The sequence below is a fragment of the Chelonoidis abingdonii genome, chromosome 23, assembly GCF_003597395.2.
Source record: "Chelonoidis abingdonii isolate Lonesome George chromosome 23, CheloAbing_2.0, whole genome shotgun sequence".
NCBI lineage: Eukaryota > Metazoa > Chordata > Testudines > Testudinidae > Chelonoidis > Chelonoidis abingdonii.
Genome location: NC_133791.1, coordinates 12,555,643 through 12,626,810, shown reverse-complemented (window position 1 = coordinate 12,626,810; position 71,168 = coordinate 12,555,643). Strand labels below are relative to the sequence as shown.

The window sequence follows — 71,168 nt, the reverse complement described above, 5'->3', positions numbered from 1 at the left end:
TCCAAGAATAACTGATTGCACTGGAGGAGCATTTTATTGGATCTAGCAGGCTTATCCAGTGACATTGGAGGAGTAAATTTCCTAATGGATGTACCTGATGTGCATCCCCAATGCATCCGGATAGATTTCCTGGGCACACAGAGCCCAACAACTCTGAATGCATGAGAAAAGCAGGATCTCTGGATGGATCTGGTAGACCACTGAGCATAAAATGGCTATTAGCCAGGGTGGGCAGGATGGTGTCCCTAGCCTCTGTTTGCCAGAAGCTGGGAATGGGCGATGGGATGGATTACTTGATGATTACCTGTTCTGTTCATTCCCTCTGGGGCACCTGACATTGGCCACTGTCGGAAGATAGGATACTGAGCTAGATGGACCTTTAGTCTGACCCAATATGGCCGTTCTTATGTTCTTATGAAAATGGTGAAGGACTGATACTAACCCATAGCAATTATCCATCGGAGTCCTTGGGATATGGATGAAACTGTAGTACAGTTGCAGAAAGAGATCTGGGGCAAGGGTAGCGAGGATAGAGATTAAGTTTGGGATTCCTGGCTGAAGGAGAGAAGAGGTTTTAACCAGAAGTCCATGAGATCTTTTATTCCCATCAGAATAATATGAAGAGAGATTACAGGTCAATAAGAGACCATCAAGTTGGATTTAAGAATATTTTGTTAGAGATAAGGTGAGCGAGATAATATCTTTCATTGAACCATCTTCTGTTGGTGAAAGAGACAAGCCTTCAAGCTCCACAGAGCCCTTCTGGGCTATTTGTTAAGTCATTTAGGTACCACAGAGTTGAGTATGAGCCAGATGGATGGACACACCGATGGACAAAGCTATAAAGGAATTTGAATGATGCATAAGCACAGTTTTTAAACTCAGTTGTTTAGCCAGCAGAGTTGGGGCCCTAATTACACTCTTGCTTTCTATGTTCTGTGGAGTCAAACGATATAAACAGTGCTGGAAAGTATGCAGTCCCCCTGGGACTATGCTAAAGCCGGCAAGTCTCCAGTCATGTGACAGCATGCAGAGCACCAGGACAGCCTCCTGTGCTAGGGAGCCAGGAGCTCAGGCTTTCCTAGAAAATGGGAATCAGCCTGGTGAGAAGGGATGCAAATGTGGAATATCAGACAGGGGCCTGGAAGAGAGACTTTAAATTCCAGCCCCTGCTATGAGAGCAGAAGATGTAAATTAACTGAATAAGAAGGAATAATTTACAGGAGCCCACTGCTGGGCAGCTATTCCAGCCTGAATTCTCTCCAAGGACCGAGGATCTCAAACCAAACAAGGCAGGAATTCATTTTCACGCCACCTTCCAAAGACAGTCAGCAAACTGTTCACACTCATCTTATGTGACTTCCAGAGATTTCCTGCACCAGATGGCCACTCTGGTGGAAGTGTGAGAGGCTCCAGCGGATGGCTGAGGAAGAGGTGTCATATTTCGTAGCCTGAAAAAGACCTCACTGTGCAGCATATAAATTAATTAGAGCGAGAAAAAGCCAGTGCAGAGCGTCAGTCCTCGCCACCCAGACTCTGGGCTGAATTCCTCAGTAAAGATTCCCCTTAATCACTGATCTGGAGGGGAGGAATGGCTTTGAGAGACGCTAGTGAGGCTTCACTTCTGTGCCAAGAGACATCTAGCTGCACAGAGAGCTTTCCACCCACGAGGCATTCTTTCAGCCCTGTCCTGGAAGTCTTAAGGCTGAGCTATGCGGCCTCCATTGGGTGACCAGTTGTCCTGATTTTATAGGGACAGTCCCGATTTTTGGGTCTTTTTCTTATATAGGCTCCTATTACCCCCAACCCCCTGTCCCGATTTTTCACACTTGCTGTCTGGTCACCCTAGGCCTCCAGCCACCTTCCCCTTTTACCCTTTTCTTTCTTCCTCAAAGTTACTGCTGTAAGTGAACGGTCACTTCCTAAGCCGCAGTAATAACCCTTCTTTTTTCTTCCTTTTTGCTCTGTAACTGGCAAAGCCCTTTGCTGGGTTCCCAAACGCTCTTCTCTTTCTCTGCTTCACCATTTCAAATCCTAGCTCCCCTCTCCAGACATAAATCACACGGGGCCAGACCCCTAGCTGGAAATCACGGGAACGATGCCAGTTTACACCATCATTCAAAAGCCCTTGTGAGCAGGATAATATATGTTTGGTATCTCGTGGAAGCATTTAAAAGCAGATTTACTCTTTCACGTCTTCTGTCCCACATTACAGGAACACTGACTCCTTTCTGTCAAGCAGGGTCATCCAGACTCCGCTATGCTGAGGGCCACTCGAACAACCAGAAACCTGAGAAGTTACAGTTAATTGTATAAACACAGGGTACAGAAGCAGTATGGATCAGCAGATCAGGCACTCGACTTAGATTCAGGAGACTTGGGTTCTACCTCCCACTGACCTGCTTTGTGACATTAGCATAGCACTTCACTCTCTGGGCCTCCATTTTCTCATCTGTACAATGGGCATATGATGCTTACCAACTTTTCTAAAACAGAGCACTGTGGTGAAAAGAGCTACGTAAACAACATATCGTTACAGAGACACAACTTTTAGATCAGTAATAAATGCAAACAGCAATACTATCAGGGGGGACTTAAATGTTTCTCCACATAAATAGTTAGAGTCTGCTTGCTGGAGGAATTCAGAAGCAATAGACTATGGCTACAGGATGCAGCTTTTAGCGACACAGCTGTGCCGCTACAGCCATGCTGCTATAAGCCGCACAGCATAGCTGCTGTTTGTTGGCAGGAGAGTGTTCACCTGCCGACAAAAAACTTCCATCCCCCACGAGCAGCAGTGGCTTTGTCAGCAGGAGAGTGCTCCGACCGACAAAGCGCTGTTCACCCCGGTGCTTTTCGTCGGTAAAATGTTTGTCATTCGGGGTGGGAGTGTTTTTAATACCCTGAACGACAAAAGTTTTGTCGATGAAGTGCCAGTGTAGACATGATCATCTTTTTCCTGAACCTATAGGGAAAGCGCAGATCCATTTGCATTTTAAGACGCCATGGGCTGCCTTTAGCCCTAAGCTGCGCTTTGGAAAGCATTACTGTAAAGCTTCCTAGTAAAATAAAGCTTAAGAAAATACTATTCACCCTGGAGAAAATTAGTAAAATCAATGCCTGATTTGACATCTGAATTGCCATATATTAAGTTTACTTGTAGCACACTTTCTCTTTTAATAGTAAGTCCTCTTGAATCATAGAGTAACAGGGTTGGAAGGGACCTCAGGAGGTCATCTAGTCCAACCCCCTGCTCAAAGCAGGACCAAGCCCCAGACAGATTTTTGCCCCAGATCCCTAAATGGCCCCCTCAAGGGCTGAACTCACAACCCTGGATTTAACAGGTCAATGCTCAAACCACTGAAACAAATACAACACAACTAGTAGCTACCCTTGCAAAAAGATGGGTCTCCAGGTGCTTTACAGAAGAGGATGGGTAGCATTATCCTCATATTACAGTTGTTGAAGCTGAAGTACAGAGAGGGTAGCAGATTTTTCTTAAGGCCCCGCAGCAAATCAATGGCCAAAAGGGAAAAGAACTCATTCCAAGCCCCTTGCCCTATGCAATACACCACACTGATTCCTGCATAAGGCCAAATTTCTGCTCCTGGTGTGCCTTGGACTCCTGCTAATAAAATCAGTGAGAACCTGGGGTGCACAAGGAATGCAGGATGTGTGACCCAAGCTGAGCTGCTATTCTTATACTCATCTAAGGATTCGCCTACACACCAAAACTGTGGGGCTTTAACTGTTGGTGGTAGTTAAAGCAGTACATGGCCCCAGAGGGGATAAAGTTATACAAGTAAAAAGATGCTTATAGCAATCTAAATTACTCCCGCTAATTTAGAGGAATAACTTATACCGGTACAAGGCACCTTATTACTAGTCCAACTGGATCCGCACTAGGGGCTTGTACCAATGTACCTATTTTTGTAAAAAACAAAAACAAGAAAAATCACTCTCCTAACTGAAATAGTCAAATCAGCACAAAATTTGTGCGTCAAGCAGGCCTAACTTTTTTTTTAATAGGTTCACACTTTTAGCTTCTACTGCTGCCTGTGATGGCCCACAGTTTAGCCTCCTTCATGAGAGATTTCAGAGGGGTAGCCGTGTTGGTCTGTATCAGCAAAAACAACGAGGAATCCTTGTGGCACCTTAGAGACTAACACATTTATTTGGGCGTAAGCTTTCGTGGGCTAAAACCCATGTCATCAGATGCATGGAGTGGATCTCTGATGACGTGGGTTTTAGACCATGAAAGCTTATGTCCAAATAAATGTTAGTTTCTAAGGTGCCATAAGGGTTCCTTGTTGTTCTCAGCAGGAGAGGACAGGGAATGTGAGATACATCCTTTCCCAGCTAGGCTCCTAGTTCAAATCCAGCCTGGCAGCAGTGATCCAAAGACATCACCATTTGGTAGCTGTCCTCAGTTACAGGCAGTCAGAGCGATATCCACAGCATTGGCAGCTCTGTGGCAATCTCAGTAGAGAAGCTCAGGATTGAGTGAGGCTGGAGACTGAACTGCCCCTGCAAATGATCTGATCCTCCAGATCAGGGTCTGGTTACATGAAGCTTACTGTGCAGCTCTCTATGCTAACCCTCTTCCGTGTCTGAAGAGAGGCCATTAGTCTCTAGAGCTGGCATTCTTGCCTTTGACCAGAACTAAATTCACACAAAGATCTAGAAAGGTAAATAGGAAACTTCCTGCTAAACTCCCTCAGTGCTTGACCCTTTATTAATTTTAGCTTGTGCCTTCTTGTTTAGAGCTGGTCTGGTATTTTTTGCCAAAACTTCCTGCCCCCTACCCCCCAAAAAAAGAATGCCCATTTGTCAAAAGCAAACTGTTCTCGCAAAGAGTTGGTCTTGACAAACCTCCCAATCCAAAATATTTTGGGCAACTGTCGAAACATTGCATTTTGACATTTTCAAAATAGAAACGTTCAATCTGGAGGCTATTAGCTTTTAGCAAATTTCCACAAAAAAGGGTTAAAACAAAAAAGCTTGAAATAAAAAAACCCACATTTTGAATTTATCTAAATTGAATGTTTCTATCAACCTGAACGGATATTTTTTTTTTCAGGTTCTTGATTTGTGAAAATTTTTGACTTTTCATCCTGATTCAGGATGGGGAAATTTGTGGAATCTTGAAAATTCCCTACTCCTGATTTTGAACTTGTATCTTTATTTATAACTTAAATCACACTGCCTCTTAATTGCCACTTCTTTCATGAAAATAAATGTAATTAGCCAAATTGCTCTTCAGAGTTGTAATGCATGAAACTCTAGCATCCTTGTAGTCATCTGCAGTAGCTTTTCCAATTCTTCTGCATTTAGCAAAATACTGTAGAGGTTCCCTCACCAGCTGTATGTAAAATGATGGTATTTTCTGATTGTTCCAGACTTCAGATAATCAGCCAGGCATCCCAGGGCTCCAACTCTCAATTTACCCATCCATCTGGCTGTCTAGGTGCACCATGGAAGTGTAATGGGCGCTGACCACAGATTGTGTGATGTAATAGAGCCCAATGGCTGAGCCATGGACACTTACCGCAGACTGAGTGGTAGCTGAAACTCATGTTACTCATTCTGTGCTGTGAGTACTGACTCCAGGCTGGTAGTGCACAGATCTCTGGGCAGGGGACATGGGCCCAGGCTGGCAGTGCCCAGATCTCCCTGGGCAGGGGACATCACGCCCTGGCTGGCAGTGCCCAGATCCCTCCAGGCAGGGGCCACCGGGCCCGGCTGGCGGTGCCCAGGTCTCTGTGGCCAGGGGACACTGGCCCGGGCTGGCGGTGCCCGGGTCTCTCTGGGCAGGGGACACTGGCCCGGGCTGGCGGTGCCTGGGTCTCTCTGGGCAGGGGACACTGGCCTGGGCTGGTGGTGCCTGGGTCTCTCTGGGCAGGGGACACTGGCCCAGGCTGGCGGTGCCCAGATCTCCCTGGGCAGGGGACATTGGGCCCGGGCTGGCAGTGTCCAGATCCCTCCGGGCAGGGGATATTGGGCCCGGGCTGGTGGTGCCCGGGTCTCTCTGGACAGGGGAGATCGGGCCCAGGCTGATGGTGCCCAGATCTCTCTGGGCAGGGGACATTGGGCCCGGGCTGGCAGTGCCTGGGTCTCTCTGGGCAGGGGACATTGGGCCCGGGCTGGCAGTGCCTGGGTCTCTCTGGGCAGGGGACACTGGCCCGGGCTGGCAGTGCCCAGATCCCTCCAGGCAGGGGACATTGGGCCCGGGCTGGCGGTGCCCGGGTCTCTCTGCGCAGGGGACACTGGCCCGGGCTGGTGGTGCCCAGATCTCCCTGGGCAGGGACATCGGGCCCGGGCTGGCAGTGCCCAGATCCCTCCGGGCAGGGGACACTGGCCCGGGCTGGCGGTGCCCGGGTCTCTCTAGGCAGGGGACACTGGCCCAGGCTGGCGGTGCCCAGATCTCCCTGGGCAGGGGACATTGGGCCTGGGCTGGCAGTGCCCAGATCCCTCCGGGCAGGGGACACTGGCCCGGGCTGGCGGTGCCCGGGTCTCTCTGGGCAGGGACATCGGGCCCGGGCTGGCGGTGCCCAGATCTCCCTGGGCAGGGACATTGGGCCCGGGCTGGCGGTGCCCAGGTCTCTCTGGGCAGGAGACACTGGCCCGGCTGGCGGTGCCCGGGTCTCTCTGGGCAGGGACATCGGGCCCGGGCTGGTGGTGCCCAGATCTCCCTGGGCAGGGACATTGGGCCCGGGCTGGCGGTGCCCAGGTCTCTCTGGGCAGGAGACACTGGCCCGGCTGGCGGTGCCCGGGTCTCTCTGGGCAGGGACATCGGGCCCGGGCTGGTGGTGCCCAGATCTCCCTGGGCAGGGGACATCGGGCCCGGGCTGGCGGTGCCCAGATCCCTCCGGGCAGGGGACACTGGCCCGGGCTGGCGGTGCCCAGATCTCCCTGGGCAGGTGACATTGGGCCCGGGCTGGCGGTGCCCAGATCTCCCTGGGCAGGGGACATTGGGCCCGGGCTGGCAGTGCCCAGATCCCTCCGGGCAGGGGACACTGGCCCGGGCTGGCGGTGCCCAGATCTCCCTGGGCAGGTGACATTGGGCTCGGGCTGGCAGTGCCCAGATCTCCCTGGGCAGGGACATTGGGCCCGGGCTGGCGGTGCCCAGATCTCCCTGGGCAGGTGACATTGGGCTCGGGCTGGCAGTGCCCAGATCTCCCTGGGCAGGGACATTGGGCCCGGGCTGGCGGTGCCCAGATCTCCCTGGGCAGGGGACACCGGCCCGGGAGCTCAGAGCCCCCCTCTTACCCTCCTGCTTGGACCCGCAGCTCCCCTCCGGGATCAGCAGCGTGAGGACCAGCCCGGGAAGCAGGAGCAGTTGGGGCAGCATGGGGGCGACTTGCGGCGGATCCTGGGCTCCCCAGACCTGACCCAGCCCTGTGCACCGGGGAGCGGGACAAAGCGCGCACCCACTGCGGCCAACTCCCGGCGCTGCGAGGTTCTCGCTGCCACGCACTAAACACGCCCCTCCCGGGGGGCTCCTCCCTGCAGTCCTGCTCATTCACTTTCTGCCCGCCCGGATCGCTGGAGCCGCCAGGGACAGGGGCCCAGCACCCCGAAAGCTGGGGAGTCTGCCCACCCCACTGCCTCCCCCGGACCCCCAAACATCCTCCCCACTAACCCAGCCCCCAGCCTGCGGGAGACAGGGTTCCGGCTCCAGTCACCCCATCCCCACTACCCCGCTTCAGGGGGGCTTCATGGACACACCTCGTTAAGTATTGCCGGCGATTTAGGCATGAAAAACGCTACACAGAGAGAGCATGGCTATCACTATTTAGAAATGAACGCACATGGCAAAGTTCAGATCCCAACTTTCCCAAAGGGTGTGTGTTGGGGCGGGGGGTTCTTCAGGGGAATGCTGGGTTTTGCTGTGGAGCCCTCTCATGACTGTACATCCAGTGGTCCTGGCACTGGAGCGGGGGGTGGGGGGGGGGGGCAGCTGGATTGAAGTAGCAATAACGACACCAAATAACATCGTTTCCATCTTTAGCGCCCCCACTGTTCCAGCCTCTCTGCGTGTATCAGGACCCAAGGGATGGATTTGTACTGAAGGAGCTGAGGGAAGTGGAGCATTTCATCGTGGTCACAGATGAGCCACTAGAAGTGGGGGGAACACTTCCCTCCAGCCTCATCCAATGCATGGTTATCATGTGATCATGGGTGATGGAACTATGGCTGCTGCCCCACCCCATGGCTTGAAGTGGTTTCTATTAGATACAGGGTTTACAGTTTTCTTCAATGGCTGTCAGCACCCCCGTGACAATAGAACCTCAGAATTACGAACACCAGAGTCAACCACAAAACCTGATTTAGAACCGGAAGTACACAATCAGGCAGCAGCAGAAAAGACAGAAGAAAAAAAAAGGCAAGTACAGTACCGTACTGTGTTAAACGTAAACTACTTAAAAAAAATTAAAAAAAGGAGAGCAGCAATTTTGTTCTGCATAGTAAAGTTTCAAAGCTGTAGTAAGTCAATGTTCAGCTGTAAACCTTTGAAAGAACAATAATGTTTTGTTCAGAGTTACTTACATTTCAGAATTACAAACAACCTCCATTCCCAGGGTGTTCCTAACTCTGAGGTTCTGCTGTATACAATTTGTTCCAGCACCCCTGCACGTGGTTTGCACAGACATAAAGTGTGAGAAAGTTGCAGCAGAAAAAGATTACGCACAGCTTTGGAATTTGGGGATCATTATTAAATATTTTCCTTCCACTTGTCAGTTCACATTAGTCAGCTCTTACTAGCATAGTATAAAAACTGTTACAATACTCACATAGATATGTGATGTGTTTCATCAGCTACTATTTGTTGCTCATTTCTCCTTTTGCTTACATTTATTTTTCTGTTTATCATTAAGAATCTGTTTAGTTTATCTTTAATTGTTTTGTTGTGCAAGCATTTCCCCCCTTGAAGTCCTGCGTAGTTCTAGAATGAGGCTATTCTATATGTTTGGTTTGGCTTATGGGTGTAATAAAAATATACTAATTTAAAAGAATGAGGCAGGGGGGTTCTGGTCATTGTTGTAAGGTACTGAATGTTGCGCCGAGTAGATCCATCTCTGATACTGACTTGCTGTGTGGCCTGAAGCAAGTTATTAAATATTATTTATTATCACTACTATACCTCTACCCCGATATAACGCAACCCAATATAACACACATTTGGATATAACATGAGAAAGCAGCGCTCGGAGGGCGGGGGAGGAGGCTGCACGCTCTGGCGGATCAAAGCAAGTTCGATATAACGCGGTTTCACCTATAATGCGATAAGATTTTTTGGCTCCCGAGGACAGATTATATCGGGGTAGAGGTGTATTTATATTGCAGTAGAACCTAGAACAGGAATGGCCAAATGTACTGGCCCTCTGAGCCACATACGACAATCTTCAGAAGTTCAAGAGCCAGGAGCACACCTGCCAGGAGCTGCGGGTTAAGGCTGCTGAAGCCCCGAGCCCTGGCAGATGCGCCCCGCAGGCTGAAGCCCCAAGCCCCTCCTCTACGCAGGGCTGAATTTGGCCCACTGCCTGTATGTGAGGATAGGAAATCTGTCAGGGTAGAGGGAATAGCAGTGGGTAAACCAACAGGGGTATATGAAAGTCAGGTACAGAGAACTGGAGATGGTAGAGCATGTGTATAGGGATAGAAAAAAGTGCAATTAGTATCAGAGAGCTGGAGAGTGCTTAATTGAGGATAGGGAGCAAGTGTCAGGAAATGTACAGCGTGTGTCAGGATATTAGCATCGAAGTAATGGGTCAGATGCTGGACTCTTCCTGATACAAAGCTCACAGCTGTAAATCAAAGAAACTCACTCAGTGATGTAGAATCCTACGGCCCAATCCTGCTGTCTTTAGGCAGGCAAAACAAACTTGTAATCAAGTGGAATTTTAGTTCCCTAATGACTAAGGGCCTCTGCAGGGGAAACCTAAGGAAGCAAGATCTTGAAAGGGAAGAGAAAATATGAAGTACATCAAAGATATCCCAGAGAGATGTAGGGTCTACAGTTTTATAACTAGTTGGGGCATTCAGTTTTGCTTCATGTAAGAATATTGGCAACCTTGACACCTCAACATAGAGCCATAGATCTGATTTTGTTTGTGCAATCAAAGTAAATGCCTGAGTGTGTTTAAATCACCTTTGATTCCAATCCCTGACCTCAGAGTAGGGATTTTCTCGATATGGTTGGGCAAACAGAAAAGTTTTCAGTATAAAACAATGCACCACAGCAGGTACAGAACCTGCCAGGTCTCGTTCATTTTATTTTTAAAGAAGATTCTTTCACTTGGGAAAGACAAGCCCAAACCAAACCCCTGGATTCAAATCCCAAGCAGTTCAAATCCATCAATGCCCCCCAAGCTGTGTGTGACCTTTCGGTGCTATTGCAATATAAATACTGAATACCCCAGATCTGGACACACCAAACACTGGGAAAATTTGGGTCTGGATTCCAAAGTCCTAGAGTCAGGGAAGTTCAGATCCCAGGTTTTGGTTGAGCTCTTTATATAGATTGAAATTTCAAATTTGAGTTCATGTTTGGAGCCAGGTCTTATATTCAGATCCAGGTTTTGATTCAGCACTTTATACAGATTCAAACTCTGGATTCAGCTCCACAGTTCATCTCAGATTTTTGGAAAAGGCCTGTCTGTCTCTCATTTGAAGTCAGTTTAAGTATCTCCATTCTAAGATGAGAGATTTCTCGGTGCATTTAAAACCTGAATTTGTCGTTGTTTATAATCTCCCCTTTTCAAACTGTCCCAGCTTGGCAGCCTTGCTTGCATTCTGCAGCTCTACCAACCATCCCAGTGAGTGTATGTTTCTTTCCTGGTTCTCTGTTTGTCCTCCCCTTTGCCCTCCTGTTGGAATTCCATGCCTGTCTTTTTAAATAGCAGAAGCTGCCAATGCAGATGTTCCAGTGAGTACGTGCAACACGTGCTTCATGTGAAGCATCAGCTTGCCAACGATTTAAAGAAACAGAACTCAGTTTTAATAGGTCCTCAACCAAAAAGTGGATACTCTGGATGAAAAATCGTAGCCCTATTTAATTTAATCAGAGGAAGTTTGGTCATTCATTTGATGATACCGGGATTTCTCCCTCCATTTTTTGAAAAGATCCCAGATGCCATAAAGTCAGTAATGTATTTACAGGGAGGAAGCCAAGAAATTTTCCTCCTCTCTTTCCCGTCGCTAAACTGTCAATTCTCTGGCTCTAAATAGTTAATTTCCCACCCAGTGAACACATTTCCTACCCTACTTCTGCTCATTATATTTCTCTGTGATTTGTACTGTCATTTGAAAACTATAGTGCAAAGCACAATTTGCATTGGCTGGGTCTGTAGATTTCAGTCACCGCATAAACTTATTTTTCTTCTTCGAGTGCTTGCTCATATTCATTCCAAGTAGGTGTGCGCGCACCGCATGCACGCTCGTCGGAAGAATTTTCCCCTAGCAACACCCGGCGGGTCGGCAGGCGCCCCCTGGTGTGGCGCCTTTGCGGCACCGTATATATGCCCCCGGGGTCTATTATCCCGTCCCTGACCCGGGAGACTGGTTCGCTGCTTTTGACATGAAGGACGCCTACTTTCATGTTTCGATCTACCCACCACACAGACGTTTCTTCGCTTTGGTGGTACAGGACCGCCACTTTCAATTCACGTCCTGCCCTTCAGCCTTTCCTCTGCCCCGGGTGTTTACAAAATGTATGGCGGTAGTGGCCGCTTTCCTCCGTCGACGAGGCATGTGTGTCTTCCCCTACCTGGACGACTGGCTTGTTCGCAGGTTCAGAGGCTCAGGTCGCCACACACATAGCGTCATAACAGAGCTGTTCGAAACTTTAGGGCTCTTGATCAATTTCGACAAGTCCATCCTTGTACCAACGCAGAGGATAGACTTCATAGGAGCTCTCTTAGACTCCACTCTCGCGACTGCCTCGCTTCCACCCTGCCAGTTTCCAGGTGATAGTCTCTACAATAGAGGACCTACTCGCCTTCCCACGACCTCGGCCCGGGTTTGTCTCAGCCTGCTCGGTCACATGGCGGCCTGCACCTTTGTCACCAGAACGCCAAGCTCCGCTTCGCCCCCTGCAAATTTGGTTGGCCCCGTTTATCGACCTCGGAGGACAGCATGGACATCGTGATCACTCTCCCACAGACCGTTTTTGCTCTCCCTCTCGTCTGGTGGCAAGACCTGTCCCTGGTATGTGCGGGCATGCCGTTCCATCCCAGGCAACCATCCATGTCCCTGACAACAGACGCATCCTCCCTGGGCTGGGGAGCTCACATGGGGTCTCGCCGAACACAGGGTCTTGGTCTGCTCAGGAGCTCTCACTGCACATAAACGTCCAAGAGCTGCGAGTGGTCCCGCCTCGCCTGTCAGACCTTTCTCCCTCACCTGCGAGACGTTGCGTTTTAGTGCTCACGACAACACAACCGCGATGCACTATATAAACAAGCAGGGAGGACCCGTTCTCTCCCTCTTCGTCAGGAGGCTATCGCACTCTGGGAATTTTGTATAGCCCACGCCGTGGATCTGGTGGCCTCCTCCTCCCAGGAGTCCAGAACGTATTGGCGGACCATCTCAGCAGGTCCTTCCTAGCCCACGAGTGGTCCCTTCGTCCGGACATAGCCCATTCTCTTTTCCGGAGGTGGGGGTTTCCCGGATCGACCTCTTTGCCTCCCGCACCAACCAAAATGCCCCAGGTTCTGCTCCTTCCGTGGTCTTGCCCGCGGATCGATCTCGGACGCATTCCTCCTGTCCTGGTCGACCCACCTCCTATATGCCTTCCCGCCGTTCCCCTTGGTGCAACAAAGTCCTTGGTAAAGCTGTGCAGGGACAAGGCTCCGTAATTCTCATCGCCCCAGCGTGGCCTCGCCAGCACTGGTACACCACGCTGCTGGACTGTCCATAGCCAGTCCGGTTCTCCTGCCGCTACATCAGGACCTTAATATCCAAGACCACGGCAGGCTTTCTCCATCCCGACCTCCAGTCCCTCCTCCTGACGGCGTGGTTCCTGGCTGGCTGAGCTCTGCAGAGCTGCGCTGTTCTACCCAGTGCAGCAGGTGCTCCTGGAAAGCAGGAAGCCTGCAACCAGGGCTACCTACCTGGCAGAATGGAAGAGGTTCTCTTGCTGGTGTCAATCGCAAGGCGTATCACCAACACGTGCTCCCATCCAAGTGATATTGGAATATCTATGGCACCTTAAACAGCAGGGCCTCGCACTCTCATCCTGGAGTCCACCTAGCTGCCATTTCTTCGGTCCATCCAGGAGACGGCCCTTCCTCTGTCTTCTCTCACCCGATGGTCTCTAGGTTCCTCAAGGGCTTGGAGCGCCTGTATCCCCAGGTCCGCCGTCCCGCCCCCTCCTGGGACCTCAATCTGGTTCTCTCAAAACTAATGGCCCCTCCCTTCGAACCCTTGGCGACCTGCTCTCTCCTGTATCTATCGTGGAAGGTGGCGTTCCTGGTGGCCATTACATCGGCCAGGAGAGTCTCTGAGCTTCGCGCTCTTGTCGCGCGACCCACCTTACACGATATTCCACAGGACAGGTGCAGCTGCGCCCGCATCCCGCCTTCCTGCCCAAGTGGTCTCCCCTTTCCACCTTAACCAGGACATATTCCTCCCAGTGTTTTATCCTAAACCTCATGCATCCCGCAGGGAGCAACCTACATTCACTTGATGTTCGCAGAGCACTGGCGTTCTACATTAACCGCACCAGACCTTTCCGAAAGACCTCCAACTTTTTATTGCCGTTGCGGACAGGATGAAAGGTCACCCTGTCTCGTCTCAAACTATCTCATCCTGGGTGACGGCCTGCATTAAAACGTGCTACGCTTTAGCTCACACCTCTCCAGGACGAGTGACTGCACATTCCACGGAGGCACAAGCTTCCTCGATTGCCTTCCTAGCCCGTGTGCCTATACAAGACATATGTCATGCAGCCACGTGGTCGTCCGTGCACACGTTCTCTGCCCATTACGCCTTGGTGCAGCAGTCCAGGGACGATGCAGCTCTTGGCTTGGCTGTTTTACATTCGACAGTCTCCAACGCCGACCCACCGCCTAGGTAAGGCTTGGATTCACCTACTTGGAATGAAATATGAGCAAGCACTCGAAGAAGAAAAGACGGTTACTCACCTTTGTAACTGTTGTTCTTCGAGATGTGTTGCTCATATTCATTCCACACCCGCCCTCCTTCCCCACTGTCGGAGTAGCCAGCAAGAGCTGATGTGAGCAGTCTCTGAGCTGAAGGTACAGCAGAAAACCTATTGTAAGGCACTCACGTTACAGGGCAGGTGGTAACAGAGCTACTCATGAGTCTGGATTGTGCCCCCAGGTATGTCCAAAGGGTCAAATGACAGCGAGACAACTTTCCAGCCTATCAAAGCAGATTTTAAAGAATATGTTGGAACGAGTCCCAAATGCATTCACATAAAAAATAGCTATGAAACTAACAGCCATGAGTAAATCCTCGTTCCCAGTCATTTTCCCTGCATACAAAACTGCCAGCATTTACCCTCTTCAAAATGAGGGCTCGCCGGTCACGCAGATCAGCTCCACTGTGTGTTTCTTTTAAGAACTCCTATCTAGACGAATAAATATGTGTCCTTTGTGTTGTTTTCTTGAAAGGCACAAACTGTTCTACACCAACAATTTTGTTTTTTCTGTTTTAACTTAAGCAAAAGACCAAAGTTAATCCTTTCCTTATCATGGTAAGATAACTTTGTTATTCTGTATCTCTTCCTCCCAACACTATTTTAATTTGCACCATTTCTCTTTCTTCTCCTGTCTCTACCATGCCTCTTTCTTTTCTCTTCTCCTACACAATGGTTTTAGAGTTACGGCTAAATCTCAGCCTTGCCCTTGAGCCCTGAAGAAAGAGCTTGTTGTTGTTTGGCATCCAGAAGCAGACTATGGATAGATATGATTCAGGAGCTTCAGGTTTGGAGTTTGCAACATTCCCAGGCATCTAACACCAGGAAATGATTACCAGTAAGAAGACCTCTCCTCAGACTGATATCATATAAGCATCTTCTTATGAGCTACAGAAGTAATGTTAACTCATCAACAAAATTCAACTTAGGTGAAATATCACAGCCAATGCTGGAAAAACCTAGGGAAGAACTCTTTCCAAACCAAACAATGTACACAGTTTTACAACAACAGTTTGGCAAATATGGGAAATACTACAACCATTTATATAGTTTGAAACACTCACCAGCTGCTACAAAAGTATTTTAGAATTTTTTGTTTTTTTTTAAAAATAAAATGGAATTGAGATTTCTAATGGTGACTGGTTATTACGCCTTTGAAAATTGGCAGAAACATGACTCCTCCCTTCTATTTTCTTGCCGCCGGAGATCAAATGAGAGTGGTGTCATGTATTTTAAGAGCATAATGAAGACACTCTTTGATGGACCTTCTCCTCAAAACAAGGAAGCTCTAAAGGATCCAGAACAAACCTCCATGGCCTCAAAATAGCTCTCTTTAAAATCATCCATAGAAAGACAGTTAAATCAAAAAAAAGGGAGCAAGACAGTAACTCCTAGTCAGACAGTACTGATTTGCCCCTTAATTCAGCACTTTGGTGCCTACGTACTTACTTATGATGAGTTGCACCAAATCCCATACACAGCACTTCTCAATATGGAAGTATTTTTTCATTTACCATTTGCTTTCTACGAACTCCAAAGAAACAGTTTACATAAAACCAGGATTCTCACCTAGTGAAGCAGTAGGTCCAGGAGGAAGAACCAGCAGCAGACAAGCGCCCAGCTCCTGTTGACTGTTCCAGCAGCATTGCCGTGCCTTTGCACCTGCAGCAAGCATTAAACATTCAATGTCCTGCGGACCTTCTTGCAGTGTTCCTGACTTGGAGGCAGTCTTAGCTGCTACTTCCTGAACTAAAAAGAGTAAGATGGTAAAATTAAGTTCCAAATTAAGCCCACTATTATCAAAAGTTTGGTTAAGATTTTCCATCTCTATCCATTATATGGTCTTATAACATAAGGGTTAACTTGATTCAATTACATTCAATTACAATCCTATATAAGATAAAATATAAAGCAGTAGTCCCCAACTTTCTGTTGCTATGGCATATCCATGTTCCAGAGGAAGAGTGTGACGTAGGTGCCAGATTTGACCAGGCCGCCAAAATGCTGCCCGAGAGACGTGTCATCAAGAAGCGTCGCCGCAGAAATGCACTGAGAAACAGCCGGCATTTCGAGCACAAATCTTCTTGGGCATTTTGCCGCTTCTTTGGTGGCGGTTTATTCTGGCGGCCGCGCTCCTTGGCGGCAGGTTGTCCGGCAGAAGAGTTCCCTTTTCCAGTAGGTGGGTGGACATAAATGCCCTGGAGGGCGCTATGGCATGCACGGGCACCACACTGGGGACCCATGATATAAAGTAACTATATTAACAGAAGGCTAAGGTTGCAAAAAATCAAGCCCCCCAAAAGTACTAAAATGACAGAATTTGTGGGTTGCCTGTGCCAACCTTTTTAATTCGGACCCGCTGTGTGCAGGTATTACGATATGATCTTCAATCTAAGATAACATACTATTTTCTCCAGTAGGACCCCGCCTCTTCAGTGGCATAGAATTAGACAGATGCTCACGGAAGGGAATCATTCGTTTCTTTTACCTTCCTCATTCAATGCATTGTCCAGGCCTTATTTAAGTTACACACCTTCCATCTTCCAACCCATGAACGAAGTACAAAATCATTAATTCACATAAGCAGTCTGTGGTCTATTCATCATAGTATCCAAGTGGCTTTATTAAACATTAATTTATCTCACATTATCGTGAGTAGGTTGGTATTATTTTTTCCCAGTTTACAACTGAAGAACTGAGGACAAAGAGATAAGGACAAAATTTGTCCACTTATTTAAAATGCCCAACTGATGAAACTCAGGACCAGGATTTTTAAGAAGTACTTAGCATTTTTTACCACTTTATATGTTCCAGCACGCTTACTTTCTCTTCAGTTATGGCTGTGAGTGCTCAGCATTTCCGCAGTCGCAACCCTAAAGTGATGCTATAAAAACGCCTCTTTATGGCCAATTCTCAGACCATAGCCATTTTGTTTTAGTAAAAGGAACAAGGCTTCTCCATTTTGGGTCAGATTCTTGTTCCTTAAAGGAAAATGCCCCAAGGTGTCGGTGCATAACCAGCTTGCCGAGTGCATGCTGTGAGCCGTTACAGACATGTAAGCATGTCTCAAACAAAGAAAGTTAGCGTGCTTGCCCAAGTACGCTTCTGCTAATGTATAAGGCTCCTGCCCGGAACCTGGAAGGCAAAGAGCTAGGGGGCCAACAATCCGTTCAACATAACGTAAAGGGAACCAATCTGAGATGACGGAGTAAAAGCCCCCAGACAAACTATGTCTCTACGGCCAAAATCGGATGGAACTCCGCGGTGTCAGCTGAAAGGTCTGATCACCCTGCAGGCCACACCACCCCCCCTGGGAATCTCTTCCGGATTTTGCCGGATCGTGTCATGTTCTTATTAAACAAGACCCATCTCCCCTAATTCGGCTTGCAATTGATGTTATGCTGCGGTCAGCTGTTTTGGGAGTGGCATGTATTTTGTAATTTTCAGCAAAATTATTTCGCTCTTGCTAACTCCTCCCCCGTCTCTACCCCCTTTTTTTTGTCTTGCGTTTACTTCAATTCTGTGTATAAGAAAACAGTTAATTTTTTTTTTCCTTCTTCTCTTTTATAGCTTATTTATTGGCCCTCCCTGCCAAAATGTTAATCTATTCCCATTGTTAAAATAAACACAGCCATTTGGCTTAAACCAACTCTGTTGTTTTCTTATGATCCTCCCCCATTAAAATCTACTCAAACCTTACCGTGTCACAGATATCTGCAAATCATTACTGGTGAGTCTTACTTAAGTTTGGCATCCAGAAAATGAGAAACAAGTTATATGGCCACCTGTAAAAAAGGTTGGGTTTAAGTGATTTTAGACAAGCATTCAGATAGGATTTCTGCTGACAGAAACAGGGAATAGAATTGATTTTCTGGGGCACAATTCAACTTTACCCTTGCCCTATAAGACTATCCTTTCTCTCCCTGTAGTCCCTGCCTCACTCAAACACCTTCCAATCTCAATTAGATTAAGCAAAAGTCCTAGAGACAACAGTCTCATTGAACGACACCAAAACCCTGACTTATTCCCTGATCATGTCCATTTTGCCTCACTGAATGATTGCAGCAGTCCTGTATAAAAGAATAGTATAAGATTTTTATCAATGGCATCACACAAGATGGTGAAATTAATGTTGCAACAGGTAACTTCAATTCTTGCATTTAACTACCTTCTGAACATTACAGTTTCACTTAATAGAGGAGTTAGTGTTTGGAGTTGTGTTTTTTTAAACACCTCTACCCCGATATAACGCTGTCCTCAGGAGCCAAAAAAAATCTTTACTGCGTTATAGCGAACTTGTTTATATCGAACTTGCTTTGATCCGCCGAAGCACACCGGCTCCACCCCCGGAGTCTGCTTTACCCCGTTATATTCTGAATGACACTGTGTTTATATCGGATTCGCATTATATTGGAGAGAGGTGTATATTTTTATTTAGAAGTTTAAGGGAATTTACAAATCATGGTCATTGTAAATATCAGAAAAACGGATAATTACAACAAGAGTTTATTATCTTTTTTTTGTTTTAGAGAAATTATGCAGCAATATATCCTCAAATCTACACTAACCAGAATGTACTTTATTATAGAGTGAACCTCCTTACTATCCAGTGATGTGTTATTTCTGTAATTTATTTAAACTGAGTGAACACTGGACTGTTCATATTTATTCAATCAGGTGTGTCTATTCAAATATTTAATATTGAAACAATTGGCAGGGGCGTCTGCATTTTTTTTTTTTTGTTAGGCAAACTGTACTTTGCAGCAAATTCTGTCATGTTGAACCACCAAATTGATTCCCCCACTTCTCAGCTCCTGCCAATCCTCTTCAGTTCCAGTTCAGACTCATTTCTCTTTCTCCTTCATCACTACCCTGCCCCGTTTCTATCCTATGTCTTGGCACCCAACAACCAGAAGGAACTGCAGGAAAGGTCTCGCTCAGCCACTACAGTCCACACTAGAGCATACCCAGAACAACCTCATCTAGAATTTACTTGCCAAACTTCTAACATATTTCTATTTGAGCAAGAAGAATAGATTTTTTTCAAAGGCTGAGAACTGGCCAAATTTTGGGGTGATTTTCATATGGACAAAAAGGTACATCCCCTGACACCAGGCTATCCTCTTGCAAAATTTCAAGTTCCCTAGTTCCAAAGCACAGAGGCACTAGAGCTTCTTCTATATATAGATTTAGGATTTTTTTTTTTTTGCTAACGGAAAAAAATCCTGTTTTTTCTTTAATCTTGTTTCTCTGAAACCGGCTGAACTATTTAGCTGGGAAAATAAGTTCCATTTGTGCAGGCAACCCACCACAGAAAATTTCAGCCCCAAAAAGCGAAAGTATGGTACAGTCATATATAACAGAAAAAACCAGGGTCTTACAATGGAAAGTGATAAGCAGTCTTAACTATAATGGAAACTGCGTATCAACGCATATAATAATGCAATCTGTATCAGAATAAACAGGAAAAATACCAAAAAAAAATCTTAATTATGGCTTAAGTCTAATTTTAAAATATGAACATAATTTTCTAAGATGGCAATTTGTAAGAACAAGTCTATTTGTGTGTACTGTTAGCATGAGAGGCATTTACCTACTGCCAGCTTATACTTGCTGGGCTGGCTGTGGAACCATTTAGAAGATAAAGGTACGACTGGAAAAAAAGTGAACAATAACTACATAGTAAGATAAATCTCAACTGGATCCAAAGAGAAATTATACATTTATTGAAAACACTTTGCACAGTCTGCATCTTTTTACTTCCATTTTCTATTTCTACTTTTCTGAAGTTTATTAGTAACACAGATACTACACGAAATGGACCAACTTTAACCAGCATGCTAATCCTAATACATCACCTGCTTTTGGCCACATTATAAATTATTCCTGCTATGAGTATTATTTAATACTTTTGGTGACTGCAGAATTAATAAAACCCTTTAATATAACTGCAGATGTACAGCACTATCTAGTTTCAGCCAGAAGCTTGAGAAGGAAACATGTTGGGTGCTGACGGTGCTCAATTCTTGTTCTTTTTGCTTTGCTTTCTAGACCTCCTTCAACATAAAACCCCACTTAAAAAAAAAATCTCTTCTGAACCTCTCTCTTCTCCAACCTTGTTCTACACTTTCTTCCAATCCTGCTCCCAATATTCCTCACAATGCTATCTTAAATGTTTGGAGTTACATGGCTTCCCAACACACAGATGTAAAGATTACTACCCAGCAATGTTAAGTCCTTTTTGTTAAAGATTCTATCTTATCCACAATATCAATATTCATCCACATGCAACCCTTCAAGTTTTCACGAACCAAATTACAAATCAAGTTCTAGTGGATCATGCATTAGCTTAAGCAAAAGGAAAAAAAAGGTAAGCAAAAACCATCTGTGAAGTACATTATTCATGTTGAAGATAGTGCTGCAACCCGTTCCTATAAAATTTCTATTTAAAATGTTTTATATAATTACATATGCATATTGCAGCTAAAATTTGGAATAGATAAGGGAAGGGACTCAATTTTTAAGGCTACTAGTTAAAAGTATTGCTACCAAAAAATTAACTTTTCACGTGTTTGGGGGGGAAGCATTCTTTCTTATTCCTCTTTTGCCCACAAACAAATGAAACTGAAAAATCAAAGTTACTCATTTTGGAAAATCACTAATCTTAGACTAAGGTCTTTACAGTTTTGGTTTTCCAATTTGTTGTTTTGTGGTATCATAATTCATATTGGTTTAGAGCTGAAGTAGTATATTTGTTTTCCACACAAATTTCTATTGTAGCCAATACAATGTGATTTAAGAACAGAAAAGACGGTTACTCACCTTTGTAACTGTTGTTCTTCGAGAATTTGTTGGCTCATATTCATTCCAAGTAGGTGTGCGGCGCCGCGTGCACGTTCGTCGGAAGAATTTCCCCAGCAACACCCGGCGGGTCGGCAGGCGCCCCCTGGCGTGGCGCCTTTGCGGCACCTATATATGCCCTGCCGACCCGGCCCCTCCTCAGTTCCCATACGCCGACGACCTACTGCAGACCTTTCCATCCCCAGCCACACCGCCACACTCTGTGCCTAGCCACAGATAGGACTTTGGCAGACGGCGCGGCTGAGATGGTCGCAGACGACTGTCGGACCCCTAGAGGGCCAAGATCGAGGCCCCTTGCAATCACAACCGGGGACCAAAGACGAACTTTCGAAGGTGCGCCCGAGGGGCGGCGTACCGGTTACATGCAGGATCCCACTCCTACTTCCTCTTGGCATGGTCCCAGTTAACTTGAGTTCGCTGTCCCCTACACATGGTGGAGTATGGGTACCACTCCAATTTGTTCCACCCTGTCCCTCTTCAGGGACTCCTCTCGGGGCCAATTCCTTTTACAAGAGGTGCAGACGCCGATGGACGAAGGGAGCAATTACTTCCCTTATTCCCTAATCCCAACTCGTACGGAGGTCTCAGACCTATCCTAGACCTACGAGGACTCAACCAGTTTATGATAAGGTTGAAGTTCTGCATGGTATCCCTGGGAACCATTTCCTGTCCTTAGATCCTGGAGATTGGTATGCCACGTCGATATGAAGGACGCGTACTTTCACGTTGCCATCTTCCCTCCACACAGGAGATACTCCGCTTTCTAGCCAACCGTCGGTACTTCCAGTTTACGGTCCTGCTGTTTGGCCTTTCTGCAGCCCCACAGGCATTAACCAAGTGTATGGCCCGTAGTCGCCACCCACCTCTGCCAACGTTGGATATGCGTTTTCCGTATCTGGACGATTGGCTTATCTGAGGAGACTCCAAGACACAAGTAACTCAGCGTGTGGGCATCGTCAAGGACCTATTTACATGTCTAGGTTGATGATCACTATGGAAACATCCACTCTGGTTCCCACGCAGAGGTTAGACTTCCGAGGGGCTATCCTGGACTCCCCGAGCTAGCCGGATCCTGCTTACCACAGCCACGGTTTCAGGCAATGGCACCGATCATCCGAGGTCTGCAAACTTTCCAACGACCTCGGCTCGCTCTTGTCTCGGTCTCCTGGGTCCCATGGCTGCCTGCTAGTTTGTAACCAAACACGCTAAGCTCTGCCTCTGTCATCTCCAAGTTTGGCTCAAATCGGCGTACCGCCTGGACAGGGGCCCAATGTCACAATAGTCACCATTCCTGAGAACCCTAGGTTCCCTAGAATGTGGCTAACTCCCTCCCTGGTGTGGGCAGGGATGCCGCTCTATCCACGCCAGCCTCACTGTCCCTGGCGACGGATACGTCATCTCTCGGTTCAGGTGCTCACCTCAGTAACCTTCGAGCTTAAGGCCTTTGGTCTTCTCAGGAGCTGGCGGTCCACATCAATGTCCAAAAATGAGACCAGTCCGCCTGGCGTGCCAGGAGTTCCAGCAGCAGCTGCGAGGCCGTGGCGTTTCAGTGTTTACAGCCAGCACAACGGCCATGTACTACATAAACAACCTGGGAGGGACATGGTCTCCTCCTTTTGTCAGGAGGCCATCCATTTCTGGGACTTTTGCATAGCCCGCTCGATAAATCTAGTAGCATCCTTTCTCCTTGGTGCTTCAACTCAGCAGGTATTTCCTGTCTCATGGGTGGTCGCCCTGCCTGATGTGATGCATTCTGTTGCCAGAAGTGGGGATTTCAACCCCCACATATGGACCTGTTCGCTTACCGTGAGAACAGGAAATGTCCGAGGTTCTTCTTCGAGTGCTTGCTCATATTCATTCCAAGTAGGTGTGCGCGCGCTGCGTGCACGTTCGTCGGAAGAATTTTCCCCTAGCAACACCCGGCGGGTCGGCAGGCGCCCCCTGGCGTGGCGCCTTTGCGGCACGTATATATGACCCCCAGCGACCCGGCCGCTCAGTCCTCTTACCGCCCATGTTGGTCGTTGGAAACAGTGGAGTGCGGCTTGCTGACACTCCACTTCCTACTTCAACCCGTTTTTCTCTAGTTTATACTATATAGTTATGTAGTTAGTGGTTAATTCTTAGTCTTAATAGTAGTCAGTATAGTGATAATTCTTGTATATAGATTGAGGGCTGGAGGTTTCCATCCTCCTCACACCCATCCGGAGACCCGGGAGCTCATGCTGGCCTCTCCGGCTTCCAACAGTGGCTCGGACCTGCCAGCCGAGCCGATGCAACCGGGGAGACCCCACAACGATTCTTGCCTGAAGTGCCTGGGGAGTCCCACCTGATGGACAGTAGCAAAATCTGTAAGTCACTTTCGAAACAAGGAACAAAAAGAGAGTGGGAATCGCGTCTAAAGCAAGCTCCTTATGGAGGCCGCCTTGACCCCAGCAGCTCCGGCAACCGAGCGCACCGAAGTCCGATACCGGCAGAGTTCCGCATACGGCACCATAGGAGACGACCGGCCCAACCGCCAAAAACACCAGTGGGAAGGGCAACAAACCCAACCAGTCTCCGGCACAAGAAGTCAAGACCGCACCGCTCCCGTCTCACCGAAGGCGAAGAAGTCCAAGGCTCCTGGCGGCTGCAGCTACAGCACCGCAGTCTGAGCAATGGGCAACACGCGTGCCGTCCGGCACCGCCATACTGCCGCGGCAACCAGGTTCTCCCAGCCACCGTCGACTCCGGCCCAGGCAAGAGCCGTTGAGGCCGGTGCACAGACAGCTCCCCGCGGATGCCCTGGTACGAGGACTTTTGTTTTCTGCTGTCCCACTACGTCGGAAACCTTTGCCGACGGCGAGGGAATTGATAGCGCGACCTGAAACCTCCCCCGCCTCAACCCCGCCACCGCCGGGCGGGTAATCTCGTCACGGGAAGACGCCGCTATGTTTCGACCGATGTCGCCTCGGAAAGTGGACAGGCACCGGTCGGATCGAGATCACGGCACGCCTGCCCCACCTCGCAGGTCTCCTCACACTCACCGCCGCTCGCAGTCCCGGCACCGGTCTCCTCTCCGGTACCCAGTGCGTATCCGCGCACTAGGTCCAGGTCCCGGACCGGTACTCGTCTCGACGGTCCTACACTCCCGGTAACCAGACCCCGACGGAAGCCGAGCACTCACCAATCGTTACTCGCGAATCTACCCCGGCACAGGCTGGTTAGCAGGTCCCGCTCCGGTCGCTCCCGGCACGCGTGCTGGTCACAGGTCCCGGTCCGGCCACCGACTCCGGCACACCGTTCGCGCATTACACCGCGAGGTCGGGTACCAGTCCCAACCGGACCAGATCCTGCTCCAACCTTGGCCGTCACGGCACCCCTTGGGTTCTCTCACCAGACAGCGCTCTCTACGGGGATGGTGCGAACCCAAGAGAGCACCAGGGTCATGGGACAGGCGCCGCAGTGGTCTTCGGACACCTTGGGCTATCATCAACGCCAAGGTGATCCCACTGTGGTAATATCCCACGCCTGCGACCTTCCACCCGGGGTATACCGGAGCCTCTAATCAAGCCGTCCACCGGCAGAGGACAACACCCTCTACGGCGCCCAGAGATCCGAGAACCCGCCACACAAACGGCCCCCCTCAGAGCAACAAAACCTGAAGCGAGGAACACTGTGGTCCCCGGTCTCTTCGTCCTCACCGACTTGCGGACGAAGCGGTGCGGGCCACTTCAACTTGCGCCCCGCCCCCCATCGACCTACGCGCCCACCAGGACAGCTGCTCCGCCGTGTAGCGTTGAGGCATTCAACCTGCAGGTGAGGAAGAGTCCCGAGGTGGGCAGGACCACGGTTGTGAATTCTGATCTAGATGCCCGACACGGTTCGTCTGCTGCTTTCCATACGCTTCCATCCAGCAAGAGCGACCAATTATAGATCAGGTTCTCCGGCGTCTATCCCTCCAACGGCAGGGGCGTGGAAGAGTAAGTATCAGTGGTGCCCTCTAAGTGGTACAGTATCTCTGTTTTTTTACATGCCATTCACTCCTTCCATTAGCATCCTGATTCTGTTAACTTAATTACCATTCACAGTATGTCAGGAGAGACGACCTATTGGACAGCTCAGCCCTCTTAATAGGGGGATTCACACCGCCCCCCAAAATTGCGGGAGGCTAAATGCATGGACCTACCTTGGGACGCAAAGTGTACTCCGCAGGGGGTCTGCAGTTGCCGGTTGCAACCAAACAGGCCCTCCTCAGTAGATACATATTTTAACACCTGGCAGTCCATGGCCAAATTCCACTGAAGCTCGTACCGCTAGACTCCCATCCGGAGTTCCAGAAGCCTGCTGGAGGAACGGGCAAAAAGATCTCCAGAACCTCCCTGGCAGGCGTCCCTCGACGGGCAGATTCAGCGGCTAGGACTGTCGCTGCAGGAGTAACAATGAGGAGGGATCTTCGTGGTTGCAGGTGTCCGGATTGCCTCCAGAATGCAACACACGATCCAGGACCTCCGATTCGAGGGACAGGGCCTCTTCGGGGAAGACGGACCCAACGTCTCCAAAGCCTAAGGACAACCGGCATTATGAAGTGTGCTCTTAGGCATGCACACGCTGCAAACCCAAAGAAGGTCCTTCTGCGCGCAGCCTCCACGCCCCTACCCCCACCACGCCAGCACCGTCAAAGAACTTAATATACGACGGGGCCGTGTGAAACCGGAGACGTCAGTCTGGTTCCCAAGGGGGACAAAATAATGGTTCCGCCAAAACCAGCCGCCGGACTAAACAAAATATTTTGAAGGTGCGGTCGAGAGCAGAGCACCATCCTTCCGGTCTCCTTTCTTTTTCAAACCGCCTTTCTCCCTTCCTGCCGCGTGGAACCCCGTCTAAACCTTCGGATCGTATGGGTCTGCCGCACGGTGGATGTTTGGCTACCACCTCAGTTTATTTCGCCTCCTCCCCTACCGGACATGATGATAAGAAGGAACTGAGGAGCGGCCGGGTCGGCAGGGGCATATATACGGTGCCGCAAAGGCGCCACGCCAGGGGGCGCCTGCCGACCCGCCGGGTGTTGCTAGGGGAAAATTCTTCCGACGAACGTGCATGCGGCGCGCGCACACCTACTTGGAATGAATATGAGCAACACATCTCGAAGAACAACAGTTACAAAGGTGAGTAACCGTCTTTTTCCATTCACTATACAGTGTGGGTAAACATTTAAACCTAACAGAAGAGAATCCACCTTTTTCTCCCTAACCTTACAGGCTCTGCTGGGATAACAGGAATAAAATGTAATTAAAAACTTGTATTATGAGAAAAAATTGGTTTTGTCAGTAAAGTCAGCAGATTTAATGAGGCAAAATATAATTCCTTACATTGAAATGTGGCCATGACTCCTTGGCTGATACAAAAGGTACCATGAAATCATCACATGACCAAGAATTTGGTTTGAACAAAAGACAGTATCTTCAGCCATACAGCACCCTCCATGTTGGGGCACTAGTTCAGTACTGACTCTAAATCACTGCCACCACTCCCTGCAGCAACTAGAAGTTCTCTGGAGTAGACACATCCAAGTAATAACTAATCTTCAAAAAAGAACCGCCTGGCCAACTTTAATTTTATAAGCAAAATAATTCTTTTTGCTTTGAGACTGGTGTAAAATCTCCAGAAACTACAGAAATGAATTTGTAGAGCAACTTAAAATCAAATGAATGAGGTTTAAGTGGCTCATTTGAGCCAACTGCTTAAATATCATATTTCAGACCAACAGGATGCTAAGTGGTTGAGATCCAGATGTCTGAAAAGAGAGATTTATAAGAAGAAGCTGGTGGAATTCCAGCAGGGCTTCTCTAGGTAATGCTCTATCTACAGTGCAGTAACAATACGCACTTTATATTATAAGAAACCTATTGCCAAGTCAGGCTGTTTTTAAATTAGACTCCGAAAGGCTGCCTGATTTGGTATGTGTCTGCGCAGAGCAGTTTTTATCAATTACTAACGATCCAATCCAATGGCTAGAATTGTTCTGTGTGGATCTTGCATATCCCCATAGTAGAGATTTGAAACAAGCCCCTGATAGGGTAGGGTCTACACTGTGCTGGAAGTTGCTCTTTGCCTAACTTAACTAGTGGTGCAACCACACTTAAAAAAAAGTTGAGCTTGAGGAAGTGGGGGAAGGAGAGCAAGAATGAAACTCAAGCGTCCTTCAGCTACACTGAGAGAGTAAAGTTGAGGGGCACGGCTCTCTTTGCCCCTCCAGTTGTTGCATCTATGTCTGACACTTTATAATGTGAGTGTATTTTGAACAAATCACTGCTCCTGCCCCCCAGCACACCCCCAGCCTGGCATTGCCCCACTCCCAGAGCACACGCAGCCTAGCACTGCCCCTGCCCCCCAACACACACCCAGCCTGGCACTTACCCTGCCCCCTAGCGCCCTCCAGCCTGGCACTGCCCCGCCCCCAGCGCACACGCAGCCTGGCACTGCTCTGCCCCCCCAGCACACACCCAGCCTGGCACCGCACCGCCCCTTAGCGCACCCCCAGCCTGGGCACCGCCCCACCCGCCCCAGACCATGCAGCTGGCACTGCCCCCCCAGCGCACCCCCAGCCTGGGGCACCGCCCCACCCCCTAGCACGCACCCAGCCTGGGCACCGCCCCCCTCGCAGCGCACCCCCAGCCTGGGCACCGCCCCCCTCGCAGCGCACCCCCAGCCTGGCACCGCACCGCCCTCCAGCACGTACCCAGCCTGGCACCGCCCCACCCCAGCACACCCCCAGCCTGGCACCACCCTCCCCCCGCGCACCCCCAGCCTGGGCACCGCCCCACCCCCCCGCACACATGCAGCCTGGCACTGCCCCCCCAGCGCGCCCCCAGCCTGGCACTGCTCTGCCCCGCAGCGCAGGCCCAGCCGCACCCCCCCAGCCTGGCACCGGAACATCCTCCTTCCCGGGCCCCTAAGGGTTAAGCCCGGTGTGTCGTAAAGTGTCCGCACTCCGGGGCAAGGCTCCGCTTTCCGGCCGCGGTGGCGCTTCCTTTGCGGCAGTTCGGGGAGGCGCGGCCGGAGGCGGACGAGCGAGCGGAGGGAGGCGCGCAGGCCCGGGCGCGGACGCGGGGATGAGGGCGCCCCCGCGGGGCGGCTGGTAGCTCCAGGCCGGGGACAGGCCCCGCGCTCCCCGCCCCCATGTGGCTTGCAGCAGCGGCTGAAGGGCTGCCCGGGGCTGCTCTCCAGCACGCTGGGCCCGGCGCCTCCTGGCCCTGCTCGGCTTTCCTGCTCGTCGCCTACTGGTACCTGGGGGGCGCCCGGCTGCGCCTGCCCTGGGGGCGCCGGGGACCGCGGGGCGGGGAGCCGGGCTCTGCCTGCAGGCGCGACGCGGGCCTGGCCGGGGCTGGAGGAGCGCGGCGATGCCCTGAGGCTGCGCCTCCCCGGGGACGGCGGCCAGGAGGCTCCGGGAGGGCACCCGGCCCTAGTGGGCAACGGCTTCCTCCTGCTGGACGTGGGCGCCAACCGGCTCTGGGTGTCCGGCGGGGCCTCCGCGGCCGGCCCGGCCCACGCCACCGACTACCCGGCGCTGGTGCAGCTCAAGGCGGTGAGCGGCCAAGCTGAGGCCCGGGCCGCGGCGGTGGTGCTGAGGGACGGGGCGGTGCGGCGGGTCCGGTGTATCCAGAGCGGGCAGGGGGCGACTGCAGCGCAGACCCCCGCCCGCGACTGCGTGACGATCCGGGAGGAGCTGCTGGCTCACCGCAGCCGGCCCCATCTCTACCTGCAGCGGATCCACATCTCCAACCCCACCGAGAGGGTCACTGCCTTCGAGGCCTCCACCCCTTCCTCCTCTGCCTCTGCCCCTGCCCTAGGAGCCAAGTTTGCCACCAGCCTGGAGAAGGTGGGGAACCGGCAATTCCTGCTCTCCTCTGGCCGGGTGCTCCTTGCTGGCAGCTCCAAGGTGGTGCTGGTGGTGGTGGCTGCCAAGAAACTGGTGACCCGGGTGCAGGTGGCACCCAAGTCTCAGTTCCACGAGACAGTGCTGTCCGTGGTGTACACCTCAGAGCCCATCGAGCCCTCCAGCCTGGAGGAAACCTTCAGCAAGCTGAGGGAGTTGGCTAAGAAGGAGATACTGGAGGTGATGCAGATGGGGGTTGAGGACCTGTTCCAGGAGCACCAGCAGACTTGGTCCGATTTGTTTATTTCAGGTAAGGACTGCTAGGTTCACTTGACAATCAGATAGTGAGAGCACCAGCTTGCATTAAGGGGTGAGCCCCACTCACACCATTCTGGTCACTTACAAAGCATTTCAGCTCTCATGAAATTCCATCCTCTTTATAAGATGGTTAGAGGGATGTCTCAGGTTGTTAATAACCTAATGCTTTTTGCTCAAAGCACTTCAAAGGTAGCTAACCATGATTAGATAAAGAAACTAAGGTTAAGGAGAGAACTTTTAAGTAGTAGCTTGTGATTTCTAGCCCTGCTCTGGATCTGCCACTGACTTGCTGTGTAGTTTGAGGTAAGTCAGAGACCAGAACAAAGTAACCTCTGATCCTGGCTGCCCAATTTGGGAAACTTTAGGCTAAGCACTTCAGAAGTGCTTAGCACCCACAACTTTAAGTTAATGGGACTGGTGGTGGCTGAATACTAAGACACTCTCACTTAATAGGGTTGGAAGAGACCATGAGAGGTCATCTCATCCAGCCCTGTGTGCTGAGACAAAACCAAGTATACCTAGATCCTCCCTGACAGGTGTTTGTCTTATCCATTCTTAAAAACTTCCAATAATGGGGATTCCACAATCTCCCTTGAAAGCTTAATTCAGTACTTAAATACCTTAAAGTTAGAAAGTTTTTCCTAATATTTAACCTAAATCTTTCTGGCTGCAGATTAAGCCCATTACTTCTTGTCCTACCTTAAATGGACATGGAGAACAATCGATCACTGTCCTTTTTATAATAGGCCATAACATATCTGAAGATTTATCAACTCATGCCCCCCTCCCCCCTCCTGGTCTTTTTTCCCCCCAAGACTAAACATACCCGTTTTTTTAACCTTTCCTCAGAGGTAATCTGTTGTTACAGGCTGGATCAGTAGGATGAGGCAACAAAGTACCTAAATAAATCTGATAAATTACAGTTTGTAAACCGTTTAAAAAAGCATGGAAAATCCAACTACATTAATAAGCAAGTTAGTCACCATTGCACATCCATCTGTAGGGTCTCAAAGCAGCAGAAGTTCCATTAAGCAGAGAGAATGCAACCACAGGCGCTCCTAACCGACAGCTCCTTGGTTTCTCCAGGGATAATGTAATAGTCCTGTACTTGCTTTAGACTGGGTAGGGTTGGTTAACACTAAGTTAATGTCAGCGTACTGGAACTGATGTAGGCTTGAGGTGTCTCCATGTGTTGTGTACAGTTCTAGGGAAAGATGGTATGGTAAGTCTTCTTTCACAAGATATGTATCTTGCCCATTAAAACTTTCTCTGGGCTGAAACTTAGTACAAGATCTGCACATAATTTTTTTTAAATGAAAAAAATGCAACTTTTCCTATTTTGATTATTATAAATGGTACGTGATCAGGTTCCGAATTTGTTCCATTCACTTCAGAGTTTTCAAACCAAGTTAAAATGGAAGATACCAGCATTAGAAATGGCTGAGCACTGGCAGCCAAGCATAAGCGTTTGCATTCAGTTCCTTGTCACCCCCACACCAACATCTGTGTAGCTGTTGGCACCAGTGTATGCAAATCTGAACTTCCTGTTTTCTCTGTTTAAACACTTAACATCACACCTGTTTGCCAAACTGAGGGATTTTTTTTCTATATTACAGGAGTCGAAATGAGAAAGATTACAGATTCCCACACACCATCCAGCAAGACCGTCAATATGACTCTCTACTATGTCCTGTCCTGCATGCCAGCTCCTCTGCTGGACCCACTCATCAGTGGTGAGGACAGAGAAAAAATGGAAGCCAATTTGAACTATGCCGACCACTGCTTCAGTGGCCATGCAACCATGCATGCAGAGAACCTGTGGCCCGAGAAGCTGTCCAGTGTTCCTCAGATCCTGCAGCTCTCAGACTTGTGGAAGCTGACTCTCCAGAAGCGGGGATGCAAGAGCCTGGTGGCGGCTGGGGTCCATGGTCTCATGCAGGGGATGGTGCTCAGCTTTGGAGGTCTGCAGTTCACAGAAAACCACCTCCAGTTTCAGGCTGACCCTGATGTGCTTCACAACAGCTATTCCCTGCGTGGCATCCACTATAACAAGGACCTGATTAATCTGGCTGTTCTGCTGGATGCTGAAGGAAAGCCCTTCCTGCATGTGTCTGTGAAGTTCCAGGACAAGCCAGTTAGGCTGTATGCTTGCGAGGCAGGCTGTTTGAATGAGCCTGTGGAGTTGACCTCTGAGCTGCGGGGTCACATCTTCCCTGTCATGGTGACTCAGCCTATCACATCATTACTTTATATATCTACAGACCTGACCCATCTGCAAGACCTGAGACACACACTACATCTGAAAGCTATCCTGGCCCATGAGGAGCACATGGCCAAGCAGTACCCAGGTTTACCCTTCCTGTTCTGGTTCAGTGTGGCCTCCTTAATCACACTCTTCCACCTGTTTCTGTTCAAACTCATCTACAATGAATACTGTGGGCCAGGAGCCAAGCCGCTCTTCAGGAGTAAGGTATAAAGCTGCCACTCTCCGCTGCTTTCTTGGGAGCCAAGTCATCGGCCTGGTTTTCTGTCAGCTGTTCCTAGGGAGGTTCTCTCTGGTTGTGAAAGGGTTTGGAGTCTGTCTTGAAATATGTGATGTGTGTGTGTACACTTACACCGAAAGGTGACTTTCCCTGCAAGACAGTAGGATTAGGTCAGGGAGACTGCAAGAATAGGGCTCGTTCAACCATTAACAAAATAAATCCGTTGTTTCCTTGTAAAAATCTTTGGATGGCTGCCGTTTAAAGCAGACACCCTCTTTCACTGCAGCAACTTGGAGGTTTGTTTGTATTAACACCACAGTTGTGGCAATGACACCGTACAGTGTTTGGCCTGCAATTATACAGTAGTGGAATGTTAGTGACAAAGCTGCTGTGCTTTTTCCACAGAGTACTCTTATCCCTACTGTTGTGTGGGCATTGCTTGCACACTTGCCTGCTGTGAGTGAATTGTGTAGTGTGGAAATTCACACACATGCAAGCTCCTGCCCTAGTACATAGTCCAGATGCTTATTTGTTGGGTCTGTGGATAAATATTCTAGACGTGTAGTCACTGCACGGTTCTCACTGAATGTCACCTTTACCAGCCTCAGTTTGGATAAGTGCTAAACCAATATTAGTTCTCGTGCTATTTAGACTAAATGTGCAGCCATCCTGAAGTCAGGACAAGAGGGTTCTTTCCTGAAAGCTGGGGATTTGGGCCCCAAGATTTGTTGCACCTCTCAGCTGCATACGGTCTTTGACTACTTGGTTTACAAGGTATAGTCAAGGGCAACAGCAGAAGAGATGGAAGCTTAGTACAGAACAGAGACTAGGAAACGTTCTCCTGCTGTTAGTGCCAATACTTTCTAACTGCACCTTACTGGCATGGAGGGAAGATGAAAAATTAGACTGATTTGCTGTATGAGCCAAGTGCATTGTTTAAAACCGCCTCTCTTTAGGATCAATCGTAAGACTTAATTGCGGAATTGTTTTGTGTGTTTATTAATAAACAGTCACCCAATAGAGACGTGCTCAGGGGAAACATTCTGGCTTCAGATTGTCCTGCTTTTCTAAATCGGAAAAGCAAATTAAATGAAGGTTACCTGAGGCTGGACTAGACACTGGATTTAGTTTAAATTTTCACCAAATAAGAGGGGGTTAGAGATGGACTTTTAAGGAGATTCTCTCATATGCAAGTAACTTACTGCCTCCCTCACTGCTGGTGGGAGGCTGATCCGGAGTGGTGCTGAACACTTGCAATCCTGTCAGGTCACTGGGAGTTGAAGCACTTGTGGCTGGACTCCAGCTGGACATAGGAAGATGTAGATTAAATGTACAGCTCACAGAAATCTGCAGACAATTGCATCCTTTCTCCAGGCATTACCCTGAGATCATGATCAAAATATTAATGCAAAGGGAAAAGTGCTCAGGAAGTCATTTGTATTGTGGTGCTGGCTACTACGTCCTGGAACTCAAACTATCTCATGATCCTTATTCACTGCTGTCTGTATCTCTCTCTGCCTTTGTTACTGGAGGATTGGGGAGATTCACCTTCTGCCTTTTACATAATGGATTGTGTTCACCATTACAGCTTATTAGCACTGACACTATCCACTGAATTACTGAGAAACTGCACAGCCATAGACTTGGAGCTGAGTAAGCATCTGTTTCTTGCATTGGTGCTCTTTGCTTTGCAAGGAGTCGTGCAACGTACAGCAGATTAGCTCATTCAGTGTCTTGGGCTGGAGCCAGCTACAGTGAAGATGGTACAGAGCTTCTGTGGTCTAATGACAGCTCAGTGCCACAAACAGAGATGAAGTGAAATCTGTTGCTGAAATATAATGTTTCTATAGCTGTAAGCAAGATAACACCTTGTTTTATTAATTGCACAGGAAGATCCCAGTGTCTGAGCAAGTGACCTAACAATCCTGCTTTCAGCCTCCATTTGCACAAGACACCTAGTGCCTGACAGTTCTGCGGCTGAGAACAAGGATCTTCTGAAAGCAACAACCCTTTTGTGCCTTGTTAAGAGGGGAACCTGTGACTTGGAAAGTTGATGGTTATGCAAAGGTTTACACGAGAATCTCATGTATCACTGGGGTGTCTTTTTGACGTGTAACATCTTCAGTTCCATAAGATTAATCCATTTGGTGAGGAATACTTGAAAATATAATGAGTCTTTTGATTCTTTTTAACTTTACAGGAAAATAAAGAATGAGCGTTCCCTTCAGAATTAACCTAACTAGAAAACTCTTTAATTCAATGTCACTTCTCCTTTCTAGTATGCATTTTAATTTATTGCACTGTGGGACAGGGGTGGGACAGGATGTTAATTTTGCATTCAACTTTGATAGCAGATAACATCCACTTAAACTGTATATATAAGTGCTGGTGTCACAAATTTAGTTCAGCCTCTGTGATTGTAGAGTGCAAAACAATCAGTTTAATGAAGTGATTTCTGGGTTAAATTTGGAAATGTTGACCTGTCAGTTTTCTGTTCTGAGGATAATATTGAGAGTTTGTGCAGTGGTATGTTCTAGCTACTGGGGAGGTGTCTGACTTTGTAGTGATTTGAAGATTGTTTGGTTTTAAAATACCAAAGCTGTTGTTTTTAAATAAATACCTTTCAGTCTACACGTCTTATGGTTCACTTTTTCTGTAGGTTAAAAAGAAGCAGCACCACCTTTGGAAAACGGAGTGCCAGCAGCTTTAATTACAGCCAGAACCGAGTACACTACTGAAGTGGGTTTGGATTTAAGGGGGAAAATAAATAGGAAACAAATAGTGGGGAAAGGGACAAGAACTCCAAACTTTCTCTAAATCATGGGTAAAAGTAAAATTTTGCACACACAATAGCTAGATGTTGAGAAACTTATTTCCAGGCAATGGTCTTTTTAAAAAGAACAAAAGATGCTATTTCTCATACTTTAGGAAGAGAATAAAGAAAGTACAGATGTCAGCCTTGCACAGTATAGTTCCATATCGAATAGGGGGAGAAGGAACCAGCTCTTAATACAGTCTTGTTTTTCTGTGCTTTCTCTGTCATGCTATAGGCCAAAGAAGGATCCCTTTAGCCCTCTCCTGAAGGCTTATCCCTTAAAGCAGTAATATTTACTCATTTTATATTCTATTTTAAGCTTGAGATTTTCAAGCAGTCTAGGGGGATTTAAACATCTTCCATTAATTTTAAATGTCTAATTTTAAATCTGGGAAATCTCAACCTGTGTTTTAAAGTTCATATTTTAAACGGAACTCTCGTAAGATATGTTGCAGGGAAATGCCAAACTAATGAGATCTGATCCTGTGGTATTTCTACCACCCACTAAAACAGTACAGGTTTAGTTATGTGAAACAGGGTCGTGTCTATGGTGCCAGTAAAAGTTTCCTCAGTTATCCAAACTTATTCAGTGCTCCTGGTGCCATTTAGATGATCAAGGTAGAACTGTAAGAAGATTGGCTTATTTCATCCCCATCCCCAGATTACTCAAGGCAGTTTGCAAAACCTCTCGGGCGATAATCAGACAGTGTCAGAAAAGGGAATAAAAGCAAGGTATTTACTGGCTGTAAGAGAACACCACACCAGAGACTAGTGCTTCTGGAAAACCTTTTTCTGTAACAGGATTTTATTTGAAGGACTGATCAATGGTTTATCTGTTCAGTAGCAACAGCACCTTGTATTTTACTTCCCCACACAGTATTGAAGAGAACATGATGCTTCTAAATTAAGACAAAAGTAGACTCCTACTTCTTTACTACTTAAAGATCACGGTCAAGGGTTTCTCAGTGTTAAGTTCAGTACTTTGTTCTGGAAACTAAGCACAAGGTTGATAATTGCCAAGGAATTTCTAATGAGAATAAATGATGTCTTCAGAGCTGTATCTCCAAGTAAAATGAGGTGCTTGCAACACTGAGAAGAAACACATTACCAGTTCTGTTAAGGTAGATAGCAGCAGCAGACAGAGCATGCTCAGTAGTTACAGGCAGGGCTGCTAAGGTTGCCCGACACTTTCCATTCTAAGACCCTGTTTTCAATTACTAATAACTCTGCCAAACTTTTAGCATTCAGGTTGAAATTTTCCATGCTGCCTGTTGCCTTAGGCTAATTTTTGGGGGAAAATGTTTCTGAGAATGAGGCTAATGTGCTTTGCATATTTGAAATTCTGGTCAACTTTTTTTTTTTAACAGCTTTAGTGCCCCCATGCGTTGAGCAGTGAGTTGAAATGTGGGAAGAGGATAGCCTTTGTGTCAGGGATGTGACTTTTCCTGTTCCTGTGAAAATCCATCCAAATTTGGCCAAGTTAGATGCTGTTGAAAGATTGCTTCTCACACACTCAGAGACTTAACAGTTTAGCAGTTAAATCCCCTGAAGATTCTATCTGCCATGGACGCACACTACCTTTGGACTGAGCAGAGCATTCCCTGCACTCACAGCTCTGCTTTGTGGTAGGCCATGCTGGCTCTTGGCACCTGAACTAAGCACAGGGAGACATTCTCCAGTACTCTTATTGACCCCTCCCTGTCCCAGAAGCATGATGGAAGAATCTGCCTGATTAGAATGCAGAGGGGACAAAAGGTGGACTGGGGCAGGGAGAGTAGATTGGGACAGAGAGCCTGAGTGTGGAGAGTGGGACTGGAGAGAGAATTGGGTTGGGGACAGGAGAGTGGGAGCCAAGGGGTGGGCTGTGACTGGCTTGGCAAGGAGCCATAGCTGAGGGGTGGGATGGTGATTGGATGAGAAGGCAATGGGGACTGGCTGGGCAAGGAGAATGGGGCCTGGGGTCGGGTGCGGGGGAAAAGTAAGGATGACGAATCTGGCAAGGAGCTAGGGAGAACTGGAACTGGCTGGGCAAGCAGACTAGGACAAGAAGCCCAAGGGAATGGAAAACACAGACTGGAGGGAGATGAGGACTGGGAGCTAGCAGGGATGCAGAATATGGGTGAGGAGGAGAAATCAGCTGGGGGAGGAGGCTGGGAGTTGAAACTGGCTGAGCAAGGGAATGGGTCCTGGGACAGGACTGAGATCAGATGAGGTGAGGAGAGGACAGATCTGATTAGGAACCAGAGGATAATTGGGACTGTCTGGGCAACAGATTAGGACATGAAGGGGACACAGATTGGATGAGGAACCTGGGGAGGGAGATTGGGGCTGGTGGGGTGACTGGAGGCCAGGGCTGGAGAGAGATGGATCAGATGAGGGGGTGGGAGTGTGGAGACTGGTAATTTGGAGGGATGGGACTAGGACTTGCTGGCAAGGACACTGGGCTGAGACATCTGAAGAGGGGAGACTGGGATCAGCTTGGTCAGGAGAATGGGAGTGGAAGGAGGAGCCAGAGATGAGGAAGGGGCAGGTTGGAGGAGACAAGGAAGAAAGTGTCAAACTTGGGGGGAGCGGGGCAGAAGACACTATGCCCACTAGAACACACATCCCTGCAGAGCCAAGAAAGGAATTCCCTCTTCCCTCTGCTGTCAGCAAATAGCTGACATGCACTGGCAAAATGTCCCACCCCAGCCTATGCTGGTCCACATGGAGGTTGACAACCTACTACTACTATTGGTTACTCAGTTAGCTCTGTGGTGGATCTAAGGGTTCCACCCACGTTGATGAGCCATGGGGATGTTGATATGCTCTATCAACTTTGTTTATTCAGTTTGCTTTTTTCAAAGCCTCAGAAATCACACACAGCTCTGTTAAAAGCTCTGGTTGCAAAGTCTAAGGAATGCCAGAATTAAGGTTACCTGCGTAACCTTAATGTAGCCCTCTTGTGCATATGCATCATATGACAGTCTTTAATTACATAATCAGGCACTATTTTTTTCAAATGAGACCTGCCTCTTGCAGTGCCTGGGATGGTTTTGTTCTGAGAATGAATCAGGGTTGTGTAGTAAAGATTTATTTGTAGGACCTCAGCCTCATTTTTAGCAGAAATTGGAAGATGTGTCCGGATGAGGCAGGGGATTGGAAGAACAGAAAGGATGGTCTCATGGTTAAAGAAGTTGAATGTTGCCCTGCAGAATTAGATTCTATCCCTGCCTCAGCCACTGAGTTCCTGTATGATGTCGAGCAAGTCACTTAAAGCCAACATTTTTATAGGTGGTGTGACAAAGTTCCTCCTCTACCTTGGTGGGTCCTGCGCTTATTGGCGGATTTGTTCACCTCAGTGATCTTCCCCTCTTGTGGAAGCCACAGTCTGGGTCAGCTCCTCCTGTGTCTGATCAGGAGTTGAGAGGTTGGGGGGGAACCCAGGCCCGCCCTCTATTCTGGGTTCCAGCCCAGGGCCCTGTGGCTCACAGCTGTCTATAGTGCCTCCTGTAACAGCTGCATGACAGCTACAACTCCCCCATAGCCTCCTTCAAACACCTTCTTTATCCTCACCACAGGACCATCCTCCTGGTGTCTGATAACACTTGTCCTCAATCCTCCAGCAATACTCGCTCTCAGCTCCTTGCTCCTCACACACGCTCCTTCTCCTCCCTGCCTGACTGGAGTGAGCTCCTTTTTAAACCCAGGTGCCCTGATTAGCCTGCCTTGATTGGCTGCAGGCGTTCTAATTAAAGTAGCTATCTCTACTGCCTTCTAAAAAGATCTTAATTGGCTCCAGGTGCCTTGATTAACCTGGAGCAACTACCATTTGGTTACCAGGGTACTAGGGATTTGTTTAGCCTGGGGCTAACAAACCTGTTTCTCAGTACTTTACTGTAGCCATCTGGCCTTGCCCCATCACAGTGGTCACTAACTGTGTGTTCCTCATTTTCTGGGTTGAGTTGAGCCCTGGGGCCTGATTTGTTAAAGTGCTGAACACTTTAAGCTGCACCTGAAATTCATGGGAACTGTGCTTTGACCTTGTGAAGTGCTACAGAATGCTAAGTACTCTGAAAAAATCAGATCCTAGATGTCTCAAATTTGGCACCCCAAATCAGTGGATGCTCTTTACCTTAATCTGTGCATCAGTTCCCTGTCTGTAAAATGGGGATAATAGCGCTCCTTGCCTCACCGGGCATTGTGAAAATAAATGTATTAACATCTGTGAAGCATTCAGAGCCTATAGTGATGAGCACCATAGAAAAGACCTCGGGCCACACAGTAAACAATGAGGAGAAACAAAACAGTGAATAATTTGTCATTAAATAAGCACCCTCCATTCTGTGCACTGAAGAAGGCCGGGATCCTGTGGAAAAAAATAGTATATGATCATGTAATTGAAGACTATCACAATGCATATACCCAAGGGGGCGAATTAAGGTTGCATGGGCAACCTTAATTCTGTCTTTTCCTAATTTTAGAGTGCTTAGTTTTGGCAACCTTAGCTGGCTTTCTCCATGTGCATCACAGCTGCCTTCACCACGGTCCCCATCACCACAGATGCAGTAAGAGCCTGAAGACTTTTGGATTTCTGTCATCTAAGTTTATTATATATGAAATGATTCCCCAAGGCCTACTGCAATTCGTATTCCAAGTTAGTTGCCTTACATCCAGAACAGAGCACCAGACAGCAGCAGTGGGGCAGGGTAGGGAATGCAAAGCAGAGAGGAGGATGAATCACAAGATTATAGGAGCTTGGCAGCAAAAACCAAAGCCAACACAAAGCCTTCCACTGGCCAAGCTTTTAAACATGCCAGTCACCAACTTCAGGAGTCATTAAACAAGCAGTTACGTTGGAGCATCTAGTCTGAACCTATTCACATTTACCCAAGTGTTAGACATCATTATATTACTCAGCCTTCTCCCATTAGCAGCCCCCTGCATCCTCCTGAGTGGCGTCTTGCTGGAGAGCAGGGGCGGCTCCAGGCACCAGCATGCCAAGCGCGTGCCTGAGGCGGCAAGCCCCGAGGGGCGCTCTGCTGGTCACCCTGAGGGTGGCAGGCAGGCCGCTGGTTCTGCGGATTCGGTGGACCTCCTGCAGGTGTGCCACCAAATCTGCGGAACCGGGGACCTCCTGCAGGCAAGCCGCGAAAGGCAGCCCGCCTGCCATGCTTGCGGAAGCAAAATACCTAGAGCTGCCCCTGGTGGAGAGATCCAATGGTAACATTGCTCCTAAGAGATCCATAATGTCATGGGTGATGGAAAGTAGAAAGGGGCCGCAGGCCTTTCTGCAAGGAGCTCAGGAGAGTTGTGGGTTAGGTGAGTTAGACCCCCTGTGGAGACACAGGTAAACTAACAAGCCGATTTGTAGGAAAGCTGAAACTCCATTCTCTGGCCCCCCTGAAAGTCATGGACAGGATTTGGCCTTGAATCTTATTTGTTCTCTTCATCTCAACGAGTTGCACCCTGTTGCCTTGGAAAATAAGCTATTGAAAAATCAAAGTACAGTTTGTGGAAAATCTTCTGAAAAGCAGATTTCAACACCTACTATTTTAAAGTTTTTGCTACCCCAAGAGCGAATGGGTTAACGGGGAGATAGCAAGTGGCAGGCATTATAACTCTTCATATAAAAGAACTAAGTATATTGTAAGAAAAACTTGTTCTTATGCTTCAGTAGAATCTGCACCCGCACAGGCTATCCCTGCTCTGGCTTTTTCTGAAGTTCCAGGATCTGTTTTGGGTCTGTGCAGCAGCTGGAATGAGAGGATGGGATGAAAAGACTCTAATGAAGCTGACATGAGCCTATAGCAGCCCTCCGTGAATTGGGTCCTTGATCATCATTGGCCGCAGCTGCAGTTTGGAGCTTTTGGCCTTTCCACCAATGAACATCAAAAGAGTTTCTGGGGCACAATTATTCTAGGGAAGCCACTTCAGCTCAGTTAGACTTGCTCACATGCATATTGATGACTAGACCTGGAAAGAGGTGGGTGAGCTGTCAGTGCCGATCACAGGAGAGAGAAAACAGAAGGCTTTCGGGGGGTTCTGCATTCGAGAGACATTGTGATCTATCTGCCACTTTGTCTGAAAACATCCATGCTATTCTGTTACACTGTAAAACAATAGCTCCAGTGCATCCTTAGGAAACAGCACCAGTGACTCTAACGACTGCCAGTCAGTATAATCTCTACAATAGGGAGCGTGTGCATCATTTCTTAAAAGAAAATTTGTGTTAAGGAATCAGATGCCTCTTGGAACTCCTTGGAATCTTATAAAGCACACCGAGGAAAGTATTACAGAATACCTTGGCAGCGTCATAGAATCATAGAATCTCAGGGTTGGAAGGGACCTCGGGAGGTATCTAGCCCAACCCCCTGCTCAAAGCAGGACCAATCCCCAACTAAATCATCCCAGCCAGGGCTTTGTCAAGTCTGACCTTAAAAACCTCTAAGGAAGGAGATTCCACCACCTCCCTAGGTAACCCGTTCCAGTGCTTCACCAGGCAGCAGTGGCACCACTAACAGACATATATCTGATTTGGAGAGTGATTTGGAAGCAGGCACACATTTGGTCAAATTCCCTTCTTGGTTACACTGGCGAAACTCTGGAGTAACTCCAGTGGAATCTCAGGGCTATAAATCTGGAGCAATAACAGATGAATTTGGCATTGATTTGTTCAGATGTTTAAGCTTTGAATGTTATAATTGTTTTAGTCTGATTTATTCAGTGGAAGTTTTGCCTGAGTAAGGAATGTAGCATCCAGCTTTAAATAGACCTAAGAATCAATTTTCTCTTCTTCCTCCTTGAAATGTCTTACCAAGCCCCTGCCTCATTTTACATTTCATCCCAGATCAGAAAGGTTTCATACTGTTCCTATTACAAGTGCTGGAGCTCATTTTTTGAATGGAACGTGATGGGGTCTCAGATCATTGCACCTGCAAGATATCTACTCAAAGGCTGATGAAAGAGAAAGGACCTTTCTGGTTCCATATTTGTACTGGTGGGGTCATTCATTTAGCAGGGGTGCCTGAGCCAGTTGACACCCAGCTTCTCTTACAGAAGTCAGCCCCTTTGCAGCAATCCAGCTGTTCAGAAAGTGAGCAACCTGCCTGAGAAAGGAGTTAGTGGAATCATTTGTGAAGTGAAACTGGTGAAGAAGGGGGGATGAATCAAAGTGTCGTCGTTTGGCAGCCGTGGAAAGAACATGACATCATAGCCTTTGCCTGGCCTTTCCATCACCAACTGTTAAATCAGATCAGTCAGAACAAGAAATTGGTGAGTCAAAGACACGTTATGGGGTGATTGAAAATAGTTGTGTGCATGTGAGAAATCTAGTACTTAGAGTCCTGGGTTCTGTTCCCAGCTCTACCTCTGCCTCACTGGAGAGTTGGGCAGTTTCTTTTCATCTCTGTGTTTCACAAATGGACAACAGAAAATTAGATGGCTCGCAGGGGCGTTGGGATGCTCAGCTCTAAGTTCCTCTGTGCTCTAAAAGAGACTCACAAATGAGGCCATTCCCTTCCCCAATAACTTACAATCAAAGTGATCATCCATGTTAGTAAATGTTCACAGCAGTTAATGTTAGTGAAATAAATATGCCATAGTAAAAAACGACACTTTTTCTGAACACCAAAAACCTCCAAAAATTGAATTCTGTGTTCTACCCAGATAAACACATCGCCCTAGAAAGTACCGATTCAGATTAAACTGTAACTTGATAGTCTCCATTCACGGAGGCTCTTCAGTGCTGTTCTCTGTTAATAAAGAGGGGGTCTGATATTGTCCTTGCTGGTTTGACAGCCTCTTTGTTCCACAGGATAGTTTCTGGGAAGCATATGAGAATGGTTCTTCCAAGAGAGCCAGTGTGGATAAGTCACCAATGGGAGTCACAATACTGGCTGTGAAATAGGTGTACAGAAAATCAAAATCATGTCACGTTTCAGACTCCCCTTTCATAATATTGTGTCCCCATGCTACATGGCTGGTAGGTTTTGGACAATGAAATGCTGGAGCTTCTTTGTTGAGATCTTTTTAGATTGCAAAATCTGAGGCAGGGACTGTGTTTACCTCTGTGTTTGAACAGTTTCTAGCACAATCAGGGTCCCATCCTGATTTTGGCATATGGGTGCTACCATATAAGAATGTAAGAGCTGTCATACTGGGTCATACCATGGTCCATCTTGCCCAGTACCCAGTCTTCAACAGTGGCCCATACACAGAGATTCAGGAGGAGTGTACAGAACAGAGCAATTATGAAGGGATACACCCGTCTTCACCTCCTGGCTTCTGACAGTCAGATGTTTAGCATCACCCTGAAATGGGGCAGCCTCCCTGATCATCTTGGGTAATGGACATTGACGGACCTATCCTCCATAAACTTATGCATAATTTTTTTTAGCCCAGTTACACTTCTGGTCATCACAACATCCCCTGGCATTGAGTTCCACAGGTTAGTTGTGTGTTGTGTGAAATATACACACAAGTAATGCAACACAATAATAATTTTCTGGGTGCTTAGTAGAGGGAAAGTGCAAAGTGGGCATGGCTGGTTCCTATTCCTCACCCAGTGCTGTCTATAAGATGAAATAAAATGCTTCACATGGGGTTTCACCTTAATCTCCTTATCAGAACATCTACCACATACCCATGCTAGATCAAAGTTAACAAAACTGTGGGGAATAAGGACATCAGAAAGCAAACTTAGGTCAATGTTCCCAAATTTGGGTGCTTGAACTTAGGCACCACAATCCATATTTAGGCCCCAATCACGCAAAAATGTGAGCACATCACTAACTGGGTGCAGGTGAGTAGCCCCTTGGTGTTCAGTAGAACTATTTACATGCATAAGGACTTAGGCATTTAAATAAGTGGCCTGACTTTCAGAGATGCTGGGTGCCTGCAGCTCCTACTGAAGTCAATACTGTGAGGAGAAAGCAACAGCCTCAGTCCACATACCATCCCCACCACAGGGTGAATGGAGAAAAAGGCATCAGGCCTTATTCCCCATGCTGACACAATGCAGATTAAAGGTGAATTTACCAGGTACTGTTAAAATTAAGCAAAAAAAATAAATAAAAAAAAAGAGAGAGAGAGCGAGATCGGAGACCATTTTTTCCTCAGATCAAATTTCAGCTTTGTTTTTTTGATTTTGTGGGGGAATTTATGCTTCAGTACCAGACATGCTTTCTGATCCATATTCCCTTGAGTAGAACAGTCCAGGCTTTCCACACTAAAATGCATTTAACTATTAACAGGCTGCAAACCTGAGTTTTCCCCTTTCCTCTGCAAATTATATATTACTGAAACCACCAGTGCACACAGGAAACCAAAAATAAGGACTTAATTTTCAGGAGTGCTGAGCACAGTCAGTTTGCCCATTGACTTTCACTGTCGGTGCTCAGCACTTTTGAAAACCAAGTAGGAAGTATGGTCTAGTGGTTAAAGTGTTAGCTCTGTGAGCTGGGAGACCTGGATACAATTCCTTGCTCTGCCACAGACTTCTTGTATGACCTTGGACAACCATTTAGTGTTATTCTGCCTCACTTCTCCATCTGTTCAATGGGGATATTTGCACTTCACTCCTTTGCAGGGGTACTAAATATTAAACGAAAGTTGTAAAGTCCTCGGGTTTGGCAATGGGATTGCCTACGATAGATGGAAACCATACAACTAAGTCATCATAAACCATCCCCAGAAAGACACGGCAAATAAGAACAAAAATGTCATTTTCTGTTTGACCCAACACATAACCGAGGGGATCTCCTCAGGGATTCAAGCTCTTAGGAGAAACATTGACACAAGCTGCAGGGATGTGCATAGGTGGTGGCAGGGGAGCGGCTGGCCAAATTTTGAAGACATTGACCAACTGTTCCTATCTGTTGCCCAGAAGGATTTGTTTGCAGATTTATTGATGTTTCCAGTGGCCCTTACAACCCCTCCCAAGCTGCAGGAGAGTGCACCTGGCTGGGCTCTGTGGTGAATGTGATCTCCTGGAATATCTGTGCCATGGGGGGGTGAAGGGTTGGGAGTTGGTGGAGGTGCCAAAGGCCTCCATTAAAACCTAAAAGCACAGCTTGCTTACAGAAAATGAGTCTGAGGTGGTGACAAGCCCTGTGGATGAAGGAGGCATTGCTTAACTGCAGCTGAAATAAGGAAAGCAGCTGGGGCATGAATCCCACCATTTGAGGAAGGAGCAATTAAAACCTGTCGATCAGGGGTAGTCACCTGGGCCCACCAGACGCTAACAGAAGCCAACTGAATTCAAACCATCCAAGTTCTCACCCTTACAATCCTTCTAGAACTATAACTTTATAGCCCTCCAAGCCACAGGATACCAAGAAGCTCCATTCACAATTGCCAATGCCTGATGATTTTGAACAGACCCGAGGATATTTTTATTTACTCACCTATTTTATTATTTTCCCTGGAGTCTGGACCTTTACTGTACCTGGGTCAAAAACTCTGGACCTTGCCCAAAAGCAACTGACGACCCCTGGTGCTGATCTATCCGATCCCCATCGAGCTCAGGCCTAGTCCATCTTTGGCGCTCCAGCACCAAGGACAGAGGTCCTGGCTTTCCTCCCCGGGCCCTCCAGCCGCCCCAACGCACACTCTGGGGTTCAGTCCGGACCCACGACGTGTCGGGTTCACACCTGCGCCGCAGGAGAGCTGCACTTTCGGCGTCTCTCGCTACACCGCCTTGGGCTGGCGCTGCGTAAAGCCCCTGAGAGGAGCCAGCCTGCTTCTGAGTCTGCCGAGACTTGTCCTGATGCAGTGAAGAGCTGGAAGCCTGGGGGCAGCCAGGCCTGACCCAGGCCCATAGGAACACGTGGAAGTACTGCCCCTCGCTCGCCGCAGCCCCTTTCTCCAGGGGAACCTTTGGCCCTGGCTTCCTGGAGCCAACACGGTCCCTCCAGCCCCACAGGCCTAGCGCCTCTCCCCGAGGGTTGCACCGCTGCTCTGCGCCTCGCATCCAGCCAGGGGGCTGGGGACCCCCCAGGGCTTTCTGCCCAGGAGGAAAGAGCCCGGGGAAGTTCGGGGAGGACCGGCTCGCAGTTCGCCTCTGCCCCCATCCCTCCTCCTCGCTCCTGGGCTGTGGGTGCCTCTGACAGGCGGATCCCATGTCGGGGGCAGGCAGCGGGGGCCGCTTCCTCTCCTCCGCTTCCCTGCGGGGGAAACCGACGGCCAGCCAGGCTCGGGAGGCAGCCGGAGCACGGAAGGGAAGGATCGCGGGGCAAGGGGAGTCCGGCCTCTGCGGAACCTGCAGGTGGGTTCGGGAAGTGGGCGAGAGAAGCCAGGGCTGGTGGGGCAGGCAGGGGGCAGGACGAGGGAGGAGAAGCCAGAGCTGGAAATCCAGGGGGGTCTGGGGGAAGTGTGAGCTGAGGGTAGGACTGAAGCCCAGGGGCATTTGCCCGTGGGGGGCAGGAGGGTACCCCCGTGAAGGCAGTTACACTGGGGGGGAGTGCGGGCTTCGTTTCAGGACAGCACAGGATGGGATACCCAGGTGCGCGGTTTCCCCCGAGGCCCAAAGCGGGGCAGAGAAATGGATGGATGGTTTTTAAACCGCAGAATCCCAGGGCACTTTCTAACCCTCTCCCCCACCCCCGGAATTTGGGTTTCCTTGTCCATAAAGCTCATTAGCGACGGAGACTCCCCGAGACGGGTCGGAGGAGCTCAGAGGGGACCCATCGGGGGTGCCCCGCGTGTCTGGCAAAGACGTTGCTTCTGGGCCCGCTCGCCCTGCGAGTCTGGAGCCTGGGGAGTCACTGTGCGGCTGCAGGGTCGCGACCCGGTCGGTGCATTTGTTCATGGGGTCAGAGTCGCTTATTCTTCCTAAATAGCGCCAGCAACGAAGACTGAGAAGGGAAAGCCCCCAGCTTGTTGCAAGGGGGAGGAACGATTCTAGAGAACAGACGCTAGGACGAGGCCCCCGATGTTGAGAAATGGCCGAAGCCCGGGGCCCCGATCCTGTTGCAGCTGAGATACGTGGCAAAATTCCCCCTGGCCTTTAACAGAACAGGTCGGCCCAGTGCTCCCACGGGCAACGAATGGCTCTTGAAGTCGGGGGGAATCGTGTTCCGTTACGAGCCCTCGGCCAGGGTAACTAGACCTGGGTAACAAATCCATCTACCCGCTTTGACAGCATCTGTTCGGTTCCCTGGGTGGGGGGAATTATTCCCACCGAGATCACACAAGTCTTCGGGTAAATAGCTAAACCTCCAGCTACCGGAGCTTAAATATTGTCTTCACCCTGCCCGATTTTATAGGCACGGTTAAAATACCGTGATCTTTAAATACCCAACCACCCCATGCGATTAGCAATCGGAATGATAAACTGGGATATTTATTACGCATTTTAATGTCTATTCTTTTAATACTGAATCACTGGGTAAAAGAAGGCTCCTATCAAAATCCGAAGATGCTGTAAAATAAATGTGGACAGGAGATTTGAGAACAGACCATGGAAATATTTTCAAATGCTTCGGCCCGAGCGGTGCTGAATTTCTGCGTTTAGAGCATGGCTGATTCAAGGTCCGGTTTGATGCTGTTGCTGTCTAACGGCGCTCGGATAGCTGAGAGGGGTTCACAGCCATGTTAACCGAGTAAAACAGCTAGCGCCCCTTCAAACCGCTGCAGCTTTGCAAAGGCGTCTTAATAAAACGCAAACAAACCCATCATCTCGAGCTTTGTACTAACTTAAAAAAAAAAATCTGTCTGCAAGGACCAGTGTGGGCTGAAAACCAGGCGGTATAAAGTCAACTCAAGGTTTTATTTTTCCCCTCGTAACATTCATGGATAGTTTCAAAAGTAATAAAACGATTGACTGGGGGTGGGGGGTAGTTTATGTGCAAGCAAAGAAACACAAAAAGTGAATAATAATTCTGAGTATAAAGCCATCTGGCTCTGGAATACATCTGTCTAGGTGGTATGCTAGGAGGAGTATTTTTTTTTCCTGCAGAGAATCCTGTGGCACCTTATAGACTAAACAGACGTTTTGGAGCATGAGCTTTCGTGGGTGAATACCCACTTCGTCAGATGCAGGTATTCACCCATGAAAGCTCCTGCTCCAAAACGTCTGTTAGTCTATAAGGTGCCACAGGATTCTTTGCAGCTTTTACCGATCTAGACTAACATGGCTACCCCTCTGATATTTTTTTTCTGTGTTTTATATTAGATTGGTAAATGAGAGTAATAAGGAGCGTATTTACATGACTATTTTTCATCCACAAGGACAGTTTTTCTTCTTTATAATAATGAAAGCCAGAGAGCTCAGGAGAAGCATCTGATCTGCCTGAGACGGGCCTGTGCTGAGAAATACTGTTTTGGGGTATTTTAAAATTATCCTTCCTCTATAAATCCACAGCCATCCATCCAACGCAATAGGAAATCTGAGGGAGGTTTGGCAGGTGAATTTTCTTAAATTCACATTAACTGCATACAACAAACCAAGCAAAGGATTCATAGATTCTAGGACTGGAAGGGACCTCGAGAGTTCATCGAGCCCAGTCCCCTGCCTTCATGGCAGGACCAAATACTGCCTGGAGAAACTGACAGAAGAACTGGACAGTCTCCTCCCTGGAACAAATGTGAACGTCTCCAGCTCCCCAATATCTGTATCAAGGGCCGGCTCCCGTGTCCATAGAAGTAACTGGCAAAGGTCCCATTGATATCCCATTGATCAGTTCCCAACCTGCTTCTCGGTTTGATCAGAGCCATTCACATAACAGATGATGAAGGACTGATAACTGGTTCTGTTCTGTATTACTGATTACTCTGCCATAGAACGGCTTGAGCATGGATTAGCCCAGCAGCATGGATGAGAATCGCACAATATTTACAAGTACTATTTTTTAAATAAAAGCACCAACTATCTAGTTCACTTATTCGCCAGCGTGGGGACAACTGGAGAACATTCATCCAAAGGTCTACATGTCCTAAAGGTTTCACACATTTTAGCACAAATGATTCTACAATTCACACCAAAAATGAATTCTCCCGTTTACCATATTTCAGTCATCCCAAGCCAGATCCAAAGCATCTTCTCCTGGACTTCAATGGGACTTGGATCAGACCACCAATGAAGGAGCAAAACCGAATACCATGTGACTTAGGTGACCAATTCTAAAATATGAGAAGCTCTATGTGTTCTGTGCTGCACAGAGCAGGCCGAGAGAGCTAAACAATCCCCCCACCGAGTTTCCATTTCAAGCAGCCTTGTGGAGTAAGGCAGGGTAAAAAATAAAAAATGTTAATAACCTTTGAAAAATTCTCAAATGATGCACTTCCCCCTGTGCTCTCCATTTAACACATACAAGTTCTGAAGTGTATCCAATTCTGCTAGTATATTTCCAGTAAGTGGAAGAATTGTTCCAATGATCCAGTTTCTTCTTCTTCTCTCTCTCTCTCTCTCTCTCCTAGATGCTCTCCCAACTCAACCTCTGGAGGTAGCAGAACAGTCCAGAGGATTTTGGCAGCGTGCATGGTCTCCCTGTTCACCCTCCTAGGAGCCATCTCTCTTGATTTAAGCAGTAGTTTTGAAATGTGGAGAAACACAGAAAAAGCCCTTCAGGTATTTTCCTCTTGTGAGAATCTTTTGGCTTTTCGCCTTATAGTTCTCCTCCAGGAAGAAAGACATCTCTGCTGTTGGGACCAACCAACTAGGAGGAATGGATCTTGGCATGCTCAACTACTGGAAAGGTTAAACTCTCTCTGCCAAGAGACTGAAGAGACATTATACAGCAAGAACTACGAATGCAAGGAAGAGAAAGGATCTGCCTGTGGGATTTACATCACTAAAATAAGACAAAGATTAAATAACACCTGGGATGTGGTTGAGCCTGGTGTGGTGTTGTCTGGAGTTCTCTCAGAATTGCTGAAGGCTTTTGATAGCCCCAGTGAGGACCTCATAACTGTGAGATCCAACCCTGACTGGGCAGATGTAATGTCCCTCAGACTCATACTTAGAATAAAGGAAGTCATCCTCCGAGCTCATGAGATGCCCAAGGCATCACCACCACCTAGAAGCTTGCAATCAGCATGGCAGCCGATCACCACGATTCTGAACTATGCCATCTTCACATCAGAGAATGTACAGACGTGCTGGATGGAGAATGTGAACCTGTCACGCTATTTCACTCACTATGAAGGCATTTCTCTTTTCATCCCATTCCTGGGCTCATCCCCACCAATTCCCAGCAGAGGCCTGGCCAAGGAACTCAATTATGTACAGAGCTGCTTATTACAGAAAGGGCACGAAAAACTCCACAGGAAGTCTAAGGAAATCATCTCCACAATTAGCCTTAAGATCACACTGCTGGCGATAGCCTGCCTCATCTACCCCATAGTCCTCGTGTCCTTTAAGCAAATGACAGATTGGATCCAGAATTATGCCAGGAGCCTTAAGGAAAGGACTGAAGACTTGAAGAGGGAGAGGCGGCTGGCTGAGGACCTCCTGCACCAGATGTTGCCAAAATCTGTGGCAAAGCAGCTGAGGAAACACAAACATGTTCAGGCAGAAAACTATGACCAGGTAAGTCCATAACGTGTAGTGTGACTAGCAGAGTCACAGCAGCCTGGATGGAATGGTGTTATGGTTATGACTTTATTTTAAAGAGTCTCTACCTGGTTTCCATTGCTGTGCATGTGATTCTGCATCCACCGTTAACTGTGGGTGGAAATCCGACCAATATATGCTTTATAAACGGATTTGCAGAATCGGCTGGTGCAAAAAGAAAGGCTGGTTTTTAAAAGTCCAGCTCTAACCATCAAAGGCCTTGCTTCTATAAACTGTTCTGTTTGGGCTTAAGGGACCATGCACTTGGGTCGGCTTGCAGGATGAAGTCCTAAATCTGAAGAGAACCACCATGGCAGAATGGGCCAAAATCTGTCTTCAGTTACACCTCTGTAGGTGCACATCAGTGAGGTTGCCTGGATGTAACTGAAAGCAGAATTTGGACCAGAAGCTTTGACATAAGGACAACAGGCCCAGACTAACTCTTGGTTGCTATTGCACTGAAGTCAATAGGGTTACAGGGATATAACCAAGGACTAAGTTTGGCCAGGATCTCTTTTCTCAGTAACATCAGATAGCACCACGTGTTCTTTTGCTAATTCTGCATTTATGCTGCTGGCTGCAGGCTGGAGCTGGGAGAACACCACAAATGTAATTTGCTCTGGCCATGTCTATAATCATCTCTCTGCCAAACTAGCTAAGTGTGTGTCTTTCATTCCGTCCTTCTCAGTCATTTCCCCCAATCAGTTTTTGTTGCTCTTCTCTGAGCTCTATCCAGTTTGTCAAAATGAGTTCAAAGAGATCTGCCAGAGGATTTCCCCCACTTCAGGCACGTGGCTGCTACACAAAGTCAGCTAGTGGGACATTTATACTGTCTACACTGCCGAGCCCACAAAAAAGATCACCACCCTACAGAAATCCTGTCTACTGGACACTCCTTTACTTTCAGCCGAGACACAAAAACGGAATATTTGCATTTAATTTCTAGGTGTCATTACCCAAATAATAACCTATAATTAGATAATTACATATAATTAACCATAGCTGTGCCATCAAAAGCAGCTAAAGCAAGGCAGAGGGGGTTTAAAATAAACCATCTGGCATTATAATTGCTACTAACATAAAAACAAACAAAAAGCCCTAATCATCAATTGCAATTTAAGGAACTGACACTGATCAGGTGCTAGCACAGGATAGTGAATTATTTGTCAAGGCCACTAACACACATTTTTTTTTTCATGGCAGTTGTGAAGGCTTGTTTTTAAAATGTATCTTCCCTTCTCAGTAAGTTCTTTGATTAACAAGAATAGGGAAAAACAGGCTTTATGTGAAGGGAAAAAATGCCCAGTTATTAATATTTCCTAATGTGAACAAAACACAATCTTGAGATTTTGTTTCTGAATCTGTGCAGATACTTGAATTCAGTCATCACCACAATTTGAATAATGAAACAAAAATAGGCCCCAGCTGTGGAAGGGGCCTGCTCACCAAGCTGAAACCTTAGTAAATCTTGTTTTAAAACTTCCTGCTAGTAAAAGTAATTTAAGTTGATACAAATGAAGAATCTTGGAAATCAATGGCCTGATCCTGCATCCCTTTTCCAGGCAGGCAGTTCTATTAAAGTCCTTGAAATAAAGCTTCACTAGTGCATACACTGTGTGCTGGTCTTTCACACAGAGGTGCATTTCACTCGGCATACGGGAGTTTCAGCACCTTTGCTCATCATTAGGGTTTGGGAAAATTTGGGTCCTGGTCCCAGAACTGTTATTCTGGTAAATCAGCCTTATGCCTTCCAATGGGACTACTTCGCTGAGTGGGGACTGCAGGATCAGGTCCTTGTTTGTAGTTTTTAATCAATGTCAGACACACATAGACTTCAAAAGCTCTGCCACCTTCCGTGGCAACCTTAGCTTCCTGCCACCCATTTCCCTCTGCCAGGTGACTATCTTCTTCTCTGACATCGTGGGGTTCACTAGCATCGCTGCCTCCTGCACCCCGCTGCAAGTTGTTGAGATGCTCAACAACCTCTACAACTGCTTCGACACCAGGATCGAGTCCTATGATGTTTACAAGGTGAGTGAAATTCTTTGGTGGGGGTGGAGGAGGGGGCTGGGTGCCATGGATCTTCTCATTCGCTGTCTGGGAGAGGGGATCTGGCACCTCTCCAGCTGCTTGGTTGCAACAAATGCTGCTGTTGCTTCAACTAATTGCCTCCTGCCGGAGCCTTCTGCTCCCTGTACCTGGACTATTGTGGAGAAGGGAGAAGCTCTGTGGAGAAATTGTACATGTGTGAATCAACCACTAGACCAAGGCAGAGGGGTAGGGGGTGCATGTGGGGGGGGGGCAATGGCTAGGGGAGGAGAGGAGAGAAGTTTCCTCCCCCACACTCCAAAAACTCCCACCAGTGGAGGAGGAACCCTCTCTCCTCTCCAGGAAGAGACTTCATGATTTAGCTCACACTAGCCCTAACTCACAGGACATACCTGGCCTTTGAGGGGCCAGCAAAGATTTAGTATTAAGATAAACTTGCAGACAAAGTGAACACCCAGTTGCTGGAGCCAAGGAACAAACTAGGTACATACCGGGCTTGTTCAAGCTGTGGAAGGATCCCATCTCTCACTGAGGGCCGGGGGTATTTTTTTCCCTTTCCCTCAGAGGCAGCCAGGCCTCTTATAAACTCCTGATTAGGCAACAAGGGTCACCTGCACTGATCAAGCCAGGTTCAACAAGACAGCCAGAGGCTGCTTGCCAGCCCTAACCCCCAGGGACCCCAGCAGAGCTGATTAGGGGCTGGCATTTGGGAATTTAACCCTTAATCCACTAATTTGGCTGGGAGTTGTAGCTTTAGTCCACTGGCTCTCAACCTTGCCAGGCTACTGTACCCCTTGCAGGAGGCTGATTTGGCTCGCATACCCCCAAGTTTCACCCCACTTAAAAACTACTTGCTTACAAAATCAGCCATAAAAATACAGAAGTGTCACAGATCCCTATTACTGAAAAGTTACTTATTTTCTTATTTTTACCATATGATTATAAAATAAATCCATTGGGATACAAATATTGTACTTACCTTTCAGCGTATAGTATAGCTAGCAGTATAAACAAGTCACTGTATGAAATTTTACTTCGTACTGACTTTGCGAGTGCTTTTTACGTAGCCTGTTGTAAAACTAGGCAAATCTCTAGATGAGTTGATGTACCCCCTGGAAGGCCTCTGCGCACCCCCAGGGATAATGTACCCCTGGTTGAGAACCACTGCTTTAATCCACGCTCTGAAGAGTCTGTCCCAGTGCCTCTGCCTAGGATAATGGGGCTCCCCCACAGCGGGATAAGTAGTGCAAGGAACGTCCCCCAAAACTTCCACACCTCTTCACAGCACAGGAGAACATTGAATACTGCCTGGCAGGACAGGGTGTGACTCTAAAACACCCTCCTGGAGGGAATATCCATCCAGCTGGCCAGAGGGTGGGTGCTACAGGTAACCTGTTCTTTCCTGATCCCTGAATCCAGAGCCCACATGTCTCTTTAAGAGGGAGGTTTGGCACAACCGGCACCAGCAGTTCAATGATGCTTGTCCCTTCCCACCAGATAGAGACCATCGGCGATGCCTACATGGTAGTGAGTGGCCTGCCAGAGAGGAATGGCGAGAAGCATGCTGATGAGATTGCCAAAATGTCTCTGGACTTGGTGGCTGCGGTCCGACAGGTCCCGATCCCCCACATGCCAACGGGCAGGCTGCAGCTGCGGGCTGGGATCCACACAGGTGTGCAGATGGATACCAGAGAACAAAACCAGCAGAGGCAGTAGTCAAGTGATTTGAGGACAGGGTGGGGACAGGAACTGGGGCTTCTCGGTTTCGTTTCCAGCTCAGCCACTAACTCCTTGTATGATCCTGAGATGGTCATGTCCCTGTGCCTTAGTGTCTCCCTCTGCCAAGGGAGAATAAGGATTCTTGCCTACATCACAGGGGTTCTCTAACGCTTAATTAGTATTGGCAAAGTCCTTTGAGACCCTCCGATGTCACATCAGTACAAGTATTAATAGCTGGCCAAGTCCTTACTCAAGCAAGGCCCTGAGGGCCTGCAACTCCCATTGACTTCAGAGGGGCAGAAATGATATGCCCAAGAAGAGACAAAAACTGGCACCTACATCTCACTTTTCCCTGGCATTTCTGCTGAGCCTCTCTCAACCCTGGACTCTCTTTGCCTTGCATTTCTGTAGGCCCCTGTGTGGCTGGCGTTGTTGGGTACAAAATGCCCCGTTATTGCCTCTTCGGGGACACGGTGAACACAGCTTCTCGCATGGAGTCCACCAGCCTGCGTAAGTGTTTCAGGTGCTTCCCTTTCCCCCCCTCAGTCCTGTCTCTCCCAGCGCTCATTCAGCAAACAGGCCGATGCCCCAAACAGGCTCAGGTCATGTCGGTACCATGATGATTGACTCATCAGAAATACCCAGTGTATCCGTCCTGCCCACTGCCCACGTCAGCACAATGGCAGGGGTTAAGTGTGCAAGGGACTGAGGTTTCTCTGGGGCTGGTGAATGAACTCCCATAGGCTCTAAGAACCATTTCAAGCATCACCACTTTGCATTCAGACACACACGCACAATTTTCCCATTGGAGAGAAAAGAGAAAAAGAGAAACCGTGACACCTGACAAACGCTAGTATGTCACATAAGGTGCTTCAGGAAGGTACTCAGATACTACGGCATGATACAAGAACCTGACCAGAATATAATCCGTAGCCATAGGTGCCAACTCTGTAGGTGCTCCTTGGCTCAAGCACCCTCGGAAAAAAAGATAGAGGGTGCACAGCACCCACCAGCTGTTGGGTGGGCCGGGACTGGCTACTGATCATTTGTTCAGCGGCAGGGCTCAGGGGAGGGCAGAGAGGAGCCATCAGTGGATGGGTGGGCGGGAAGCCTTGGGGAAGGGGGCTGAGAGGAGCGAATGAAGGGCTAGTAGGGGAGTGGAGCAGGGGCAGGAAGAGGCAGAATTAGGACAGGCCTCATGAGAAGGGGCGGAGGGGGACAGGACTTTGGGCGGAGCCAGGGTTGAGCATCTATCGGGGAAAATAAAAGTCAGTGCCTATGCCCATAGCAGAGAAGGGCAGCAGCTGTCCGAGGCAAGCTAAGCACCTGCTTTTAAGGACAGGTAGGAACTTTGATATGAAAGTAACAAGCCCCTCGGAAATACCATGGATACAGAGGCAATGGCAATGCTCCTGTTATTGCGCTGTGCATTACTGGCTGCAGCCGCCGCCTTGTACGCACCATCTCCTCTGCTCTAACAAAGCCCAAACTCTCCGCCGGTCTTGCACTCATTGTGGTTCACAGTTCTCCCCTCAACCCTCCATTATCCAAGACTTACAAAATCCTTAGCTGCACATAGCTAGTCCCCTTGATTTTCAAACCGGCTGAGTCCCATGCAGTGCTGAAAAGACAAGGCCAGGCGGACACTGAAGCAGGAGGAACAGGGTTCCTGCTAGGGGGCGGTCTGGTGCCAGGCACTTCTAATGCTCTCTACTGAACCTAGCTCAGAAGATACACATCAGCTCTGCGACGTACCTCGCTCTGCTCATGGACGACGCCTACGAAATCAAGCTGAGAGGGGAAATTGAAATCAAGGTAACCGTCTCCTGTAATAAAGTAATAAAGCAATTTAATAGGACAGGGAAGAAACAGAAAACAGATCTCCCCCAGCTGCATAGGAAGAGGTGCTGATGAGTTAGGGGGGACACAGCCCTTTGAGGAACTCTTGATGTCCTGTCATGATTTTAGGGGTTACTCTGCTGTTAGGAGTGCTGCTTTTTGGCTAAGACATGACCCTGAAAGGTCCCTGTCCTCCTGCCCGGATGATCACGTCCTGACACTTTTCACACAGGAGTAGGGCTCTTAACTGTGGTTTTCAAGCCCAGGTCCAATAGCTGACCTAAGTTGCCCCTGCCAACATAACCAGATGGGGCAATTCACATCTCCTCATCTGTGGTAGTGTGTTGCTCTGTCATGTTAAAGGTGTGTGCTGTGACACATGGGTGCTGGACCTGACCCACACAGCTTTACTGGCAGGGATGGGGCTGGTAGGATCTCTGTGTATACAGTTTGTGAATGATGTATAAATAGAAGAGCATTGTCATGACACAGAATGATGCTGCCAGTTCCCCCCTGCAAGTCCCTTATCTGAGCTGATCCTTTCCCTGCACTCCCTGCTTGACACTGCTGCTTCCTTTAGTCCAGAATAGATCTGAAGCTACAGCTGTCTGGAACCTGAGCACGTGAGAAATATGCCCCTTCTGCCGTGGCACGAGTACCTCAAGCCTGTGCAAAGTATGAAATCTTTCCATGAGCACAACCATTTCCTCCAGAGAGGAGAGGAGAGAGACCCTATGAGTGTCAGCCCCATGCACTGACAACGCAAATCGTAGGCCTGCCCACAGCAGTAGTTCCCTGCACTGATCGTAGCCAAGGGCAATGGGTTTTGTTCTGCTCTCTCCCCATTTTTGCCCAGGGCAAAGGCAAAATGAAAACCTACTGGCTCCTTGGGAACAAGAACTATAGCGTCCAAAATGACAGCCTGGTCTGTCACTGGAATCCAGCCATCTCCAGGAAAAAGAAGATGGAGAACAGTCTGCTGTCTGCCCGACAAGTAAGGGGCTAAGTGTTCTGGTCGGTGGGAGGTCCTAGGTAATGAATGGTGATCGGCTGAGATAAATGGGGCACTTGGATCTTTTTTTCTCCTCTAGGTCATTGGGAGGCCCCTGCAGTGTATAGATGATAACTCCAGTGTTCCCTTGTGTTTGATAGTCTAGTACAGGTACCGTGGGTGCAGTGCTGAGTGAGAGAAGCACCTTAGCATCTCAGGATGGGACAGGCTCAGCCAGCCACACCAGGGTAACCTCTGACCTGGCTTGGACATCTGGGAGTTCTATCAGCGAGGCAGGCCGGGAGCCAAAGAACAGATCTCATCACAGCTACCCACAGAGCCTCAAGAATAACATTGTTCCACTGGGCTCTCCAGTGTCTGGGCAAGGGGACAACAGTGCCCGTCTGGACCAAGGGGAGTATCTTGGAGACTATGGGAGTGGATTGCTGGAAAAAAATGGGTTTCTCCCAGGGTTTGTGGATGGGATGTAACAGGATGGGATGTGGCCCATGATGAGGGAATGGACTTTCCCCGGACACTGTCATTTGCTATTAAAGCACCTCATCTTTTGTATTTAGCAATAATTCTGGCTTCCGATTAATGAGGGAAGCCAGCCAGCGGTAGGATCTAAAATTGGATAGAAATAGAGAAAGTGTTTTTTCTCTAACCCAGGAGACATTGTGATGCTACAGCTAGGGACCCTGTCACTAACAGGGGAGAGAGATCACATCAGATACTTCTCTCTTACTCTAGATTTACACCAGTATAACCCCTTTCACTTCAGTCATATTATTCTGGTGTTATTCCAGTGTAACAAAGCAGACAATATCCCTAGGAGTCCAGAAACTTGGCTAACAGACTAGGGAGCAAACAGCCCTGTGGAGAGGAGGGTGCATGTAAAGTCAGCATGCTCAGTGTGTCAGGGAATATGGAAATACACCTCTTTAATTCTAGTGTCTGTCTGGGCCAGGCCTATGTGAGACAAATGGCGCATGAAGGGTGCTCAACTGTCCTTTTCTGTAACTCCCTGCAGCAGTCCATCTTCCCAGCTCTGCCCCAGAGCAGAGGAAATCCTCACCTTGCCGCTCCCAAATTTATGTCTAGGCCTTGGGGGAGTCTGTTTATAACTGAGCAGTGAGATGTGGCTGCAGCTCAGCTAACATTGCGAGGAGAGGCTAGTGCCCGCTGGTGAGAGTTTAGTTTGTTTTTTTCCTTCTGTGGGATTTATGCACCACGTTACTGGTGGGCAAGTGGGAACAACTTCCTCTCCAGCATCTGGAGAAATCAGGGCATGCTAAGCCATCGGCCGCTCCCTGGCTAGAGCAGCCATTAGGCATCCTCCTCTCCACATGCCTATCTCAGCCACAGATCTTTTAAAGAATCACAATGAACAGGAGCTGAGGCAAGTACTGTAGCAAAGGGAATCAGCAGTTTTGGGCTCACTGCAGGGAGGTGGGGCAGGAAGTCAAGGCCCCAGGGTGGTCTCAGGAGCAGAAGTCCCATATTTGGGTGGCAGGCACGATTGGGAAGCTGCAACCTGTCTTCAGTTCTCTGTTGTCAGAACAGCTGTTGTTTCATGCACCTCAGATCCATTTGGTTTGTGTTGTCTTGCTGTAAGGCCCTCCCAGTTCCCTGGCTACTAATGGGGACTGAGAAACATCAAAGGGGTGCTGCTGAGGTTCTCTCCTCGCAGGCTGAAAGCCTGCAGCAGTCCCATCAAGCTACCCGACCAGGTCACTGCAGGAAGCATATGTATGTCAAGCTACGGAAAGCCTCCTAAATCGCTGAGTGAAGTGCTGTGGGAAATGGATGCCCTGCATGGAGACTGCAAAGGTGGAATCCTTCCACCAGGTTTCAGCCAGTGCTCAGCAGATGTGATGTGGGTTAAAGCAAAAGAGGGGGAATGCAGCAGATGCTGCTGAAAAGTCACCACTTTCGAGCCAGAGAAAGCAAATGCCACAGATACAAAAGAAGCAGCCATACAAGGAAAGGGAGAGAAGCAGCTGGTTATGCAGGGCGGCGGGAGCGGGAGGAGCACCTCGTTGTCTGTGATTGTTATGAAAATCCTGGGCTGAGATCAGAAACAAGTTATTTGCATGGAAAAGGAGCCTGTTCAGATCTTCCCTGGCTTCGGTGAGGATTTTCATTTAGAAAATTGCAGAAAATGGCCCCATCTTCATGACGACAGGCAACAATTAGTGTCATTAGTGCAACCAGCTTTGGTTCAGCTCTGAACAAGCCCAGCCTTTGTCTGCTTCTGCCACAGACAGGAAGGGCCAGTGTGGACTGGGTCTGTGCTGTTCCACAGTTAGCAGAGTGGTGAAAGAGTAGCTGGGCTCCAGGTGATTTGGGGGTGGAGGTGGGGGCTGTGCTTGAAATGCACCAAGGCTGGTGCTAGGTGAAGCTTGGGGCTGTGCTCCAGCAGGCTGGATCCTCAGCTGAGGCTGACTCTTAGCAGGGCAGGCCTGGGACTCAGCTCGATTAGAATGAGCTCCTTTGCCTGCATTATGCCTCTGTGGTAGCTGGACCCATGACTGCTCCATGGCTGTCTGGGCTGGAGCATAGTCTGTGGCTGGAATGAGAGGCACAAAGGGGTGAGAGGCACCGACAGCCCTCTCCCCTTGGCTTGCTACCTGTCTGAGCATGTCTGCCTCCTGGGTGGATGCGGACTTTTAGGCAAGGCCCCTGTCCCCCTGACAGTGACAAACATTGTTTGGAACTTGGATCCAAAAGTCTGTGGCTGCACTCAGCACTGGAAATCCAAAGGTCAATGCAAGTCTCCTGCTGTCTCCTACAAGAGGAGCATTAAATGAAATGGCAACGATTTTCTGTCTGTCATAATACAGCATGCTGGGGTCTCAGGACTCTGGTTTTCCAACAGCGGGAGATTTTGCATCAGCTGATGTGACTGTGCCATTAAATCAGAGGGGGAAAGCGTTTGGTTTTAAGAGAAGGACCCCGGTTATTCATGGTGGGGAAGCCGCTATGCATTTGCACAGACACAAATGTCCATTCATGTGCTTACCTGTCTTCTGAGAGGCACGCTAATGTCAAACGGCACTCGGATTCATATACATCATTATGGTCACACAAAGTAGACTTGCTAATAAAGCTCAGCACTTCTCAAACTTCTCTGCCTATATAACTAGTTAATCCTCACAACCTCCCTCTGAGTTAGGGACGTCTCTGTTCCCATTTTGGAGGGAAAGTCTTCTTGTTGTTTGCTTGTACCATGCATAGCACACTGAGGACCCTGGTTGAGGTCCCCAGGTAAGTAGTAATTAATACTATCACTACACATGGGGAAAACTGAGGCAGAGAAAGGTTAAGTGATTTGCCCAGGTCTACGCAGTAAACCATTGTCAGGGCTGGGATTAGGAACTGGAAGCTCCTCCCTCCCAGCCCTAAGCTCAGACCACTAGCCTTCACCTCTCTCTTTAACAGGATAGCGAGTGGAAAAACAGCAGAGCTTTAAACTTCATGAGAATCATGTGTCCTTAACTGGGTTTTGCTTAGCCAGTCATGGTAGAACATGTAAAAAACCCAATGGATCTGGGATCGCTCCTCTGCAACCTCCATAGGATGGGGATATGTGGCTAGGATGAGTCTAATTGGTTGTTGGATTTCAGTCCAGACAGACATCTGGAAGAGCATTTACCACCTGGCCAACTAAGTCAATCTAGACAACCTAGCAGAGTTACCATTTGATGTTTAACTCTGATAATGTGTGACTAAGGAACATGGGTGTGCTTGTGTGTGTACAGCCCCCTCCGTCCCTTCAACCTACTTCGTCATGGCCTGTGAGCCCAGAGCTTCACATCTCAGCTCCTTCAGGCCAGGCCAGCCAGCCCTGCCTGCCCCCTCACTGCTGCCGTCGCTGAAAACTATGGAAGGCAGGACCCAGAGAGGATACCATCCTGGGGCTGGAGGGGAACAGTATGACCCTCCCAGCACACCAGCATATGGAACCTCTGCATCCGCTCCGGGGCTCCAGTATTTTAGCCAGCTTGTGTTGATGCTAATTCTCATGTGCCAGCAGTTTCCTGACAGGTCCAGGGGCTCTCATGCAGCTGTGTCACAGAGCGCCCAGGAGATGTCACTAAAGGCTTGGCTGATGTGCCCCGGCCCTATCTATGAGCAGCGCTAATCATCCAGCAAAGCTGGGGAGGTGGCCCAGTGAGGGTGATTTCAGTGTATTTTGCTATCAGCCACATGGGAACCTTCTTCTTTTCCAGCTGCTGGAAGTCAAAAGGGGAAGAGAGGGGCTGCCTTAGAGCATGAATCCCCTTAGCAAGGAGGAGACACCAAAATTCTCTGCTCCCATTCCCAACTCCATGCGTTCAAAACCCAGGCGTCAAGCCCCAGAAAATCACCACTGGTTTAAAAAATAATCTTTTTAAAATGAATACATTTTAGGGTTCCTTGTATCTGCCCTCTGTTTGTTTCAGCATTTGGAGGTCAAGTTTTCTCTGCCAGCACCCGGGCTAGAATTGTACTTTTTTAAAAAAAAGAAAAAGAAGAAACCAGAGATTCCCGTGGAATCACATGACTCAAGGAGCTGAGGCTTAAGAGAAACACCAACTACCTCGAGACTCACGGTGCAATCACGAGAGCTGGCAACGCTGCCAGGAAGCTCCGTGGAATAAACCTAACCAGCGCCACTGCGCCCACCCCGCCCGATGCTGCCGTACAGCATTTCCCATGTACCTATCGCTGGGATGCATTAATCAGACCTTTAGGGAGTCAGTGAGCCAATGGAGACTGGCATGGGAGAGCAGAACAGAGCAGACTTTGTCCTGCTGTTGTACCTTCAGCATTTTCTCTCCCCCCAACTTCCCTCTGTCCCAGTCTCTCCTCCCCATCTCCTTTACCTGTCCTTGGCCCTCTCCCTTCCATCTCTTCCCATTAGCCTGCGAATCCAAACTCTGGTCTAGCCTAGAGGAACAATCCAAGATGCTGGAGGACAAAGGACAAAGCCTCTGCTTTTAATTAGTGGGCGGGGACACAAACCTATCTGACCACTTCAGGAGTCCAAGGCAGACAAAGGACCTTGGAGGGGGCTAAAAAGGGCAGCTCTAGAAGAGCAGGGAAGAGGGAGGGAGGAAGGTGGAGGGTGCAGGGACTCGGACTGTGGCCCTCAGCTCCAGAAGAACGTGTGTGTGTGGCTAAGCCAGGCTTAGCTGAGTTTTAGGTAAGACAGCTGTAGCTGTAGACTCTCTGTTGTGCTAATACCTCTTTGCTCGTGGTATGCAAGAGAGGCAGTATGGCCTAGAAGATAGGGCACTGGACGGGGATTCCACAGAGCTGGGTTCTGTTCCTGGCTCTGGCCTGCTGGGATCCAAGCCAGGCCTGCTGAGCAATCACAGTTGACACCAGGGTGCTGCATCCCATGGCCGCAGTCTGGAGAGTGAGCAGATGAAGGGACAGGTGAAAACCAGAGCCTAGCACCTGGAGGGGCACACTTGGAGACCAGAGGGGCTCAAAGGGGTGGATAGCTTTGAACCGTCCCAGGGATTCACCAGGGATCTAATGTATTGTGCATGCAATGTAAATCTGCTCACTGGGCCAGCTTCAGAGACAGAGCTCACAGCCTGAGCAAAACAGAGCAGTATTTCCTTGGTCTCCATCCAGATTTCCCCTCCCACACTGTTGTGCAGCATTTCGTACACAAATTGTTCACCCGGTTGCTGCCCTCCAACCCAAGAGGTGGCTGCACTCCAGAGGCACAGTATGTACGGAGCTTGCAAAGCACTTTACAATGCAAAGTGCTGGATCAGGGTGGTAGCATCCTACACAAAACAGCTACAGCACATCTGGGACTCAGTTCAAATGCCAAGCCTTCCACCCCCTAAACCAGGAATGCATCTAGCACCTGGAGCTGTGACTGATACCCCTGCTCCTCCAATATCCCAGGTCTGTTCCCTCTCTTCCCAGCAAACTCTTCTCCCATCCCACCCCTGGGAGAAGAGACCTGGCTTCTTATGCCGCTGGCGACTGTGCCTGGCCCGCCAAGCAAGCAGCTGATCCCAGTGTGATCCCTCGAGGTTTTCCGGATAAGCGGGTGGGGCAGCTCACTCAAGCATCATCCAGCATGAATGGGCACTGACATCATTCCCGCTCCTGGGTTAGGCTTGTTCATTTCAGTCCTTATTGAGCCTGATAACGGGAGGTGTTTGTGCAAAAACATCCCAGAAACCCTGCCTGGCTCCGGAGTGGGAGCTAGATGAGATTTCACCAGCGAGGCTGTTCTGGATACGTGCTCTCTGACAGAAGGACGTCTCTCCAGGCGGAGAGGGAAAGAGCCTATGTTCTACTATGCTTCAGGGACAGAGAGCCTGGCTCCGGTTATGAGCCCTCCTTTAAACTCACTCAGCGCTTGTCCTGCTCTTACTTAGGCGCTAGGTCTGGAGTTTTCCAAGAAGCCCAAGTGAGTTGGATACCCCAGTCCCATGGGAATAGGATGGGAGCTTGGCACTTCATTCCCTAGGTTGTGTTGAAAAATCCCAGCCTGGTTCCTTTAGTGGGGTTCAGAGGCTCACTGAATGTGGGGGCAAAGGGATAGGAAGAGGAGGTGGGTGGGGGCTCTGCAGAGCAAGCCAAGACCCCGCAGGGGGGCAGCCGGCTCCAGGCTGGGAAGAGCTGGCCTGGAGGTTCTGTTTCTCTTTCCAAGGGTAGCTGCCCCTGGCCCCAGCCCAATCAATCCGGTTCCTACCTGCTCCACGGCCTGATCCTATGTACTGCAGCAGCCATTGTGGGTCCTGCTCCATCCCTGACATGGGCGCAGAGTTTACAGGGAATCTTGGTTCCCAGAACGTGCAATGGAACTACGCCCATAGAGCAGCCTCCTCCATATATCGATTTGGAGCCAAACTCTTGTCAGAACATCTCAGGTGACTTCAGCACCATTCAATCCAGCCCTGAACCTTAGCCCTGGTTTCACCTTGGGCTTCAAACTGATCCAAATGCCTCTTCCTCAGCTAATCTACCTCTTGTCCTGCTTCTGGTAGCAGCTGGAAAGCAATCAGTCAACATGCTGCCCATCATCGTATTTTCTGAGTGCCCCAAGCCTCAAAGTTAGGGGCCATAGACAGACTCAGCAACTCAGCCTGGAGACCGGACAGGGAGGTAATCTGCAGCTTGTGCTCTCCTCCAGCAGCCTGCAGGCACACTGAACTGGGGCCACACAAGGCTGGATTTGGAGCAGCCAGAGCCCCAGTTCAGCCTGATGGCCATTGTCCTTGGTCGCTCTCTCTCCCCGTTGTGGCAACTCCTACCCAATAGCATGGACTGGGCCAATGGGATCTGACCAGCTTCATAAACTCACTTGCTCTGTGGTGTCAGAACAAATGAGCTTCACAGAGCTGGGGAATGCTGAACACCCGTGTTCCTATTGGTGAGGCTCAATATGAATGCAGCTGAGCAGCTGGACGACAGGCGAGACAGCAATGGGGGAGCATTTACTCTCCCCCCCTCCACCTCTCCTTCTTATGAATCCCTTGCCCCATGCACATGTTCACTGGCACATTGACAGACACCCCATCCAGACATTTGTCCTGTGTACCGTATGCCCCAGGAGCCAGTGAACCAGCCTCCGTGGCTGCTGAGACCTTCCACTCCCCCCTGCCCACTGGCACCTGCAACTTGGCACTTCTCCGGTGGGGGGGAGGTTGAGGGAGGTCGGGAAGTTAGAGGGACAAAACTATGACCTCACGGGCTGAAGCAATGGAAACAAGTGGCAAGCAGGTGAAAGGAGAGGCAGGTGATTCCACCTGGAAGGAATAAGAAATTTTCCCCCTGGAGCCTTTGTGCACTTCTAGAACCAGTTTGTTGTTTGACATGCTGAATGGTTTGGAGAACTGCAGAATCCAGAGGGTAAGACCATTGCCCCAGCTTTACATGACATGGGTGGGTCCCCAGTCAAACCCAGGGCTCCCCCCACCCCCGCTCCCGTGACTGGGTCCCCTTCTTCCCCATATCACAGGATAGTCTTTGAGGCCAAGGCACCAGAATGGAAGCCAACAAAGCTGGATTCTATACCCAGCTCTTCCACTGATAGGCTCTGTGACCTCAAGCAAATCACTTAACTTTCCAAACCCTGGTCTCCTCATCCGCCAAATGAAGGTAACATCGCGGCCCTTCCTCTCAGGGGTGTTGAGAGGCTTAGCGAAATGCATGTGAGTGTGTTTTAAAACTAGAGCTGGTCACAAAACAAAACAAAAAAAAGCCATGCTTTTCCCCCCCAACAGAAAATGCCATTTTGTCAAAGTTACAGTGTTTCATGGAAACATATCCATTCAGAAGAAAATTTCCTTGGGAAGGTTTCTCAGGTCCCAGATGCCATTTCTGGTCAAAATGGAAAGAGGTTGGCTGCATCTACACTACTGAGATAAAAGCAGCACACTCCCCCTAGTTTGGACACATCATGTACTGACAGGAGGAGTTTTTCTGTTCAAGTAGGACCACCTGCCCAAACGACATTAGCTACGTCAACAGACGCGTTCTATCCTGATTTGCATCCACACTGGGGCTTGGTCAGCATAGCCACGTCAGTCAGGGGTGTGTTTTTTTCACAACAGCAAGTGACCTCAAACTTTTAAGTGTAGACCAACCTAGAGACAGACACCTCAAAAATAGCCAATAGCCTGGTGGTTGGAGCACGCAGCTGGACTGTGGAAGACCCAGGTTTAAGTCCCTGTTCCGAATCAGGCAGAACAGTGTCTTGAACCTGCGTCTTCCATGTCCCAGGTGAGTACCCTACCCAGCGAAATAAAAAAACATTTTGAAGCTGCAACATTTTTCACACAATAGAATGGTTGTTTTCCAGACAGCCCTAACTGAAACCCTCCAGTGTAATCCTACAACGTATGTGGGCAAAAGATTATGTCTTAAACAGGATCAGTTATTTGGTGTCATCCACTTCCCACTGCCCCACATACCTCTGGCTTTCGTGGCAAGGGGCAGTGCTTAATTTGTGATAAAAGACGGGCCAACGCTGAAGCAATTTTTTTTACTTTCATAACTAATACAGCAAGGCCAGGGGTGCCGAGCTCTGAACTGCCAAGCCTACAGATGCTGGGGCTCAGTCCTGGCAAGGCCTGGTACAAATGAAGCACTGTTGGCCAGAACAAGAACTCCAGATCTGGATCTAACAGTTCAGTTCCAGGTTCTGGCCCATGCATTCACTAAACATACAAGATAGAATGCTCACAATAATCCAGAGCGACTCCAAAGTCACTGGATGGCCCTGCCCAGAGTTATGTCCATGCTCCCTAGTGGCGGTACTGCCTAACATTAAAGCTTTGGTCTCATTTTCAGCTTTCTCTGTGAAAAGTTCAGAGCACATGGCCCCAGAGGCCCCTCTTGCTCACATCCATTAAAGCCCAGCAGGGGCCATGTGACATGACTTTGCTCTAGTTTAGAGCATTCAGTAACTCCACACACATCTTATGGAAGCAGTCAATATTTTTAGGTCTTGGCTGAATGATGGCAAACGGTGATGCTCCTACAGTGGCTACCACCTCAGCAGTCTGCAGAACCAATGCAATATACAGTCCCAGAGATCCTGGCAGCCCCAGAGCTATTGTTCCACCAGCCTGTTTTCAGTGCTGCTCACAAAGGAGCCTGAGCAGCAGGCAGCATGGGACCCAGCTGAGGGCCTGAGGTCCTTTTCCCATTTGCTGTTTATGCTGCACTGGGGGCAGCAGGGAGCCTTTTAGCTGATCAAGGGGCTGGTTAATTAGCAGCTCTGAAAGATGCACAGGAGCTGGCGCTGGGGAGCCCACACAGAGGGAAATGGCATAAAGACAATGACCCCTGAAAACACTTCCTCTGTTCCCATTTGAAGAGCTCAGTGGAACACAGCACTTTCCACCGGCTCCACCAAGACTCTCTGCTAATTAAAAGCAGAGGCTTTGTCCTCCAGCGCCGTGGATTGTTCGTCTAGGCTAGACCAAAGTTTGGATTCGCAGGCTAATGGAAACAGCCAAGTGCAGGAACTTAAAAAACAAACAAACTTTTGAGTGGAGTTGGTGACCTCCCCCCAGAATATTGCCTGGCTGTTATGTAGCACTTTTTATCCAGAGGCCCTGAAATGGTTTACAAAGGAGGTGAGCATCATGATCTTCATTTTATGGATGGCAAATGAGGCACAAAGGTGAAATGACTTGCCTCAGGTCACTGGTAGAACCGTGACTAGAACGCTGGTCTCTTGAAGCCTCGCCCAGTGCTCCCTCCCGGAGGCAGCCCTGCTTCCCCAGCTAACCCTGTACAAAGGCCATGGAGGGGAAGGATAATTGGGTGGGTGGGGTACTAGCTTCGGACCCATGAGACCGTAGTTCCAGTCTCTGCTTGGCCACAGACTTCCGGTGTGATATTGGACAGTTCCCCATCTGTACAATGGGGCTAGTGGCCCTACCTCACAGAGGTGTTGGGAGGGTTACTACAGAAAAGACTGAGATGCTCGGTTACTATGGTAACAGGGGCCAGAGAAGTACCTAAGACAGGCTGGTTCCAAAAAGTCATGAGGTGATCCTTGAATCCCTGCCCTCCTCCTGTGTGGGAGAGGGCTTAGCGTGGGGAGTTCTTCCCGGCAGGGCCTGCTGAAGCACCTCTGTCCTGGTTTTTAGGACAAAGAGAGCTGCTAGGGGCTGAGGTCTTTGGAAAATCTGGGCCTGTGCATTATAAACTTCCAGGGGGGCCTCAAAAGCAGAAGTGGGCCTAGGCTCCAAAATCCGCACCCAACTCTGGCTTCTAACTTCTTCAGAGTTGTGGATATTTGGATCTAGCAGTTTTGGTTTGAGCTCATCTCTACTCAGAAATACCCACCCACCATCCACCCCTGGTACAGTTTGCTCTTTGGACTGGTCTAGACTTCAAAGTTTTGCCAGAATAGCTATGGTGAGTAGAAGTGAGATTCTTTTCTAACTGCTATAGCTATGCTGGCAGATGCGCTACTGCAGGTGCATTTATATGAGCAAAGGACTCAATAGTTTATTTCTTTTGGAGAATCGGTGTAAGCTAGACCGGCCAAAGAACTGTCAGTATAAACCATGGTTTGCTGATATAGCTATACCAGCAAACCTGTTCTAATGTAGACAAGACCTTTGATTTACAGAACGGGTCATTCATTTTGGTTCAGACTTGTGTCATTTTCCTTGAGCTTCTATCTTTCCAGTGCCTTTTTACACCTGTCTAGTTCAGCGTGAGCCCATAAAGGAGGAGTCATTTCCCCAAGGCACTGCCGAAATACCAGAAGGCAGATTTCCTGTAGTCCAAATTTTCACTGACGGAAGCTTTGGAACGTGAACTTTAAGAACGAAGGTCTTTGTTTTTCAACTCGCAGGGGCGCATACAAGTCAGGGTGGAATCGTATTCTATTTCAAGAAGGTGTTACTTGCAGCGAGGCTAAAATTAGACATTTTGTTCCTAAAAAGACCTTGGAGAACAACAAAGATTTGGCAAGAGCCTCTTCAGTTGGGAATGTGACACAGGAAGCGCCTACATGGTGACCAGTGGTGATGTCATCTGGACTGCCCAATGGGGATGCTCCCTAGTGAGGAGTCATGGGAAACTCCCAGAGAAAGCACTGGAACATGTTCAAGCCACTCTATATCTGCAGGCGGCTGAGCGCAGAGCAGGGTGTGAGGCGGAAGTGTTGACAGGCCCCCTCCTTTAACGTTACCAGATAAGGGAAACTGCAGCAAATAGAGAACTGTCATTCTTGCACTATTAGTGAGAGACTCTTCAACATAATCTCTGCCCCTCTCTTCCTGCCCCTGTTCCCTGTTTCATTGCTCCAGGAATTCTTGCCTTCCATTCTGTCTACCTTCCACAAATGGTTCGCAAACACTTCTACCCAGCAGCCCTGACAGCAGGGTTGCTAGAAACAAATCACCAGGCATTGGGACTAGAATTTCAACCACAGGGACAGTAGCGGTTTGAATGAAGGGTCTTGTTTTGAAGCTAAATTAAGAGCTACCAGATGAAGCAGTCTGATTTGACCCCTCTCAGGGCCTGTGCCAAGCAGGGATCTATTTTGGGTTGAAAAATACACAGCCCCCTAATTCGGGGGGTGGAGCGGGGATCATTCCGACAGTCCATGAACCATGGCAGCCATGTGGTGCATGAGATCCTACCAGCTCCTGGAGGACTCCAGGACTCCACAGCTGCAGTCTCTGTAACTCTTTTCTAACAGAAGAACCATTGATCATCAAGCAGTTGCCTGGTTTTCCCTTGGGAGTCAATCAGTGATGCATCAATTCATCACCTGGATATACGGTGCAGTAACACTCTGCCCTGTTTCATGATTAAAATGCACAGACATTAATTGCTCCCCATAACACCCAGGTGAGGTGGGTAAAGTAGATAAGGATCAGACCCATGTTACTGATGGGGTAATGGAAGCAGAGAAGGAAAATGACCTATCCAGGCCACAGAGGGAAATTAAGGGCTTGTCTACATGGAGACATACAGCAAAATTAATCTGAATCAACTAGAGGTGTGCATTTGAAGTGAATTTGAATTAGTCATGAATTAAACTAAGGCCACGTTAATTCTGACCAGCATCCACACAGGATTTAATGTGGTTTAACTAATCCATTTCAAATTCACACCTTTAGTTAATTTGGATTAATTTTCATAGTTATCCCCATGTAGACAAGCTCCATGTAAGAACCAGGAGTTTCCAGCTGTCAGAGCCAATTCCTAAATCATTCACCCTCCCCACTTCTCATCCCACCGTGGAGTAACAGACCCATAAGCATTTGAAGTTCTAATGGAACAAACCTCTCAAAACAGCAAGACCTGAGAGTGGGGACACAATGCAGGATCCAATACAAGAGACTGGGGAAAAATAGCAATGCAGAGTCATGCTCCCGCATTTAGGAGGGTAAAGAATTGGTGATTATCCTAGCAGCGAGACAGCACCAGGTTTGTGTGGATGGAGCTCAAGGTCAGCCTATAATGAAGGTGTGAGAAAAAGGTTGTGAAGGGCTGATACGATCAAGGCTGTAGGTTTGTCAAGGCCAAGACAAACCCCATTGCTCCGATGCTCTTTGCAAAATAAGCCAAGGGCTTTGGAACCTATTGAGCAAAACCTCCAGAATATTTTCTTTTACAAACTTGGCTTCTCTAGGGGCCTGATTCCCTCCTGGCCTACAGCAGCTTTACCCAGGAATAATTGGACTAAAATGGAATTACTCCTGATTTACACCAGTGAGAGGATACTTAGGACCTACGTGAGACTGGCCAAGTGACCTGGGTTTTTAAATGGCTTTAAATATCCATTTACGATGAGATGCTCATAAATAATTTGTATTGCAAAAAAATCAAGAACATTTATGCTCAGAAATGACATGCCTGCATTGGTTTTTTTCCCCTGAATGTCAGTCTTTTCACATTCCCTTCCCCCGCCTCCCAAACAGCCAGCCTTGGTTATGCCAAAGCACGTACCACCATCTCCGTCAATAATCTTAAGGTGCATGCAGAAGACTCTGCCCAAGCACAGATGTGCACAGAGGTGAGGGCCTAGATCTAAATCTCACCTCCCAGACATGCCTGAACTCGAGGGCAGATCTATATTATGGGGTTAAATTGACCTAAGTTACACAACTCTAGCTACATGAATAACGTAGCTGGAGTTGACGTAGGTCAGGTTGACTTACTGCCGTGTCTACCTGTGCTGGGTCGACGGGAGAAACGGTCAGACCTGGAGCCCCTTAGTTGCAATGTTTTACTTCCAGCTTATTCATGATTTTCTATTGACAGCTTTGACTCTCTCATAAACAAACAAACAAACAAACAAACTCAGAGTATCAGATAGCTTGGACACAGCTGCCCATATCACACTGTCTCTCTGAACTGAAATAGTACCAAAGTGTCAAAGATTTCCTGAGACCATTACACTTGCAATATGTATCTGACCTCGATAGGCATAAGGAATGTTGCTATAATCAGGTTCCTTCGCTCACAGTCCTCAGGGTTCATATACCGGTACCTCTTGGTCATTTCCTGGGTCTGACTGAGATAATGATGTCATGGCTCATGCTGGTCTTCACACTTCAACACCAGGCAAAAAAATGTGTTATCCCCCAAGGAGGCAACATGGTGAAAAAAAACCAAACAGAAAACCCATTGGTTAAGCGAAGCAGCAGCTATGTAAGGAATTCCAGATGGGTGACAGAGGCTGAAAACACTCCATGTCTCAGGGGTTCTCTATGCTCACGGCTTCCTTTTAGCTGCACAGAGCAAGGCCAGCACAATCCCACACCTTCTAGTGGAACACAATTAAGGGTTTAAAGCTTAGAACTCTGTTCTCAGATTTCCACAAGGACTTTGCGGGAGGGAACGCAATTTCATGTTGACAGCCCAGCCTGCTTTGCCATCATTGAGCCCTTCCAAAGGGTAGGTGCTCTAGGGAGTGTTTAATGGGAGGTCCAGAGACCTGAGAATCTTGTGGGCTGTGATCTCTATAAATTCTTCCTAAGGTTTTCAAAGGTGGTTTTTACAGCCCAACTTGAAACTCACTAAAGGAGCCTGATTTACA

General features: G+C 48.5%; 3 protein-coding genes across 3 annotated transcripts in view; 2 read left to right on the top strand and 1 right to left on the bottom strand.

The window, feature by feature from the left end:
• PLOD1 (procollagen-lysine,2-oxoglutarate 5-dioxygenase 1) overlaps positions 1-7,476 on the bottom strand; it is a 27,465-nt gene extending 19,989 nt beyond the window's left edge. Inside the window, exon 1 of the mRNA XM_032775398.2 lies at positions 7,270-7,476. Within this exon, the coding sequence (XP_032631289.1) occupies positions 7,270-7,351 (82 nt within the window). The 5' untranslated portion in view covers positions 7,352-7,476. The remainder of the gene's footprint in view (positions 1-7,269) is intronic.
• A 16,488-nt stretch (positions 7,477-23,964) lies between these two features.
• KIAA2013 (KIAA2013 ortholog) lies at positions 23,965-33,684 on the top strand. The gene is given in 7 exon segments (XM_075060402.1): positions 23,965-24,083; positions 28,046-28,235; positions 28,237-28,266; positions 28,268-28,365; positions 28,367-29,190; positions 30,815-31,668; positions 33,571-33,684. Coding segments are annotated over 7 exon segments (2,133 nt in total). The 3' UTR covers positions 33,589-33,684.
• Positions 33,685-45,595: 11,911 nt separating this feature from the next.
• LOC116821965 (uncharacterized) lies at positions 45,596-57,258 on the top strand. Its single transcript, XM_032775515.2, has 8 exons — positions 45,596-45,741; positions 48,894-50,004; positions 51,925-52,059; positions 53,575-53,749; positions 54,208-54,306; positions 55,520-55,611; positions 56,492-56,629; positions 56,788-57,258. The coding sequence occupies exons 1-8, from the start codon at positions 45,596-45,598 to the stop codon at positions 57,115-57,117; spliced, it is 2,226 nt and encodes a 741-aa protein (XP_032631406.1). The 3' UTR covers positions 57,118-57,258.
• Positions 57,259-71,168: the final 13,910 nt, after the last annotated feature.

What these genes read in the sequence shown, in the direction of transcription:
- LOC116821965 (XM_032775515.2), top strand. Translation starts at nt 45,596, where the DNA reads ATGTCGGGGGCAGGCAGCGGGGGCCGCTTCCTCTCCTCCGCTTCCCTG. An exon ending in CATGGAGTCCACCAGCCTGC is followed by an intron (nt 54,307 to 55,519) that starts GTAAGTGTTTCA and finishes TACTGAACCTAG; the next exon opens with CTCAGAAGATACACATCAGC. An exon ending in GTCTGCTGTCTGCCCGACAA is followed by an intron (nt 56,630 to 56,787) that starts GTAAGGGGCTAA and finishes TGTGTTTGATAG; the next exon opens with TCTAGTACAGGTACCGTGGG.